The sequence below is a fragment of the Anolis sagrei genome, chromosome 4 (assembly GCF_037176765.1).
Source record: "Anolis sagrei isolate rAnoSag1 chromosome 4, rAnoSag1.mat, whole genome shotgun sequence".
Classification (NCBI taxonomy): domain Eukaryota; kingdom Metazoa; phylum Chordata; class Lepidosauria; order Squamata; family Dactyloidae; genus Anolis; species Anolis sagrei.
The window spans coordinates 159,410,227-159,482,315 of record NC_090024.1 but is presented as its reverse complement, the minus strand read 5'-3'; the positions used below and the strand labels follow the sequence as shown (position 1 = coordinate 159,482,315).

At 40.4% G+C, this 72,089-nt stretch overlaps 2 protein-coding genes across 9 annotated transcripts in view; both read left to right on the top strand.

Annotated features, from left to right (window-relative positions):
- DNAJB4 (DnaJ heat shock protein family (Hsp40) member B4) overlaps positions 1–17,129 on the top strand; it is a 28,786-nt gene extending 11,657 nt beyond the window's left edge. For 6 of the 8 annotated variants that reach the window (XM_060773785.2, XM_060773782.2, XM_060773784.2 and 3 more), the window contains 3 exons: positions 5,265–5,893; positions 12,495–13,069; positions 15,375–17,129. In XM_060773785.2, the coding sequence (XP_060629768.2) occupies positions 5,683–5,893; positions 12,495–13,069; positions 15,375–15,608 (1,020 nt within the window). In that variant the 5' untranslated portion in view covers positions 5,265–5,682 and the 3' untranslated portion in view covers positions 15,609–17,129. The remainder of the gene's footprint in view (positions 1–5,264; positions 5,894–12,494; positions 13,070–15,374) is intronic. The other 2 variants (XM_060773787.2, XM_060773786.2) reach the window with 1 other exon arrangement.
- A 13,108-nt stretch (positions 17,130–30,237) lies between these two features.
- Positions 30,238–66,099, top strand: GIPC2 (GIPC PDZ domain containing family member 2). Its single transcript, XM_060773788.2, has 6 exons — positions 30,238–30,861; positions 52,167–52,352; positions 53,774–53,954; positions 54,210–54,319; positions 55,033–55,114; positions 63,158–66,099. Exons 1-6 carry the CDS (start codon positions 30,565–30,567, stop codon positions 63,307–63,309), a joined length of 1,008 nt encoding a protein of 335 aa, XP_060629771.2. The 5' UTR covers positions 30,238–30,564; the 3' UTR covers positions 63,310–66,099.
- The last annotated feature ends 5,990 nt before the right edge of the window (positions 66,100–72,089 follow it).

Genomic DNA, 72,089 nt, shown 5'->3' with positions numbered 1-72,089 from the left:
TTTTCAGGGCACAAGCCTTTGAATGCTTATCATAGAGTGCGTACAGTTGTTGTGTCATGTTAATTTTAAGCTGCACGGTGTTCAGTATCCTTTGTGTGACATTGACCTATGTGTGTTTCCTTCAATGTTAGACCTGGCACAAAGAATCTTTACACCATCTGATTTGAGCTTTTACTTGGCAACTGAAAGTCAAAACATGGATGTTTATATAAAATTGTTTCCCACTTGGTTCCGGAACATGATAAACTGTCTCATTTTCTGCCATTTCAAATAAATCAAACTTGGAAATTATTTTGTCATTCTTTTAGAGCATTTTACCTTTTTATAATATGAATGTGTTATTTCTGGACTAAATTATCGTCAAACATTTGTCTGAAATTGGTAGATTTATGCAAGATGGAACACCATGATCACTATCATTTTACTATGGAAGCTTCCATTCCCAGCTCTCTTCCTTATGAGAGTGCAGGGAAATTGGATGTATCAGGAGACTTGGTAGGGTGGTATGGAAGAGGGAAGGGAACACCAGGGACTGCCATTGAATTTGTTCTTAAAATCAAACAGGACTAAAAATAAGAAGACAGATTATGTGGTTATTTTCTGTCGCCTTATAGAAGCTATTCCTATTAGTTCCTCCATAACCTTCTTATTGAGTTATAACTCGGTACCTGTAAAGCTTGCAGTTCGCTTTGTTTCTAATATGTCATAAACAGCCTGGGAGAAGAATCCTGTGGTGATATAGATGATGATAGAGAGGGAAAAATGCATCTGTTTTTCAACATTTCTTTTGATGTTAGGTACACTTTAGATATGACTGGTACAGAGTGACACATATTCACAGTGATTTTGGTAAACATATTTAATTCACAATATTTAAATCTAAATCTTAAAAAGAATTGCATCATGTTAGCAACTTACTATCAAAGAAATGTCACTTCCAGTATTCACTAATAGAATGAAGGGACTTTTTTTTGTAAACCTAGGGCAAATATACAGAACTATTTGTAAACAATTCTATATTGTCTGAAATCATAGGATTCCTTACAGAACAGACATTGTGTAAGAGGGTTGCAATGCAGATGCATACATTAATATATTATTAATTACCTTTTGTGAAGCTGTGGGCAACTCCCGTTTCCACACACACACACACGCAGATAAACACGGAGTGGCAGTGGGTGTGAGGCAGACAGAAGCGTAGCTGAAGGAAGAGCTTAGGAGCAGCTAAAAAAAGGGGAATGCCCTCTGCATTATTTCAATACCTCAATAACAATGTCCAATCCAGCCGGGCCAGGGGACATGATGTGCTTCAAAATTGTAACGCAGCATCCTCGGAAGTTGTGAGTAACAACAGGCACCTCCAAATCCCAAGTGAACCATTTCCTGAACTAGCAGTTTGGATTTGTGTCCTTGTGGCCACCAGAGAAGTGCACCAGCACTATTAGGAGCACTTGGGGAATTCCAAGGGGTAGATGCTGAGTAGGCGAACACTTGGACCCTCTTTGTTCTCATCCATCTTGCCTTATGTTCTCGTCGATCTTGCCTTACGTTCTCGTCCATCTTGCCTGGGGAAAATGAAAGGAAAAAGGAAGAGGGGCCGACCAAGGGCAAGATGGATGGATGGTATCCTTGAAGTGACTGGATTGACCTTGAAGGAGCTGGGGGTGGTGACGACCAACAGGGAGCTCTGGCGTGTACTGGCCCATAAAGTCATGAAGAATCGGAAACGACTGAATGAACAACAATGTCTTATGTCTGCACCTCCTTCATTGAGACCAGTTGTGGCCAGACAATAGAGGAAGAGGAAACCTCTGCCTCCAACACCCAATCCTCCGGTCCAGGGCCCTCACAAGAAGCACAAGAAATACAACACAGAAGGGAGTGAACACCAAATTCTGCTTTGATGTAGGATCCACATTTCGATTCTTAAGCCAGAGCTGGCATCTGAATGCAGTAGCTGCTGCCTGGCATGAAACCGTGTATGTGGCTACCTTTAATAGCAATTCTTGATGGAGGAGGCACATAAGTTACTGTACTAGGAAGAGGAGGATAATCTAATGTCTACAGATGGAACAGCTATAGTACACAAACCTAAAGGCGGACTGGCTAAGCTAGTTCAGCATTGACTGAGGAGATTCTGCGTTTGGAAAGGTTCATGATCACAGCAGTTCAGAGACAACTGGGAGTGGACCTTTCAACCTCTCCAGCAAAAGCCTAGCACCAAGGTTTGTCTCCAGATACCTATCAGATGCCATAGATGCTTTCCCTCTACATAGAATTTTCTCTACATCTTCTCACCAACAGCAATGCTACATAGACTGATGGGAAAACTTCAGAGAGAAATGTGGTAGTTGTGGTGACCCTGGTAGTATCAGCCTGGTTCAGAAGACCCTGGTTCTCTGCGTTTTGCAGCATTTGACATCGGGCTATCTACCACTACCTGTATGTCTGGATCTTCTATCACAGGGGCAAGCACATCACCTCAATCCAGCATAATAAGAGTATTCCATAAATGGGGTGTCCTCATTGGTGAAAACACACGGAAGGTCTCTGGTGACCATTGAGTTTGGGTAATATAGGAGGTGGACACTTCTTTCAGATTACTTATCCAAAACTTGTTCAGGGCTTTATTAGTTATCTAACACCTTGAATTGGGCTGAGGAAATGACAAGCCTCTGCATAAATTGGATGGAGTCTTTATGCTGGTTAATAGCATAATGCTTTGTGATTAATAGACATGGTCAGCATTGGTGAAATAGACAAAACTGGGTCTTTAATATAAATGTTTAGTGCTAGTTCATTATTTCTTTGAAGTTCCCCTCCCCCATCTTCAATACTAAGCTTTAGGTTCTGTAGAATAGTAAGTTAGCTGCTTTCTGAGTATAACCCAAGATTCAACATTTTGTAATAAATGGTATTTTAAGTGACTGTTAGAGATAATTTCCGCATTAATCCCCATAAAACTTTTCAACAGAGCCAAACAAGTTAAAGATACACTTTGAAAACCAGTGATTAAGGAGGGTAGAAGTGGAAATTTACTGTATTAAAATATCATTTTGGCTGACTCCAACCACCCAAGACCAGGATTGTGGTAAAGACATGTCCTAATGTGTTAATTTTCTTAGTTCCTGTGATTTAATCTTACTTTAGGATTTTCAGTATGCAAATACTCTACATATAAGTCTTTTCTCTAGATTATATTAAATGTTTCACCCTCACATTTTTGTGTAACTGGCAGTATTACTAGTTTGAATTTCTAAACATTTATCTGATCTAGCAACTTGGCTTCATTGCCCTGATTCTTTCTCCCCATCTGTATATTTATAGATGTGATCTTTTTGGAATGTGGCTTGTGGTTCATTTGCTTGGTGTTCTATGTCCTTTTAAAACTATGATTTAGCCTGTAAAATTGTAGCTGAAAGGGGGAGGTGGTTGTCATGGGTAACCAAATTACAAATTTATAAATATTTTACAGAACTCTTCTAGTAAATCTAGCGGTTTTAGGATTTCATTTATGTGTATTTGTGTACATTTAACTCATTGACACATTATAGAAAGATGTTGTTAATAAAGTTATTTATGAAGACTGTTACATGTCCTGTGAATACACAACTACCTATTGAAATGATCCCATGTCTTTGACATGAAATGATTGTTCGAATAAGAATGTATTGGCATCATCTCTAAAAGATTCTCTGTTCCACAGCAGGAAAAAGTGACTATTCTGATATCTTTACTATTTGTGTCTGACACACAGAGAATGTTGTCTCTTGTTGTATCTGACACACACAGTATGTAGCTATGTTGTTAATTGCTATGTTTAAAGATTTTATTGGCAACTGTGCAGATAAACCTTCCAACTAGCTAATGAAAAATAACATCAGTTTAACAGGATTCTTGAATGAGCAGGCATTTCAGATCTCATAGAGAAGAAGCTTGTTGGGTTGATCCTGAGGACTACAAATGCTGAGGCTGAAACACTGGCTTGATTTTACTTCTTGCAATCTGTTTTAAATGTTGTTTTATTTATATCCTGCCCTTTTCCCCGATATAAAATCCAAGACAACTCACAATGTTAAAATACAGGCAGCCCCTGAGTTACAATTATAAATGACTCATAGTTAAGAACGGGGGTGAGATGATTAGAAGTGAGAGAAATCTAGCCCTAGGAAGGGAAATTCAATTCTGTAAGAATTATCATGGGAAAAAGGTGTCTCAACTGAAGCTGTCTCACCAAGCCTTGTTTCCACAGGAAGCCAATTTTTTCAAAACCCAATTATCACAGGGACAGAAAGTTAGGGTAAATCTTCAGAACAGAGGCATAGGCAGCAAAACAAAACAGGGGTGTTAACCCCTATGCCATCCAAAGCTCGTATATAGATAGATATAGATAAGCTGGACTTACACTTAAAATGTACCTATTCCAACTTACATACAAATTCAACTTGAGAACAAACTTACAGAACCTGTCTTGCTCATAACTTGGAGATTCATAGGGTTTCTTAAATCTAATTACAGTAGCTACTGGGAACTGTGGTTCATCAAATATTGTTGGATTTCCGCTTCCATGAGCCCTGGCTTCCAAAATCAGCATTGAAAGCTTCTGGATACTGTAGTCTAAAACCTATAGAGGAGCACTGCTGATCAATGTAGTTTCCAAGGCTTGTGTGCTAACTGGGGATCATCCTGTGTTGTTGTTTAGTCCCTGAAAGATCTGAAAGTGGCCCAGTATGAATGACAAATTACTTTTCTTCAGCGCATTCTCTTCTAGGTGCTGGTCCAACATACAGAGATGAGAAAATGTGGGAAATGGCAGTGCAAAAATTGGTTCAGCTTGACTACTGAATAAAGTCAATGTTGTACATTCGGGGAGTTGTCTATCCTACATGGCAAGAAACTATCATAGAAATTTCAATATTTCATAAACTTGTACTTTGTGCTGTGTGTGACCATACTGCTTTAGTAGGACCAGTTACTGTTTATTTGGAGGTGATCCTTAAGTGGAGTTGTTAATATTGCAATCACTTTTTAATAATTGAAATAAAATTCAGTATAATGGGAATTGAAAGGGAGGGGTAATTTGATGTTTACAAATACTTATTAGTGTGTTTCTTGCTCTTTGTCCTGCGAACTGATTTCCACAATTAACAGATCAGATGTTCATTAAGGGTTAAGAAATTGTTATTCATAGAACAAGACTCTCTTCCTACACTGATTAGCTATTCATCATGTTGTCTAAAATCTAACCATTCTCTAATCTTCAGGTTTACACAGGACAGAAAATGGCTGCAAAATCTTGTTAAATAGGATTTTCATTCATCTGCAAAGAGGAATGGACATTGAACAGTTAACTGTACAGAAAGAAAACACTGCAGAGTTTTGGCTGTAGTTAGCTTGGGAAGTGACGTCTTACAGCATTTGCTGTTCTAGAAAGAGCGGAGACACGTCGTGTATAATTGGGAGGACTCTGGGTGGCAGTGTCTCTGCCTCTGTGTATATCTATCTTTATAAAGCGATTGGGGAGGGGGACAAGGTGATGAGCAGCCTGCCTGCTGCTCCAATACAAATATAGTTCTTGTGACTTCGGTGAAGTGGTTTTCCAGCAACATTGCATAGCTGAAATACAGGACTCTTTTATATCTAAGGAAATATACTTTGGAAAATAAACTTTGAATATTCAAAATGGGGAAGGATTATTATTCTGTTCTTGGAATTGAAAAGGGGGCATCTGATGAAGATATTAAGAAAGCCTACAGAAAGCAAGCCCTTAAATGGCATCCAGATAAGAACAAATCTCCCCATGCAGAAGAGAAATTCAAAGAAATTGCAGAAGCATATGAGGTGCTGAGTGATCCCAAAAAAAGAGAAATTTACGATCAGTTTGGAGAAGAAGGTAAGTTTGTTTTCAAATACATTTTATGATAATTTATAGTAGAAAGCTTCCTTTCAATTGTGTAAAACAGTTCAAGAAGCTGGTTTGAGTTAATCATCAGAGTAACACGTTTTGAAGATCTATTTATATTTCTAACATTTGTGATACATATTAATTTAACTGACATTTTGTTTGTCAAAGTTCTGTTTTATTCAGCTTTTTTAAAAGTTGTTATTGGCTCGTAATTGATTTATTTTACAAGATCATACAAAACGGTACATTTCTTTTGAGCATTCCTTAGTTGCTAAGTAGATACATTTTGCCCTACTTTTTTTCAACAAAGCACAATGCCATATCATTAAAATAACGCTTTGATTAGAAGATGGACATTCATGGCCAGTGCCCAAGTATCCAGATTTCAGCTAATATTGGCATCTTGCCTTGAAAGGAAAGAATTTGCCTGATGTCATGAAATACCAAGAAAAGTTTTCAGCTTAATTGTAAACAAGGGAATGAGGCCCAGGGAAACTGTTTTGCTTGAAATTATTACTTTAAAATGGCTTATATTTAGTTACGATTTCTTCTTAAAACTTCTTAGTGTAGAACCTTCATAGCTGAAAGTCCTTCTGAAGATTTTGAACACTAGATACTTGTGTTTTAGTTTTTGCCTTATTGAGACAGGACTATTAATTTTAGGAAGATATACTTGGATTACAAAGAACTGTTTAGTAGATTAAAGCTTACAAATGATCTGATTAGTAAGATGTCTTAGAAACGTACACACACTGTAAAAAAGTTAGTTCTATTTTAATGGTTGTTCAGTTCCAGGATTGGTATTTCTCTCGCACTGTTGGGAAGTATAAAGTAACATGACAACCTATTTGTTCATAAAGTAAAAGGTCATTGTTATTTATAAATTCTCAATTTTTAGTCTCGCCTTCTTGCTGCTTTTTTCTAAGACCTTCTTTCTGTCTCCTCAGTGTGTTTTCGCTCCTGTGAACATTTACTTCCTAGTGAATGTCAGAACTTATTTTATATATTAAAAACGAGATGTTACGAAGAATGAAAGTAGGTGTCAGTGCAGGTCTTATAATTCTATATCAAATATGAGTGGCAGTATCTTGAACAAAATGATGAAGCTATGAATCCTGGTAGCTGATAGAAATTTTCTGGTGCTCAGAACCTAGTCACACAATAGGTGTGGAGCTCTTTTTTGTAGTGATGAAACTTGTCTTTTAAGCAAACCTATCTATTATCTATCCTAGGATGTGTCATTCAAAAATGCACATGGCGTAGTTTGTCAGTAGGCTTGGCATTATCTGTTAGTACTGCATTTGTATATTTTACTGTAGATATTATCCTCCAGAGTTAAGGTGGAAATGTTATTATAATAGCATATTTTGTAATTTTTTGGCTCAATTCAAAGGAATGAATTGGTTTGTTTGAGGGGCCAAAGTGAATGCAGGTTCATTTTATTCTGAAGGTGCTGTCCTAAAACCTCACTACAGATCTGTACTCTCTTAATGTATCCCAGGATCTATTTAGTGAAAACTATATAATTTCTGAGTTTATCCAAGGCAAGTTTCTACTGTATATTTATTAAATCAACCTCATGTATAGGTTGAGGGCAGGTTTGGGAGCCAAAAATTTGGATTTTGATATGACCCAGAGGTCACATCAAAGGTCATTCCAAAGAAAAGGGAAAGTGTCGATACTGGTTGGGGAAGAGGGGAGTGAGAGGGGAGGCAGCCACTATTTTCCCACCCAAGCATTCAGAAAGGCTAGAAGTGGCACCACAGCAGAGGGAGTGAAGAATGTTGGTACTTCTTTTAGTTTTCCCCTGGGATGGACTAAACACATGCCTTTCTCTACTCTGCTAAGAAAGGCAGTGTTTCCTTTTAAAATAAGGTGTAGTACTCGCATTGACTCATGGATAAGTTGAACCAGATCATGGGGATTGACTAAAAATTTCTACTTATACATAAGTATTTAGGATATGTTGCCATTTTTGTGATAGCCTAAAATCTTGTACATCTAAATTACAGTAGTTATTTAGTAATAGTATAGTAATACTATAGTTGTACAATATTTTATGCTAATCTTCTTGTTTGCTTATGAAAATAAGCTATGAAAGTGACAAGTATGTGTTTCATGTCTTTATTAGTCAATGCTTGGGTGCCTTACTCTAATGTGCTCCATAAAGAATAAACTGCTGCTTTGAGGACCTTTATTAAACCATTTTGAATGTAGAAGATTTAGTTGGATTTATACTTCATCCTATTTACAGTGGACCCAAACTGAATTAAGTTGGCTGCCTTCGTTCTGTATAATTTTGATGTGTTATATTTTAAATGTGGCGATATGTCTAGATCCAGGCCAGTGAATACTTAGAATCCAATTTAATCCATTCTGTCAATGGAGCTGAATCTATCCGGGGAACATATACCTGTTTCCCCTAAAATAAGACATAAAATAAGTCATAGCAGGATTTCTAAGCATTTGGTCAATATAAGCCATATCCCAAAAATAAGCCATAGTGATTGGCGTGGCTATGCAGCATACAAGATTGGCTCCCCCATCAGGTCCCGTCATTCTGTGTGTTCTGCAAGCTGAGGCATAGAGGGAGACATAGAAAGTGAAAGTAAAAGTCTCCTCAGTGAAGTGAGGAGCAGGACATTCTGCTTTAGGTATAGTGTGTCCTTGGGGGAGACGAAAAAGCTGTGGCTGCCATTTTACTCAGCACTGTGGGTTTCTCCCCAAGCACCAATCAGCAACAGGCTGTGGGACTCTCTCACCACCCACAAACACCAGTACAGCTGCTGCTCCCCAGCACTGGCCAGCAACAGTCTGTGGGTCTCTCTCACCCCACACAAACACCATGTGATAGCGGAAAACTTCAGCAAGTAGTTGACTACTGAGCCCAGATAGATCATCCTATAAATGCAGAATGTTGTACCAAACTTAATAAAAATAAGACATCCCCTGAAAATAACCCATAGTGTGTCTTGAGGAAAAAGTAAATATAAGACAGTGTCTAATTTTGGGGAAACACGGTAGGATAGGATTCTGCCCATCCCTTCCCACACCCTAACATTCTACTCTGATTTGTTATGGGACAATATGAGGCAGGTTTTGTGGTGAATACAGTAAGTGATAGAAGGATGAAAAGTTCTTGTTTCAGATAAAGCCTGCTGAGATGACCCAAGATTTCACCCCAGAAGAGCTTGGAGTTGTGTGTGTTGTGCACAGTGTCAGGAGGAGGAAAGCAGGCCACATCCATCACTAACTCTAACCCTTGCCAGTTCCCGGCTTGTGAGGGCTTGCTCTTCCTCCTCTTCCTGTTGCTGTGTCCCACATATGTTCATTTTGCTTGAGCAATGCCAGTGATGCCACCTGTAGCATGGGAAGCTGAGAGGGCAGCCTCTGCAGGAGTATATGGGGGAATGCAAGGGAGGGCACAGTCCCACTGCTCGCTCTGGCCGCCTTTCTGGGCTCCTTTCATCTGCTCTGCACAGCACCAGTCACATGAAAAAAAGGTTTGAGGGCAAATGGTTGAGTCAAAAAACCCCAAAAAAACGCAGGGAGCAAATGGGTGGAGAAAGACAAGGAGGAACCAAGTACCAAGGTGGAGGAAGTTAGTAAGCAAAGAATCAATCAGGCAGATGGAGAAAGGAAGAACCACTCAGTTCTTCCCTGCTTTTATCCACTTGCTCATTGCCTCCCTTACCCTAGTGTATGGTTTCTCTCTTCCTTTCTCTGCCAGCCTGCTTGCTCACTGTCTTCCTTTACCCAGGCACCTAGTTCCTTCCTGCCTTTCTTACTGCCTGGGTAGAGGAAGGCTGTGAACACAAAGAAAAAGACAAGAAGGAACCGAGCACCACGGGGAAGAAAGAGAGCAAACAAGCAGCCAGGTGAAGCAAGGCAGGGAGGAACCGTGCAAGTGGAGTCTCAATCACCTCCTCACAGAAAAGACTTCCTGGTGGAATGGCTGCTGCTGGACATTGTATGTGTCTCTGTTTCATCTGGGTAACCAGTGACAGCCTGCCACCCTCCATGCTTCCGTTTCCCTCAGTTCTCTCCATGCCTTATGCCATTTTTCATAGGAATTCTGTCTCATGAGACTATCTTACAAGCCTTGCCATTCCCATTAAAATGGTGCAGAGGAGGAACAGAGGTGGCAAATAATCTGCAAATAATCAAATTTGCAAAACTCAAATCAGAAAAAATTGAGATCTGACATTGGATGCTGTTTATTTATTTCGTATCAAAAGCATTGCATAAATTAGTATAAAACTGATAAAAAATAGAAGGTGTGCAGGCGGCTAAATATCTTTTGACCAAAACGGGCAACGGCATTGTCTGTATCCTCCAACAATTCCTCCTCTGTACATGAGGCAGGGCACAATGGACAAGCATTCCAAATCCAAAAGCATTGCTTTTAAACATTAGATACTGTAATGCAATGGTTCTCAACCTATGGGTCCCCAGGTGTTTCAACCTACAACTCCCAGAAATCTTAGCCAGTTTACCAGCTGTTAGGATTTTGGGTGTTGAAGGCCAAAACATCTGGGGACCCACAGGTTGAGAACCACTGTTGTGATGCGTATTGTCAATGTCTGTAGTAGATACACCTTTGGTATATGAAAATATTTGGATTTCAGGAAGTAAACTATTAAAAATTAAAATCGATGATTACTGGCAGTGATTTAAAACCATGTCGTCGTAGTGCCTTATCTTTTTATGCATGTGACAAGTACATTGTTAAGGATAATTGTTGCTTTAAAAGTAGAAATTTAGAAACAAAGGGTTAAGAAGCAGTCTCTCTTTATTGTTTGGTTGGAAAAGTGGAAAAATTTGGGAAGTAAGCGTAGGTGAAATTAATCACAGCAAGTAGGCGGGTGCCATGATGTAGGAAGAAATGGCAGGCTTGAAATAGTCTAGGTAACTGTCAGCATAAGTGTGATAGCGTAACTTTGCAAGATCTCTATTTAAATCTGGCATGCATAGTTTGAAGTACTTCACTGTTGTGCAGATTTGGATTTCAGTTTCTACTTATGAATAAGTACATTAAATTCAGTTGAACTTCCAAATAAAGGCTCATAATCAGCTTTGCAAAATTAAAATCCATGAATTTGGAAACTATAGATGAACCCATAAACTTCACTGTATGTGTAATGTTTGTAATAGATATAACTTTGGAATGTGAAAGTGTTTGGATTTCAGGAAGTAAATGTTTAAGTATTTAATGTGTGGGTTATGACCTCATCACACTCTCCAAATTCAGCATCCTAGGACACTTCTAGCCTATTTTGGGGGCGCAGCTTCCTGTCTTGTGCTGGCTCCAGTCGAGCCAGCATGGATCCTCCCCAGAAGGACGACGCTTTCCATCTCTGATGGGGAAAAGCACTGTCAAGAGGGAGCTGCACGCGTGGGGACACATTCGCCCTGCTGCCCCTCTCTTTTCTCTGGCCTTTGTGATCAAGTCGCTAGTCTTGTGCTTACTTTGAAACAAAGCACATGGTATAGTAAAGCTTAGTAAAGCTTTTTACCACTATACAATTATTCCCTTATTTAAGAATCTATTAACCTGTGTTTCTGTGCTGGCCAGAGAGCTGGAGTGTCATCTCTGTTACTTGTGATTGCTTATTGCTATAAGGTTCTTCACAGAGCATCTAACACTGGACTCCTTTAGCCTTCAGAAGAGAAGGCTGAGGGGAGACATGATGGCCATGTATAAATATGTGAGAGGAGTCACAGGGAGGAGGGAACAAGCTTGTTTCTGCTGCCCTGGAGACTAGGACGCGGAACAGTGGTATCAAATTACAGGAAAGGAGATTCCATCTGAACATTACGAAGAACTTCTTTACTGTGAGATCTGTTCAGCAGTGGAACTCTCTGCCCCGGAGTGTGGTGGAGGCTCCTTCTTTGGAGGCTTTTAAACAGAGGCTGGATGGCTATCTATCAGGGGTGCTTTGAATGTGATTCTTCTGCTTCTTGGCAGGGGGTTGGACTGGATGGCCCACAGGGTCTTTTCCAACCTTATGATTCTATGATTCCTGTCACCCACCTTTCTCACTTATCTTGTATGACATCTTGGGGTTACTATTTAGGATCTTAAGGTGGCTGCCACTTTGGATTAGTATGTTTACTCTTTGTAGATCTGGGTTTATGTTTTTATTATCAATATCCTGACAGTCTGCTAAAACAATAGGAATAACAAAACAATTGGCTCATTTAATAAAGGCTGTTTGCAAACATCAGTATAAATGCAGGCTAACTACTGCTTTCAGAGCCACAATTCTTATCCACTTTAACTCTTCTTGAACTCTCACTTCACACATTCCAATGCCATCTCTTTCCACAATCTCCCATCAAAATTAAAACAGACCGCAACTATCAAACCTCTCATTTTATTCCCCCCTCCCCCCATTTTGAGGGCTGTGTTTGGTTGGCCTACTGTACCTGGCCCATCTACTTGCCTCTAACAGTTGGGTGAATTATTAAAGTCTGACCTGCTCATTAACATATTTTAAGATTGTAGCTGAAATTACTACTTACATCAATGAACAAATGTTGGTATTTCAGTTGGGAATTGTTCTAACCTGTTTGTACTCTTTTGTAGGTCTGAAAGGAGGAGCTGGAGGACCAGATGGACAGGGTGGTACCTTCCGGTACTCTTTCCATGGAGACCCACATGCTACATTTGCAGCATTTTTTGGCGGTGCAAATCCTTTTGAAATCTTCTTTGGTAGAAGGATGCCCGGTGGCAGGGACACCGAAGATATGGAAGTCGATGGCGATCCATTTGGTTCCTTTTCCGCTTTTAATATGAATGGATTCCCAAGGGAAAGAAACACTGTTGGTAACCAGCCTCGACGCAAGCAAGACCCCCCTGTTATTCATGAACTCAAAGTGTCATTAGAAGAGATTTATCATGGTTGCACCAAAAGAATGAGAATTTCCCGAAAAAGACTCAACCCAGACGGTAGAAGTGTCCGAACTGAGGATAAAATACTGACTATTGATATCAAGAGAGGATGGAAAGAGGGCACCAAAATTACATTCCCAAAAGAGGGCGATGAAACACCAAACACTATCCCAGCTGATATTGTATTTGTTATAAAAGATAAAATGCACACACATTTCAAGAGGGATGGCTCAAATATTGTCTATCCAGTGAAGATTAGCTTACGAGAGGTAAGTTATCTCTTTAATCCTGCTATATGCTACTTAACATCTTTATATGTGTATGGATTTTCACCATTGCATTTGTCTTGCCATTCTGCTCATAAGAAGAAGAGAATAGCTGTCAACTAATTTGGACGTTTTGGGTGTGGATTGCCTGCTGCATTATTGTGGAAATGTATAGTATAATGATAGTATAGTAAATGTATAGTATTCATGAAATGCTACCACAAATGAAAAAATATCCATAATAAAGAGACTATATAGGAAAATTAAGCTCTTACTGGAATATTTTTAGGGGGGAAGTGCCACAGCAAAGCAATTCTGACAGCAAATTTGAAAATATGCAAAATTACTTTTGTTCTGTTTTGCTAACATTTCAGTAGTCACTAATCAGTAACCAAAATGGTAAAAATTCATAAACCAGCACTGTTCTAGATTGAAGACCAGTAAGATTATGGTAAAATGATAATGGATTTAGGTTTGATGTGATAAATGAGTATTCTACTGTTAGCGGATATCATGGGTAGGAACTTTGTGGGGGCCAGTGTCCAATTCCCCCCAGACCCCTTTTCTATGAATGTACCTTCCCTCATAGTAGCCCAGATATCAAGCCACTGCATAATATGTGCAAATATTAAACTCAAATACTTGGATTTTTTTCTGCATTCTCTTTTCAAATGGCAATAGGAAGTGATATTGTGTCACTTCCTGCCACCATTTTGGGAGAGACTACTGAAGAAAAGATGTGTATAGACCTTAAATATATGCATTTAGAGACTGTTTCTTTCTGTTCTGTCAGTTACAAAATGAGCACAGCAGACTCTCAGGAAGAAAAACAGTGAGCACAATAGGCTCCTGGGATTGCTAGACCTATGGCATCTTCTGTTAAATTTAGGGACTCTTTCCAGAATAATGAGCGATGTGCCTTGGCTACTATCTTACTGTACTTTGGAATTTTATTCGCTGAAATTTAGTCCATATATTTACCTGAGCTTGAACTATTATATTGGCATGGACAACAGGGACTCTCTTGATGATGTTCAACTGCTGCTCTCATTAGACATATGCATCACAGACAACAGTGAATGATCATGGGCATTATGGTGTAATGCAGTGATTCATAACCTGTGGGTCCCCAGGTGTTTTCGCCTACAACTCCCAGAAATCTCAGCCAGTGTACCAGCTGTTAGGGTTTCTGGGAGTTGAAGGCCAAAACATCTGGGGACCCACAGGTTGAGAATCACTGGTCTAATGAATTCTGGAGATCCAGAGTTGCTCCCTTCGACTCTAGCTAAACCAATCTTAGGTCTAAAACTAGGGGTATAGCACTGTATTTACTCAAATGTAATACACACCTTTTTTGCCAGATTATGTCATGAAAATTAACTATGGATTACATATTAGATTCAAGCATGGAAACCACTCATTCTCTAAACTTCTGAGCAGTCTCATGAGCCTAGGCGCCTCTAGCGAACTGGGGCACAGGGTCCAAGTGGCAGCGACAAATAGGAATGCTTCTATGGCCCTTCTTCAGTCAATAGGACACTTCCTTGGATTTCTCCTCCTGCTTGGGTTGCAGCACAGTTGAGGACCTCAGAATGGGGCCTTCTTTTAAAGGGGCCGCAGCCACAACCTGCTGCTCAGTTGGGCTGAGCCCAGAGCTATGTCATAACAGTTGTTGTTGTTGTTGTGGTCTGAGCAGGGCAGCAGTGGCAACCACCTTAAAGATGTGGCTCGGGATCCTCCCTAGACATAGCCCTTTTCCTACTCCTCATCCCTCAACCCACCTGAGGGACAGAGGTGGTGGCCCCTTTAAATAGAGGCACCGCTCAGAGGTCCTCAACCACAGTGCAGCCTGAATGAGAGGGCAATGCAAGGTGGCTTCCTGTTGACTAAAGAAGGGGTGATCTGCCCCTCATTGTTGTAAAGAGTTCACTTTTTACCACTGCACATTACATTCAACAACAAATACTTTTTTTGGCTTCAAGGTTTTAAAAATTGAGGTGTGCATTAGATGCGATGGCACATTAGGTTCTTGTAAACATGGTACTTGGAAACAATAAATGAACTTACCATCAGAAATTGAATGACATAAAATACTGGTATACAAGAATCAGTCTCTTCTCGTTTGTGGCAGTTAGACACTGGTCTTCACTTATATTGATTTTATTTGAAGTGTGTTGCATGTCTAGGAGCTTTTAGCATAAATTTTAAAGTTGTTCTCGGTCATATTTCATGAAATTTGTTAACTTTATGTGACCTGGATAAAATATATGCTTCTGCCTCTAACTTTTCTAATATTATATATTTTCAGGCTTTATGTGGCACCTCAATTAATGTCCCAACAATAGAAGGACGAACCATACCAATGACAGTGAATGAAGTTGTAAAGCCTGGGATGAGAAGAAGAATTATAGGATATGGTTTACCATTTCCAAAAAACCCTGACCAGCGAGGTGACTTAATTATAGAATTTGAAGTAACCTTCCCAGACAGTATAGCTCCAGCCTCAAAAGAAGTACTCAGGAGAAATCTTCCTGTTTCATAAGAAATGTGGTGAATGAATTGTACTATGAGTAGTACACTTCAGACTGAATACTTTTCAGGTTTATGCTGTATACGTGCAATCTATAACTGTGGAACTTTTCTTTTGTGTTTTGGGTAGGAAAGGTAATTATGCCATGCTGCATGAAAATAGGAGGGACAATACAGAAGACTTTGTAATCTAGTATAAAGCTAAATCCACTTGCTGTGTACTGGGTCTTCCATTTCAGAACATTTTACTGAATATTTTGCTTACATGTACAAACATAATCTTTAGGTGGGAGAACACCCCTTGCATATATCATGGAGTGCTTCAACTTCAAAGCACTTTATGTCAGATTTTTTTTTGATTTTTTTGTGATGTATTGTACTACAGTATCAGAAACCACAACTCATGGTAAGGATTTGTGTAACGTTTGCAGTATTTATGTTGTTTATAATATACCCGTAAGCCTTGTTTACATTGCACATTGCGGAAGGCAGAAAATCTGGAAATGTTCATCAACCCAAAAGAAACCTCAGAGTTTCCTCTGCATTGTTCACAGATTTCTTCCTTCTGTGTTTTTCTAGTAGTGGCAGCCTGATGGAAAATAGATATCTTTTTCTAAAATGTGCCCCTTTTTGGGTGTAGCCGATTCAAAGACGGAAACAACTGTCAAAACAGTTGCTTGAATGCCCTTCGAACACATGTGGTAAAGCTACATATTTAGCCCTCTGAGCAACTGCGAAGACTACGGGAATAATGACTGCAGTCTTTCACAATTCTAGTCCTCTTGCATGTTTTGTTAGCGGTGAGGTTATATATAGCCCTTTTTGAACAAAGGATTTTTAAGCCTATCTCAAATTATCTGAGAGAAAAAAGAGCAATAAAAAAATCCTCTAGTTTCCCCAGAAAGCATTTATAGTGTAGGAACCCTTGAATGGCAAGATAAGACTACTAAACATGCCTTCCACATTTTGTCTTGAACTATGCTACAGTATCGTAACCTTTAAAACATTTTTGTTTGTTGATAAGAAAAAATAATTCTATTTAAATATTAATCCATTAGTGAACTGCATTGTTACACAATAGCAGGAATGGATAAAATTCTCATCAGGGGCCTAGCCAGCATAGCCAATGAGGAATGCTTTTTGTGGAATGTGTGGTGCTTCATTCACTCCGGCGACATTTGAAGGCCTGCTCTTCATCTATCTTTGGCCAACAGGGTAATAAATTGACTACTGTTAATATTTCCATGAAGGAAAGTCATATATTTTTGCAAAATGGCTACAATAATCCTGTAAGAGAAAAATGTTTTAGAAATGACACACAATCAAATGATCTTGCAAATTTTCAGTGCAAGAAGTAGAAATGCATAATATTGTCAGATATCAAAAGGATCCAGAATGTTAGTTTTCATGACACTAGGAGTTGAGACTAGAATCATGTCACTGCTTTTTCTTTATGCATATTGTTAATGCATTTTAAATATCCTATACTGTCTGTATTGCATTTAATATATTTTTAATTAAAATATTGTTTCTATTTCTCATTCTCTCTTTGTAATATAAGTTGAATGGATTATTTTTTAAAATGTATTCAAGAAAAATACAAATTTTAGATACATAAAGCTACCAAGATTTTTTCTTTTTGTGTCAGGAGTGACTTGACAAACTGCAAGTCACTCCTGGTGTGAAAATTGGCCTTGTGCAAGGACGCTGTCCAGGGGACACCAGGATGTTTTACCATCCTGTGGGAGGCTTCTCTTATGTCCCTGCATGAGAAGTTGTAGCTGACAGATGGGAGCTAACCCTGCTCCCTGGATTCAACCCACTGACCTTTTGGTCAGCAGACCTGCTGGTATAAGGGTTTAACCCATTGCTCCACCAGGGACTCCAACTACCAAGATTAAACAATCACATATTATACATTACAATTGAACTGCAACCAAGCTCTATAAACTTACCACTCTCTGTCTGATAGTTGTTATCCCTTATTAGTCTACTCCTTTTAAACAATAATTACATCTCTATTTATGGAACACTCTACTAGTTCATGAACCCCTAAGTTAATAAATGCCCCTGTCCTTGGTGTGAAAATGTAAAGAACAGACCCCAGTCTTTCATAAAATTCGTCAAAGATTCCTCCTTAATCAACACAATCAATTTGTTGATTTCTGCATATCTTTATTAGTCATTTTTCTTGTGTTGAGATAATTGGGTCCATCTCTATGCAGTGGTCATATATTGTAAAGTTCTCCCAAATTATTCTCTAGGATTCCCAAAAAATAAAACTTGGTTGAGCGTGTGAATTCAATGAGATGGAATACTATATAATTCAATTTTATCACTTCATCACAAAGCCATAGTAAACAACAAAATATTACAAGGCAATAAACATGATTATAATGCTAGCTACATACACATCTTCATGCAATATAATCAAAATTTATTTTAACACATTTGTTTTGTGAAAAAACAGCAGTGCCAGAATAAAAGCATGGCTAAAATATTACTGTGTAAACTTGTGTATAAGTCAACTTCATGTATACGTTGAAGGAGGTTTTGGGGTCACGATTATGTATTTTGGTAGGATCAGTTGATAATTCAAGGGTTAAAATGTGAGGCTCTGCAGAAGGTTCCTCAGATCTATTCCACAGAGAGGCCAAAGTGCCAGAGCAGCCTCAGGACTCACAGCTGGCCCTGACCACTGCCATTTTCCCAAACAGGCGTTCCAAAAAGTCTTTTGCCACTCTACTCAAGCAAGGGAGATGATTCAGTTAAGGCACAGTATTAACTCTTAACAGAATAGAAAAACATTGACACTACTCTCTTCACCACATAACTGCTTCTGGCCTTTTTAAAATGTTTGGGTATTCAAAATGCCTGTTCCTTTTCTGGCTGACATCATGGTAGTAATGAAGGAGGAGTGGAGAAAGCCTGCCTCCAACAGGCCAAATCTGAAATGTGCTAAAAGTGTTTACAATTCATCAAATGATAATATGTCTAAATTAAAAGTGTCTCTGGTTAACATGGGCCTCTCGTCGATCACAGGGAAGAAGAGAGATTTTTGCCAATTGATAAGAGACCCAAGCCCCCTTGACTTGGGGAGAATCTCACTTATCGATAGAGGCGGAACACTTTCAATGCACACTGCAGAGCAGACTGGCTCAGACAGACCAGTCTTTATTCAGAAACATTTCTAGTTTGGATTGAAGGAGATGGACCTCTTCACATCTCCAGCCAACCACAAGTTGAGTAGATTCTGTCATGGTACAGGATAAAGGGAGCACAGAGCATGAATGTTTTGACCTCTCCATGCCTCGGGGACATTTTTTGCCTTTTTCCAGGTTTCTAAAGAGAGAGAGTAAGGCTAGAGTGTCGTCATAATTTTCATCAAGCCAGCTTACCCAATAAAGTGTTGGTTTTCAGAGATGGTTGGCCTGGTGACATATTCCATGCTTTCTCCATTCAACTACATTTAGCTCAGGGCCAAGTCTGTCACTTCAGCTCCTTGCCTGGCTATTGTGAGGGACATACTGAGAATGTTTGGCTAATTAGATAGAAGCAGTGGATATTATTTCATACTGGAGAGCATCTACCAACAGAGTCTATGAATACATTTTCAGAGTGTTCCAGAGGTGGTGAAAGCGCAAGAAGTTGGACCTCCTAAAGGTCTCAGTTGTATCTCTCCAGGACTTCCTACAGGTTTAAAGTCAAACACAGTGAAAAGAAACCCATCACATCTTTCCTTCCTCACAGGACAGCAACTCTTCATCCCTACATTTACAGGTTCATCAAAGGTCCATAGAGGGCCTCCCTCACGACAATTCTAATGGCCCATAGATTCCCAATTGGGAATTGCACACAGTCCTTAAGACTTTGATGGTTCCTCTGTTCAAGTTCATTAGAAAATCATGTACGAATCATCTGCAAGACACTTTCCCCCACTGCAATCGCATCAGACTTCTGGAACTAGGAACCCTTTCTACATGCAAGGAACTTCACATCATTGATCTTCATCCCCAAAATTAACTCTGGGAGCAGGTGTGATCCTTCTTTTTGCTGCAAATCAGACAATGTTTTCAGAGTCATCAAAATGCATCTTAAAAGAACAAGCAGCATCAGACTTTTTGTCTCTCTTAACCCACCTTCCATAGAAAGGAAAGTGACTATCCATCCTGAGTAGATGAATTAGAGAGTGCATTGCTGTTTGCTATGAGTCACTGGGAGTCCCTTGATCTGGCCCTGTACTTGCCATACTTGCTTCTCTACTAGAATACAGCTATCTTGGTAGCACTGGTCACTGAAGCCCCACTGTTGGACATTTGTATGATTTCGCAGCATAGCATTTACTTTCCACCTTTGTTAGACACTATAGGCTGAACACCTTTGCCTTGGCTTGAGGGTTTAATGTGGCTGCAGGGTATTCCTCCAAATCATGTCTTAATCAACCATGAATGCCAGCTCTGCCCACTTCCACTAAAGGAAGCTATCATATGTTCTACAGAAGGATATCCCTACTTTCACTATTATGAAAAGTAACATTTATCTCACTTGTAATATCTTTGTTTCCTGCAGTGAACAGCCTATTCACTCTGGTATACAGGGAAATTATGCCATCTATAGCCTCATAGTTAGCCAGAGGAGAGAAAACAAGGCTCAGATTGACATTCTCTCCGTGGTTCTTCTTTTAAATCTTTGTTTCTGTTCCACATTCCATTATTTCTTCCCCATGCCTGATACCAGGAAAAAGGAACCTAACATACTTTATGAGGTCTCATCTGAAGCTGTAACATCGACTGGCTTTCCTGGAAGTTGCTCCCTCTAGTGGGAAGCTTCAAAAAGGTCTAAGCTATTTCTGCCTGGGAAGTGGGAAGAACAACCCACATGAGGATGTTCATCCTTTCACTGGAGCTCCCTTGCGCCGGCAGGACTGAAGACCAATAGTTCGCAGGTTAAAATCAAGGGAGAGCAAGGATGAGTTCTCTCTATCAGCTCCAGCTCCCCATATGAGAGATATGAGAGAAGCCTCCCACAAGGATGGTAAAACATCAAAACATCCAGCTATCCCCTGGGCAACGTCTTTGCAGACAGCCAATTCTCTCACACCAGAAGCAATTTGCAGTTTCTCAAGTTGCTCCTGACACGAAAAAAAAAGTACATTGGGAGATTTTAAGCCCTTTTGAGAAGCTATGTTTTCTCCCAGAATGCATGTTGATCCAGTTTTACTCTCCTTTTTTTTGAAGAAACTGATGTTGGGCATCTATGATAATAGCTTATGAAGTTTGTTGTTGTTCATTCATTCAGTTGTTTCTGACTCTTCGTGACCTCATGGACCTGCCCATGCTAAAGCTCCTTCAGAGTCAAGCCAGTCACTTCAAGGATGCCATCCATCCATCTAGCTCTTGGTCGGTGCCTCTTCCCTTTTCCTTCCATTTTCCCTAGCATCATTGTCTTCTCCAAGTTTTCCTGCCTTCTCATGATGTGGCCAAAGTACTTCATTTTTGCCTCTAATATCCTTCCCTCCAATGAGCAGCTGGGGTTTATTTCCTGAAGTATGGACTGGTTGGATCTTCTCACAGTCCAAGGCACTCTCAGAATTTTCCTCCAGCACCACAGTTCAAAAGGTGTACCTAACAAAAAAAATTCTTTCACTGCTAGAAATGGATATTTCACAAGTACGACAAATGTTATTTTTTCATGCACCTATCCGTATTTCCTACTTTTGTTTCTGTTACCAGAATACACACTAACATTTCAGTGGTTGCTCAGACCATTCCAAGTTCAAGCTCTCATTTCCATTCACTGTTAAACTTGAGTCCATCTTTCCCAAGAGGACAATTTCTCCCTCCTATAGTGAATGAACAAACCCAACCTTTCACAGGATATCCCCCTTCATGAGCCTCTCAGACTAGATCTTACATCAAGCCACATGAGCTAAAGAAGGGGAATATCCTCTCTGCCCTGGAGTGTGGTGGAGGCTCCTTCTTTGGAAGCCTTTAAACAAAGGATGGATGTCCATCTGTCAGGGGTGCTTTGAATTTGATTTTCCTGCTTCTTGGCAGGGGGTTGGACTGGATGGCCCATGAGGTCTCCTCCAACTCTATGATTCTATGATTCTAGGTGTGATGGGGTAGGAAAATCATCTGGTTAATTTCCAAATGGGACGTTGCAAAGCTTAAGGGAAAACCAATGATCCCAAATGCTTTACTTAAAATGAGGTCCTCTGTGTTTGAGGAAGATACTATTTCTTTCTGGCTCTATGAGTTTTCTACCCAAAATAAACTTAACTTTTTATAACTCACAGTTCCCGTCTTACTATCTCCTAGAAATACAGTGGCACAAACTAGACATCCAAGCATTCCAAAACATGGCAATACATGTAGGAAACCCAAAGCCTTCTTAATTTTCTTACTTTCCATATCACTGGAGACAAATATTTCCCTTTCTACCCTAACCAGATGATTTACAACATGCATCATCATAAGCCACCTTGAGTCCCACCCTTCTCGGGCTAAGAAGGGTGGGGTAGAAATACCGTAAATAAATAATAAATAGATCTTCTTGGCCTATAAAACTGTAGGCCTGCTTACACCTCAAAATGTAATAGCCCACTCTACCAGTGGTACATATACAGTGTAGGATTAATAAAGTTTTATACCACTTTAACTGTCATGGCTCACTATAGTATCCTGAGATTTATAGCTTGGTGAGATACCAGCACATATTGGCAGAGAATTTAAAGACCTTGTAAAACTATAAATGTTATAGTTCTATAGTACTGAGCCATGGCAGTAAAAGTGGTGCCAAACTGCATCAATTCTGCAGTGTAGAAAGAACCCTAGGTTAGCAACTACCAATTCACCCCTGGGGAAATCTTCAGAGCTGCCACATAGACAGCTTTGAAATTTGCAAAGCATTACAAACTACCAGTAGTCAAGCTTGCATTCATCAGGACCCCCTGGGTCAGAGAGTCCTATAATATCTCCTTCTGCATTAAGACATTCTTCCCACCTTCCCACCTAGCTACAGATGCTTAGGTAGCCAGATGACTTGGGTGCTTCCTTCTCCACTTGAGAATGGCCCATTGGGAGTACTCAACATGAAGATCCATTGTTGGCAAGGGGAAGGAGCCATCGAGACGCACCTTGGTAGCAAGACACCTTTTAGCTTTTCTGAACTTGAGGGGTCTTTTTCTCAACTTTCTTGTTTTCTCAGGGTCCTTCCACACAATGCTATATCCCAGAATAGCAAGGCAGAAAATCCCACATTATCTGAGTGTGGACTAATGTAACTCAGTTCAAAGCAGATAGTGTGGGATTTTCTGCCTTGATATTCTGGGATATAGGGCTGTGTGGAAGGGCCCTCAGTTTGTAAAGGAAATGAAGTAGTGGAAGATGGGAAGCCAACAGAAAGTTTATGTAGCAACAGAAATTGATTCATTCACGAATGGTTCCTTCTGCTTGGCAACAATGGACCTTCATAGAAAGTTCTGTGATGTGCCATTCCACAACCAGCTCATTTCTTCCAAAAAAGGATTGCATCACATTAGTTAATTAAGAGTGAATGAATTGTAACTGTAAAGATCAAATTGTACTTGGCAAGAGACTGTACTCCTGGCTGCTCTGGCAGCAAAAATTGCAAGGTACACCACCTTTTCCTCAAATAGGCAGAAACAAGGGCAATCCAACCAAAAAATTGAAAGGAATGTACTTCGCCTTAAAGAAACTGCTTGGGATTGTTTTCAAATAAGAGTATCTTTTGTTTGTTCTGAACACATTGCTAAGAAATTTCCTTTAGTAACGCTAAGTTCCTGTCGCAGCGATAATGAGAACTTTCTTACCATAATGCATAATTTTATAAATATCAGCTGATATCCTTGTTCAGTCTTTACCATGTCAAAAGCTAGACAGAAGACCTTGCAAATGTTGGTATTCATTGCCACAATCACAAATACTTACTAAAATCTACTTGAACAGCCCAAGGGACACACTATTTGGAGGATTATGTAGTGTTTGCTGGCAGGGTGCTGAAGAATGCCTAACTCCTTCCTGCCAGCAAGCCATGCTGCAATTTGTTTGTGGGAAGGAGCTAGCCATATCCACCCTTCAGCGACCCACTTGCCAGCACTGCAGAATGCATTTGACTGATGTGGCTACCCGGCTTTTAAGTTTTTTTTGGGGCAGGGGGCATTAGGAGATAGATCGTAGCTACATTTCCTCTGCAGGAACTCAGCCATTTAGCCCTTGGAAACAAATAGGCATAATTGATACCTTTTAACAACATTGATGATATCCCAGAACAGACTGAGAGATTTCAGAAGTGGGAGTTTATAAAAATAGAACTGTAGCAGCCAATGTGCAGCCACATTGTCGATCTCAACAGACGGACAAAACTGCCCATCCTACGACACTTGGACTCCTGTTTAGGCATGGATCCCACGGCTCCCATCACACAATGTCGATTTACTCCCGGCAGGGCTTAGTGCCTTAACTGAAGTCCAAGTGTGGTAAGAAGTCACTTTGGCAACACGGTAGGCTTCTCCTGTTGCATAGGAAACAATGGGGGGAAGCTGACCTGCAATGCTTCGTGGAATGGGGTAAGAGGCAAGACAGGCAATGTGGGGCGTGGAGCAACGGGTTCCCCACACCTCTCAATGGGCCTCGCCAGATTTGCCACAATCTGTGTCAAATCCCCCCTCAATGTGATGAGGTCCTGTAAGGGCTGAATATCTTCTAAAACACATTCATGATCTGGATTGAATGGATGTGTATTTTTATACATTTGTGTACTGAGAGAAGAAAAAGTGCATGAAAAAGGTTTATGTATATTGAACCCTCAGAAACTAAATGCTTCACTTTCTCAGTTGCTAACATGGAGAATTTTGGATTTTTGAGAATTTTGGAATTCAAGATAAGAAATGCTCAACCTATACTAACATAAAATGTATATTGTTTTCTTTAAAAAACCTTTCTGGCCATGACCACGATTAAACACCTGGTTAAATGGATGGTAACTAGAAAGAGTGTGATCATTTTCTGGTATGCAAATATTGTGATACAGCATTGTAATATTTTTACTTAAGTGATATTTTTATATTTTTAAAACGCACAAACACAAACATACACATGTTTTAGCATGAGTTAAATGACTGAATATTTTAAGAATTGCATATTGGAAATCCAGGTAGGTTTTTTGTTTGTTTTTTGTTTTGCTTCTCATATCTGTATAATAAGGTCCCCTGGCGGTGCAGTGGGTTAAACCACACTGAGCTGCTGAACTTGCTGACTGAAAGGTTGGCGGTTCGAATCTGGGGAGCAGAGTGAGCTCCTGCTGTTAGGCCCAGCTTCTGCCAACGTAGCAGTTCAAAAATATGCAAATGTGAGTAGATCAATGGGTACCACTTCTGTGGGAATGTAACGATGTTTCATGCAGTCATGCTGATCACATGACCTTGGAGGTGTCTACGAACAATGCCGGCTCTTTGGCTTAGAAATGGAGATGAGCACCACCCCTCAGAGTCGGACACGACTAGACATAACGTCAGGGAAAACCTTTACCTTTACCTTTACCTGCTAGGTTTAAACTTTTTACAGTGGGTCCTCGTATTTGCAAGAGTTTGGTTTCAGGACCCCTCGTGGATACCAAAATTTATGGCTCGTTGCTTATTATATGCAACAATGTAGTAAAATGTTGTTCCTTATATAAAATTGTTATTTTTAGTATCATTGCTGTTGTTATTATATTCAAGCCTTGAATAGTTGAATCCGTGAGTACAGAAGCCATAGATACAGAGAGCTGACTGTATACAGTTTGCATACAGTTAATACGCCCTACAAAAATGTTTACGAGATTCATATTGTAGTCCCCCTGACCTTTTGTCAAATTTATAGCAATGCCTTGAACAACAGTATAAATAATTTAAACCAATGAAGTTTGGCAAGAATCCTTGTCTCCATAATTTGATATACTCATATCATTTTTATTATGATGCCATTGATCAGTATTTATTATTCACCATTATAGTTTTTTAAAGTTATGTTTAGATTTATTTCCGCAAAATGACATCCAAGAAGAAAATAGACATCACATCCTTCTATTTTTAAATGTAGGAACACACTTTACTGGCTGTTCACTTCTAAAATAGATGGCCTGCTCAATAGCATTACATGTGAAAAAGTTATTGGAGTCCTTGTGGACAACAAGTTAAACATGAGCCAAAAATGTGATGCGGCAGCTTAAAAAGCCAGTGGGATTTTGGCCTGCATCAATAGGAGTCTAGTGTCTAGATCCAGGGGAGTCATGCTACCCCTCTATTCTGCCTTGGTCAGACCACACCTGGAATACTGTGTCCAATTCTGGGCACTGCAATTTAAGGGAGATGTTGACATGCTGGAAATTGTCCAGCGGAGGGTGACTAAATGATCAAGGATCAGAAGAACAAGCCCTATGAGGGGCGGCTTAAAGAGCTGGATATGTTTAGCCTGAAGAAGAGAAGACTGAGAGGAAACATGAGGAGTGCCATGTATAAATGAGTGAAGGGAAGTCATAGGGAAGAGGGAGCAAGCTTGTTTTCTGCTGCCCTGGAGACTAGGATGCAGAACAATAGTTTCAAACTACAGGAAATTGATTCCACCTGAACATTAGGCAGGTTATGCATTCATAACTGCCATACAAGGTTCTGGCTGAGAAGAGTGGGGTAGAAATGTACACTGTGGTCAGCTAGTGACAATGAAGAGGAAAGCCGCTCATAGAGAGGAAGGAGTGGTGAGAGCATTGAGTTAACTAGAGAGCACATGAGCACAGAAGAGAGAGGCAACTTTCATTCCAAACACCCCACTCCTCTCCATGTTCTTTTAACATTTCAAGATCGACAAAATATATAAAGATATTGTTTTGTTCTGCATATGAATGTAGCAAGAAATCAGTGAAAAAATCCAAAGCACAGTATTACTTTCATAAGTAAGTCAATATTTTTGTACAAAAGAAATATTCAGTCGCAGGAAAATGAACGTCAGGTGACAGGATATTCACGCATGTAATGTCTACTTGCACACAATGAAGTTGGACATTTACATTACCCTGAATTCAATGCAGATTACTCAAAAGAAGGTGTTGTTCGGGGGCACCTGCTCAGCCCCACAGCCTGTCTTATGGGGTCCCACAGGGCTCAGTATTATCCCCCATGTTGTTTAGCATCTACATTAAACTGCTGGGAGAGATCATCCGGAGTTTTGGAGTTTGTTGCCATCTGTCCGCAGAAGATGTCCAACTCTATCACTCCTTTCCACCTGCTACTAAGGAGGCTGTTCAGGTCCTGAACTGGTGCCTGGAAGTTGTGACAACCTGGATGAAGGCGAACAAATTGAAACTGAATCCAGACAAGACAGAGGTACTCCTGGTCAGTTGAAAGGCCAAACAGGGTATAGGGTTACAGCCTGTGCTGGATGAGGTTGCATTTCCCCTGAAAACACAGATTAGCAGCTTGGGAGTTCTCCTGGATTCATCACTGAACCTGGAACCCCAGGTTTCAGTGGTAGCCAGGGGAGCCTTTGCACAATTAAAATTTGTGCACCAGTTGCATCTGTACCTTGAGAAGTCAGATTTGGCCAAGGTGATCCATGCTCTTTGTACACAAAGAATAGATTACTGCAATGTGCTCTTCGTGGGGTTGCCTTTGAAGACTGTTCAGAAGGTTCAAGTAGTCCAATGGGCAGCAGCCAGGGAGGCACAGGAGCACACAAATCCCCTGTTGTGCCAGCTCTACTGGCTGCCAGTCTGCTACTGAGCACAATTCAAAGTGTTGGTTTTGGCCTATAAAGCCTTAAATGATTCTAGCCCTGTTCTCAATCCCACTCCTATCTCAGGTGCCTTCTCAGCCCCTCCCCAGTGAAATTAGATAAGCCCCCTCCCTCCTGTCCTTCAGAAAGAAAGTGATTCCTGTGGGAACCAAGCCCTTGGACAATAATTCTCAGTGTAATGAGAGATTATGGAACAATGCAATTGACAATTGGAATGGCTCCTGGAATATAACCATTTTCCTAGTTCCAACAGACCTCACTACCTCTGAGGATGCTTGCCATAGATGCAGGTGAAACATCAGGAGAGAATGCTTCTAGAACATGGCCATATAGCCCGAAAAAACCTACAACAACCCAATATGCCTTTGGATCGTATTAAAATTGATATGTTTTAATTATTGGTTTTAACGTATATGTTGTATTATCTTATGTATATATGCCATCAAATAGTGCCTGTTTTGTAAGCCACCCTGAGTCCCCTTAGGGTTGAGAAGGAAAGGATATAAATGCAGTAAATCAATCAATCAATCAATCACTTGTGCCTTGAATATTACTACTGCCCGCATGATTGCTGTTCTGTTTCATGACTTAACTTTATCAAGCGCCAAGTGTTTTCATTAGCAAAGACTGGCATTAGTCATAGAGAGCAAAACAAACACCACAGGGGTGTTTACCCTTCCCTATGCTATATATATAGCATAGTAAAGTAAAGGTAGTCCCCTGACATTAAGTCCAGTCATGTCTGTGGGTGTGGTGCTCATCTCCATTTCGAAGCCGAAGAGCCAGCGTTGTTCGTAGACACCTCCAAGGTCATGTGGCCGGCATGACTGCATGGAGCGCCGTTACCTTCCCGCCGAAGCGGTACCTATTGATTTGCATGTTTTCGAACTGCTAGGTTGGCAGAAGCTAGGGCTGACAGCGGAAGCTCACGCCGCTCCCCGGAATCGAACCTGCGACCTTTCGATCAACAAGCTCAGCAGCTCAGTGCTTTAACCCACTGCGCCACCGGGGGCTCCATATATAGCATAGGAAAGGATAAACACCCTTGTGGTGTGTGTGTGTGTGTGGGGGGGGGGGGGGGCTTCTACACTGCCATATAATCCAGATTATCAAAGCAGATAATCCACATTATTTGCTTTGAACTGAATTATATGAGTCTACACTGCCATATAATCCAGTTCAAAACTGATAATGTGGCTTTTGTATGACAGTGTAGAAGGGTCCTTAGTTTGTAGCCTATCTATCTCTATCTATCTATCTATCTATCTATCTATCTATCTATCTATCTCCAAGTTCCTTCGGGGGAGATAGGATGGTATATAAATAAAGTTTTATTATATTAGAGAGCTAATCACCTCTCAATAAAGGATTCCCCCAGGCAGTAAGAAGCCAAAATTGAAAACTGCCAGGCCATTAAATGCAAATCAAGGTAGCCAATTGAAACATTCACACCTACCTCCAACAGACAAGAGTTCTTTCTCCTACTTTGGACATTCCACAGATATATAAACTCTATTTTCCTAGTATCCAACAGACCTCCCAACCTCCGATGATGCCTGCCATAGATGCAGGTGAAACGTCAGGAGAGAATGCTACTGGAACATGGCCAGACAGTCCAAAAAACTTACAGCAACTCAATAAATATGTTATTGGCAACTTGGGGGCTGGCTGTAATAAGAATGACATCTCACACAGGACAAGTGCGGGGCGGGACTGGGGTTTTAGAGATGCTTAGGTGAGGCATGGCTACACAAAATCCAGTGGTGTAGAGCAGCGTTTCTCAACCTGGGGGTTGGGAACCCTGGAGGGGTTGCAAGGGGGTGTCAGAGGGGTCGCCAAATACCATCAGAAAACACAGTATTTTCTATTGGTCATGGGGGTTCTGTGCAGGAAGTTTGGCCCAGTTCTCTCGGTGGGATTCAGGATGCTCTTTGATTGTAGGTGAACTGTAAATCCCAGCAACCACAACTCCCAAATGTCAAGGTCTATTTTCCTCAAACTTTATCATTGTTCACATTTGGGCATATTGAGTACTGATGCCAAGTTTGGTCCAGATCCATCACTGTTTGAGTCCACAGTGCTCTCTTGATGTAGGTGAACAACAACTCCAAAACTCAAGGCCAATCTATCAGACCCTTCTGGTATTTTCTGTTGGTCATGGGAGTCCTGTGTGCCAAGTTTGGTTCAATTCCATCGTTGGTGGCATTAGGATGCTCTTTGATTGTAGGTGAACTATAAATCCCAACAAGTACAACTCCCAAATGTTAAGGTCTATTTTTCCCCAAACTCCACCAGTGTTCACATTTGAACATATTGAGTATAGGTGCCAACTTTGGTCCAGATCTATCATTGTTTGAGTCCACAGTTCTCTCTGGATGTAGGTGAACTACAACTTCAAAACTCAAGGTCAAACCAGACCGTTCCAGTATTGTCTGTTGTTCATGGGAGTCCTATGTATCAAGTTTGGGTCAATTCCATCTTGGTGGAGTTCAGGATGCTCTTTGATTGTAGGTGAACTATAAATCCCAGCAACTACAACTCCCAAATAACAAAATCAATCCCCCCCCCCAACCCCACCAGTATTCAAATTTGAACGTATTGAGTATTTGTGCCAAGAAGTTGTCCAGTGAATGAAAATACATCCTGCATGTCAGATATTTATATGAAGATTCCTAACAGCGTGCCATGCAGTCATGCCGGCCACATGACCTTGGAGGTGTCTACGGACAACGCCGGCTCTTCGGCTTAGAAATGGAGATGAGCACCAACCCCCCCGCCCCCCCCCCCGAGTCGGACACGACTGGGCTTAATGTCAGGGGAGAACCTTTATACCTTTACCTTCCTAACAGTAGCAAAACTCCAGTTATGAAGTAGCAAGGGAAATAATGTTATGGTTGAGAGGGTCAACCACAAGATGAGGAACTGCATTAAGGGTTGTCGGCATTAGGAAGGTGGAGAAACCCCGGTGTCGAGAGTGAGGCACTTTGGGTTTGGCTGCCTCTTGGCCTGGGCGCGAGGTCTTCCCAGCAGGAAGGTTCCCTGAGGCTGGGCTGAGGCTGAAAGCCCATTGGCTGCTGGGAGCCATCACCTGCCCGCTGGGTGGCTGCAGAGGGCAGAGCCCGGGCAGCGCGAGGCAGAGCAGCAGCAGCAGCAGCAGGTAGTCGCGCGCTGGGAAAGATGCCTCTGGGGCTGAAGGGCCGGCGGAAAGGCAAGTCCAAGGAGAGCTCCACGCTGGTGGACGGCGAGGCGCCCTTGGCCCGCGGGTGGCGAGGGGAAGACGAAGGCGGAGGGCTGGGGGCTTTATCCAGCCCGGCCGCCGCCGCCGCCGCCGCTTCTTCCCGGCAGAGCCCCCTCCGGCTGGTTTTCCACACGCAGCTGGCCCACGGCAGCCCCACGGGGCGCGTGGAGGGCTTCGGCAGCGTCCGCGAGCTCTACGCCAAGATCGCCGCCGCTTTCCACATCGCCCCCGCCGAGGTAGGTCCTGGGCGCCTCTCTGCCCTGCCTTGCCTTGCCTTGCCCCCTTCTCCTCCCCTGAGCCTCCCGCCTGCTTGCAACGCCTTGCAGGCTCTGCTCCCTCTCTTGCCCCACATTGGAATCCATGCCCCAGCGGGGAGAATGGACTCACTGTCTGGCATCACTTGTTCCATGCTAGGGAATCCCAAGACTGCCTATTGTAGGCCGGGGCAAACTTGGGCCCTCCGGGTGTTTGGACTTCGACTCTCACAATTCCTAACAGCCGGTAGGCTGTTAGGAATTGTGGGAGTTGAAGTCCAAAACACCCGGAGGGCCCAAGTTTGCCCTTAAATTATCTACACACACTATAGGACTAGTGACAGCATTGGAACTGCAACAGCTCAATGTTACGCCAACCCAGGCTTGATAGACCTTTTCAAACTACAGCTCTCAGGGTTCCATAGGAGCTCCCAGGATTAAACTTCTGAAGACCAACAGGTCAGAGGTTCGAATCTGGAGAGAGCAGGTTGAGCTCCCACTGTCAGCTCCAGCTCCCCACGCAGGGACATGAGAGAAGCCTCCCACAAGGGTGGTAAAACATCAAAGCATTCAGGCGTCCTCTGGGCAACGTCCAATTCTCTCACACTAGAAGTGACTTGGAGTTTCTCAAGTCACTCCTGACATGAAAAAAGGGTTCCATAGCCTTCAGCCACGGCTGTGAAAGTGGTGCCAAACTGTGTTGATTCTACAGTGTAGCTGCAGCCTTATTTGCTGCCCTGTGTTGTTTGTACATGGTGAAGTGAGTGGCAAATATACACAACTACTGGATTTTCTCCAATGTATGTGAATATGGAAGGCCAAAGAGTCAGGAGAGGCATGCAAGGGACTATTGGAGGGAATAATGGGACTCATGCCTCTGTCCAGCATTTTCCCCCATGTCCCCCTCTATTTCCCCCATGTCCCCCTCTATTTCTCCCATGTTCCCCTCTATTTTCTCCATGTCCCTCTCTATTTTATCCATATTTCCCTCTATTTCTCCCAAGTTCCTCTATTTTCCCCATGTCCTCCTCTATTTTCCCCATATCTTCCTCTATTTTCTCCATGTCCCTTTCTATTTTCCCCATGTCCCCTTTTGTTTTTCCCATGTCCCCCTCTATTTTCTCCATCTCTCCCTCTAAAAACAGGCCTTCATCCTCTGCCCAGAACAAAATACATTTGAGAAAGTCGACTCGGAGGCAACCCACACTGCAGAATTATGGCGATTCGACACCATGAAACGCCATGGCTCTGAGCTGTGGAAATGTACAGTTTGCAGTTTGTTCCGGCACTTAGAGCTTTCTGATACAGAACAGTCAATATTTCACAAAACTACAAATCTTAGGGCCCTTCCAGACAGGCCCTATAGCCCAGGATCTGACCCCAGGTTTTCTGTTTTAAACAGGATTATATTATATGAGTTTGCACTGCCAGATAATCTGGGATAAACAGAAAACCTGGGATCAGATCCTGGAATATAGGGCCTGTCTGGAAGGGCCCTTAGAATCCACTTGTGTTGAGCCACAGCTGCGAATGCAGCATGTAATTCTGCAGTGTAGATACAACCCAGAGCCCTTCCATACAGCCATATAACCCAGAGTATCAAGGCACGAAATCCCACATTTTCTGCCTTGGGTTATCTGAGTCCACATTGCCATATATTCCAGTTCAAAGCAGATATTGTGAGACATCTTGCCTTGATATTCTGGGTTATATGGCTGTGTGGAATGGTCCTAAGAAATTGAGGTCTGTTCCACATGGCTGAATAAAATCCCACATTATCTGCTTGAACTGGAATATATGGCAATGTGGACTCAGATAACCCAGTTCAAAGCAGGAATTGTGGGATTTCCTGCCTTGATCAGGTTATATGGCTGTGTGGAAGAGCCCTCAGGCCATGAAAGCTTCGTTCTCTAAGGGTCCTTCCACACATCCCTATAACCCAAAATATCAAGGCAGAAAATCCCACATTATCTGAGTGTGGACTCAGATAACCCAGTTCAATGCAGATATTGTGGGATTTTCTGCCTTGATATTCAGGGATTTAGGGCTGTGTGGAAGGGCCCTAAGGTTCTATACATACAGCTATTCCAAAAGACAGGGCTATGCCTTTGAATTTAGAAGCTATAGTTTAAACATTTCTAAGCTTGGCAGTAGGTTTCTTTTTTTAATGAATGGTGAAAGAGTTTTTGAAAAAGTACATTGATTTGCCCCAGTTGCAGTATTCTCATTGCTCTTTATTCAAGGCCACCCACCCTTCACGTTAAAACTTGTTAGTATTTGGGATCAGAATGATCCATCAACCCTTAGACTTCAACTGTCCGAGTTCAAGAAACAGCAAACACTTGCTTGAAGAAAAAGGTGCCTCTGAGCAATGGAGGAGTGTTTGCCATCGGTCAGCACCGTATTTCTTGCTGCTACTGCCACTGTAATACTTTCTCATCTGATACGACCAGAGGCATTATTAGGATCAGTCCACAAAACATAAGCTCAGGATTGTTGCATAGAGGCCAACAAAACCTTTATATCCATAGTCTCACCATACACTGTGGTGTTCAAGTGGGATTTCAAACGTACTTCAAATTGCAGTCTCACCCCCTCTCGTATTTTCCTGACACTAGTTCTCACCCTGGTTATTAAAGTTTAAGGAAATCACTTGCATGTTGTGGGGATGCCTTCTGTTGTGATGTTCTGGGATGTTGTCTTCTTGTTGTCCTCCATGTGTGTTTTTCTGTGTGGGGAATCTAAAATGGTTCCATTTGTCTATGTATGAATGAGTGAAGTGAAAGCTGCAGTTGGAATTGGAAGCAAATTTCAAATGGCAAGTGCATCACCTAAGACTCGCATATGTGAAGATAATTCTGTATATCAAGCATAAGTCTTAATTAGAGATGTAATTCATTATAATGCCTGAACAGAGACATCAAATTATGATTGGACAATATGACAAGGGCCATCTAACCCAACCCCCTTCTACGCAAGAACACCCAATTGAACATAATAGCCTGTAATAATAAATAATTTTCTGTTCTAAAATTACTTCTCACTGTATTGTCGAGGGCTTTCATGGCTGGAATCACTGGGTTGTTGTGTATTTTCTGGGCTGTATGGCCATGTTCCAGAAGCATTCTTTCCTGACATTTCACCTGCATCTATGGCAGGCATCCTCAGAGGATGCCTGCCATAGATTCATGCAAAACACATTAACCCAGTTACTCCTCAATATTTCTCACTTGAGCTTCATTGGCCCTGCCCGTGTAAGAGCTCAATGAACGAAATATATTTACTTAAAAAAAAATGCATTATTTAAACTTCTTAGAAAGGGCAATTTCCTTCCTTGCTGACAAAACTACTGCAGTCAAGGTTACAAACCGTAAACTAAGTAAATAATTTCTTTTATTTATCCAAGTTGTTGCAATTGTCGTACTTTGTGTAGCTTTGAGCATTGAAAAAAGAAGCGAGACTGAAGATGTGTAATTATACTCCCGACTACATGGATCATTTTACCTTGGCATTGCAGCTTGTCACAATAGTATCTCTTTTTTTATTATCGGGAAGAACAATAAAGGCTTTGAAAGACAGTGAAGTTCTCATGCGTGACAAAGAATTGCAACAGTTATTTCACACCAGATATGGTTTTAAGCATTGCACACAAGCATGCCAACAGGTTCTAGCACACAAAATGGGGGCAGCGCTTATCATTGCTTTCCCAGGTTAATTAGCTAGTATTAAAGGGATGATCAGTTGCCTATCAAGTTAATGAGGAATATAACTAAAAATATTTGTTGCACATCAATAATTTTGGCTGGATATATTTCTTGTTATGTAAACATTTCCCCTTGACATTAAATCTAGTTGAGTCCAACTCTGGGGGTGGTGCTCATCTCCATTTTTAAGCTGAAGAGCCAATGTTGTCCGTAGACATCTCCTAGGTCAGCATTTGTCAACCTGGGGGTTGGGACCCCTGGGAGGGTGACAAGGGGGTGTCAGAGGGGTCGCCAAAGACCACCAGAAAACACAGTATTTTCTGTTGTTTATGAGGATTCTGTGTGGGAATTTGGCCCAATTCTATCAGTCGTGGTGTTCAGAATGCTTTCTGATTGTAGGTGAACTATAAATCCCAGCAACTACAACTCCCAAATGCCAAGGTCTGTTTTCCCCAAACTCCACAAGAGTTCACATTTGGGCATATTGAGTATTCCTGCCAAATTTGATCCAGATCCATCATTGTTTGAGTCCAGTGCTCTCTGGAAGTAGGTGAATGACAACTTAAGAACTCAAGGTCAGTGACTACCAAACCCTTCCAGTATTTTCTGTTGGTTATGGGAGTTCAGTGTGCCAAGTTTGGTTCAATTCCATGGTGGAGTTCAGAATGCTCTTTGATTGTAGGTGAATTATAAATCCCAATAACTACAACTCCCAAATGACCAACTCAATTCCCCCTTCTCCAACCCCACCAGTATTCAAATTTGGGCACATCCGGTATTTGTGTCAAATACATTCTGCATATCAGATATTTACGTTAAGAATTGTAACAGTAGCAAAATTATAGTTGTGAAGTAGCAACAAAAATAATTTTGTGGTTGGGGGTCACCACAACATGAGGAACTGTATTAAGGGGTTGCGGCATTAGGTCATGTGGCTGGCATGACTACATGGAGTGTTGTTACCTTCCTGCTGAATTGGTACCTATTGATCTACTCACATTTGCATGTTTTTGTGCTGCTAGGTTGGCAGAAGCTGGGGCTAACAGCGGGCACTCACCCCATCTGTGGATTTAAACTGCTGACCTTCCAATCAGGAAGTTCTGCAGATTAGCAGTTTAACCTGCCGCACCACCGCAGCCCCCTATAGTTCTTGTTACTTGCCTAGAAATCTAGATACAAATGGGAAAACAATTAAAGGAAGCCTAATTCTTCAAAAGTTCCCTTTAATTATAACTTATTTTATTTGAGAGGCTTCTTTACGCTAAATTGATTTTGTTTAAACCATTGGGTTTGTATAACAAAGAAATGCTGTTGAATAGAGCTCTCTTAGATGAATCTTTATAATTGAGGAAATAAATCTTTACAATTGATCATTTCCTCAAATGAATAATCAAGTATATTCTGTTTGCAGAAACTGTACACATGGCTAATTGCAGCAATAGAATTATGTGCATGTTAAACTATTCTTGTCTTGTTTCTAATTGGCCCAGTTTCGTCACACTAAATGTAAAGGGCAGAATTCATGTAGCAAAATGCTTCTTGGTGATAATTTGCTGTCAAAGGCTTTCATGGCCAGAATCATTGGGTTGCTGTGAGTTTTCTGGGCTTTATGGCCATGTTCCAGAAGCATTCTCTCTGCGAAGTTTTGCCCACATCTATGGCAGGTATCCTCAGAGTTTGTGAAGATGAAAGCAGAAAGGCCATTCAATGCTAATCAAGGTAGCCATTGCAACATCCACACTTGCCTCAAACAGACAAGAATTCTTTCACCCTGGACATTCCACAGATATATAAACCCCACTTACCTAGTTTCCAGCAAACCTTACAACTTCTAAAGACGCCTGCCATAGATGTGGGTGAAATGTCACAGGAGAATGCTTCTGGAACATGGCCACACAGCATGGAAAACTCACAGCAGCCCACTTCTTTGTGATATGTTTGAATGTTTTGGAGCAGTGGTTCTCAACCAGGTGTTTTTGGCCTACAACTCCCAGAAACCCCAGCCACTTTACCAGCTGTTAGGATTTCTGGGAGTTGAAGGTCAAAACATCTGGAGACCCACAGGTTGAGAACCACTGTTTTGGAGTATGTCATTCCGTATATTGCCTATTGGAAATCCAGGTGGTTTTTTGGCTTCTCATATCTGTATAATAAGGTCCCCTGGTGGTGCAGTGGGTTAAACCACACTGAGCTGCCGAACTTGCTAACCAAAAGGTTGGCAGTTCAAATTTGAGGAGTGCGGTGAGCTCCCACTGTTAGCCTCAGCTTCTGCCAACCTAGCAGTTCAAAAACATGCAAATGTGAGTAGATCAATAGGTACCAGGAGTGGGAAGGTAACATTGCTCCATGCAGTCATGCTGGCCACATGGCCTAGGAGGTGTCTATGGACAATGCTGGCTCTTCGGTTTAGAAATGGAGATGAGCACCACCCCTCAGGCTCGGACACGACTAGACTTAATGTCAGAGGAAACTTTTAACTTTACCTTTATCTGTATAATGGGTGCCAATTTTTTCAATGGATTTTGTCAGTATTGTGGCGAACAATGGGAGGTGTACTGAATTCTTTAAGGGTTCTTCTGTCATTATTCTGACAGTCCCTTGGGTTGCATTACATAAACAGTATTGACCAATCTTAAAAGGCATGAAGCTTATTGAAACAGCAACAATTCTATTTTGTGTTTGGAATAGAATTCCTCCACTCATGTAAATATAGGGCATTGGGATCTGATTAACAGCAAAAAGGACTAATGAGGAAGGTACAAAGTGCAAATTCACACCCCTCCTCTATAGTACAAAGGGGAATGGATGCTACAGGTTTACATATCTCTACTCCCACATACTCTCAAATCTGTTTTTTGGAGCAGTTTTGGTTATGAGGTTTGTGAAGTCTCATACCTCATTACCTGATGGTGGATTTAGGGCACCCAAACTATCATCTGCTGAGCAAAACGCACTTGAAGATGGAGCATGTTCAATCAGCATCGAAATTGTTAACAGCCATCAATTCAGCTTTGATTTATGGTGATCCTATGAATGAAAGACTCCAAGTCACCCTGTTATCAGCAGGACTGCTCGGGTCTTGCAGACTCAAGACTGTAGCTTCTTTGATTGAGTCTACCACTTTGTAATGTCATCTTCCACTTTTCCTACTGCCTCTTACCTTATCAAGCAATGGTGTCTTTCCTAGTGAGTCAAGTCTTCTATGACAGGGTCAAAGTACCACACTTTCAGATGAGTAATTGTGGCTTCTAGGGAGAGTTGAGGGTAGAGTTTTGGCCACCTCATCTCCAGGAGAAGAGGTGAAGCCGAGGCATCAGAGATGGAATTAGAGGAAGGAGGAGCCAACCCCAATGTGACAGCATTCTGGGAGAAGCCAGAAGGGGTCCATGATCACAAGTGATGTTGCTTACCCCATCCTCAGGAGCAAATGAAGAAGCAGTAAGGTTGAGGTGGTGGGTGGTATACCTAGTTGGAGGTGGTATGGCCACGTGGTTGAAGGGGACATAGATGAAGGAGTAGCCAACACTGAAGCTGTAGTGGCCCAGGAGAAGATGGAGAGGACCATGCCACAGGCAATGGTGCACATCCCATTCTGAGGAGCAGAGGAAGGAACAGTGAGATGATGAAGATGGGGACCTGAAAGTAAAGAAAGGAAAACTGGACTGTGACATCAAGGGAACCTTGGAGAAGGCTGAAGGACCCATAGTTGGAGATGATGGTGCCCCAGGAACAGATGAAGGAGCAGTAAGGTCCAGGTGGGCGAGGTAAGGACCAGATGGCAGAAGTAGCAAATAAGGAAGGAGCAGTTGACCCTGATGTGGTGGCAACTGATTGCGCCTTTCACAGCTGCAGAAGGGGGAGAAGGATCAGTGAATCCTAGGAAACATAAGTGGGAACTACATGGTGAAAGTGGGAACCAGTCAGCCCCAACATAGTAGTGGCTTGCTGAGCTGCTGGGAAGGTGGTACAGCAGCCCATACAGAATCCTGGTTGAGGCATAGACAATGGACAAACCAGGGAGAAGGCTGAGCCCCACCCTTTCCCCAGAGCCCCATCTGCTGCCAGTGGTACCACCTGGAGCAGAGGGTGAAGTGGCAGAGAGAGCATTAGCAGCAGCAGTTGGAGGTCACTGTTGGACAAGGGATGGTACAGTGAACAGTAGTATCAGTGCCCAACACGGTGGCATGAAGCAGTAGCGGAATAAGGAGAAATTGGAGTTATCTGCCACCTTTTGTTGAGGGGAAAGTTTAAATATGCGAAGTAACTGAAGGGTAACACTGGTGAAAGGTATTTCAGAAACAATGGCTGTAGCGCCATGGCAAAATGCTTGTTAGCACTGCACAGTGGAAGACATGATAGCCTCACTTTTGAAGATGTTTTAACATGGCAATCCTATGATGAGACAATCCAAAGTGAAACAAAAGATAATGGTAGGAGGCAGTCGAATGAACAACAACAAGGAGGCAGTCCAGAAATCACTGTGATAGAGCAGATGCAACTACAAACAGCACTGTAGTTAATAAACAACTTGACTCAAGTTGAAAGGAAGTTCAACTGTCAACACACTCAGAAGCAAAAGAAAAGTCCAAAGATGCACAACTCAGATTATAGGAACATGGAATGTAAGCAGGAGCAATCAGGGAAAGCTAGATGTAGTTGAAAAAGAAAAGGAATGCATAACCATGGCAGTACTTGGGTTGAGCAAGCTAAAGTGCACATTTTGAATCAGCTTTACTCAGGAAATGTAAACAAAAGAAGAAATGAGGTGCCTTTTATAGCGAGGAGAGATGTAGCAAAAGCAGTTAAAGGGTATAATGCAAAGTCTAATTGAATCATGCCAATCAGAATCCAGGAATATCAATTAATATAATCATAGTCCAAGTTTATGTTCCACAAGAGAGGCAACAGAAGAAATTGAAAGAGTCTTTGTGGGTGTTCAAAAGAAAATTGTTCACACACCAAAACACACTATGTTACTCATAGGTGACTGGAGTGCAAAAACAGGCAAGACAATCACACTTGGCAAGATAGAAGGCAGTAGGAAAAGAGAAAGACCATACTCCAAATGGATAGATTCAATCAGACCATGGTGCTGGGTCTGCAAGACCTGAACAGGATATAAGTTAAATAATTTCAATTATTTTCAATTAATTTGATTAAGTAAATTGTAGTACTAAGAACTATTATGCGGGATGTGTTTTATGGCAAGACACTGAAGTGTGGACAGTAGCTAATTTCACATACTTTTGTTAGAGAAAGTATCATTTTCTATTATCTTATATCTCAAATATTCCAAAACAAAAATTCATAAACTGCATCTTGATTTTTAACATTTGTATAACTGACACAATTTTATTATGCCACTATATATAATGGGACTTGAGCCAGTGAACACCAAGGGCCTGACCTTTGGTCCTTTCAAAAATTACATGACATCTGAATGTTGGAACACACACTAGAAATATCATCAAAAACGCCCATGGATTCATCCCACATTGGGGCAAATCCACGGGCTCCCAGCGGGGTGTGTGGAGGAGCTGCCACTCCATGCCCCACATGACCTGCTTTACCTTGCTCCTCATCCCATGGGGGGAAGCATCACCACCCAGCTTCCCCCCATTTCTAGGAAGGCAACATGGGAAGGCTCCATTTTGCTGTGACGGTGCTGTGCAATGCTTCCTCTCCCTTTTTGGCACAGAGCCCAACCGGAGGTGCCTGTATATCGTGTGAAAGGCTCTGTGCTTGAACAAATTGACCCATCAGATGAAGTAGTAAAGGATTCTAATTCTGAAGTTTTTAAAAGCAAATTTAGGAAGCAAGTCATGTGAATGGATGTTTAAAGCTGCATTTAGTTTTTATCAACAATTACATGTGAGTTACAATTAAACAATATTTTTAAAAACTGTGTTACAGGTGGGATTCAAAATTGCAACATTAACTCCACAGTTGGCCTTTACATGAAGGGAAATCAGTAAAAACTATGTAATATTTAAAAAGTTGCATTATTTTATTGTTTTGTACTGAATTGAAAAATTGTAGTGCTATCAATTTGCCTTATCAGAGACATTGCCACATATTATAAAAAGGTAAAGTTTGCCCTGACATGAAGTCTAGTTGTGACCGACTCTGGGGGATGGTGCTCATCTCCATTTCTAAGCCAAAGAGCCGGCATTGTCCATAGACACCTCCAAGGTCATGTGGCCATGATGACTGCATGTAGCACCATTAACTTCCTGCCAAGGCAGTATCTATTGATCTAATCACGTCTGCATGTTTTCAAACTGCTAGGTTGGCAGAAGCTGGGCCTGATAATGGAAGCTCACCCCGTTCCCTGGATTTGAACTACCAATCTTTCATTCAACAAGTTCAGCAGCAGATCAACCCACTGCGTCACCAGGGGCCCATATTATAGATGGGCTCAAATATTGACTTCATGCTATTTTTTTTAAAAAAAAGTTACTGTGGGGTGGTGCTGTTAGCAGCTTAATTTCTAGTAAAACAACAAAAATCTCATTTGTTTAACTTAATTGAATTATTGGGAGACTTTTATTTGGTAGCTCACATTTTGAAATGACTGTTCCTTGTATGGTTTGTGTGTGTTTGTAAACCAATTTATCCTTTTCTGAAAGGGCATTAAGTACAGAGTTTTCCCTATGCGTGTTTCCTATTTTTGAGCAAAATAATGTGGTTTGGATTCCTATTGCTGTAGCTGAGAGAGTATATCTTGTAGGGAGCATGTCACTGACTAACCTGCCACTAGTTCCTTATAAAGGTGAGTGTGGCGTATTGTGGAAAACAATCTACCTAGTTACTCAGTTCCATTAGATAATTAAGGAGTATTGTTTCCATTGCTCTACACACCAGGCTTCACCTTCTCCATTTCTTGTTGAACTTGTGCCTGTGTCCTCTCTCTCTGGTGATTATCTGTCTGCATTTCATGTGATTTATTCCTGAATTTACCACAAGTCGCTTGTGCAGTCTGTATCTCATCCTGTCTCCTATTTGATCATTTCTTCATTTCTGATTTTTTTTAATGTTTAAAGAGAGATGGTATGTTCTTGAATATTCTCACACAATAAGAACACAAACGAAGCTCCACTTGCACTTCTTGTGTTCTCTGTGAATTCTATTGTTGAATATGTTGCAGAAATATATGCGTATATAGGTCGTAGGCATTACAATTCAATGTTATTTAAATGTATCCGCAGAGAAATGGAAACAAAGCCAATTTTAAATGTTGATGTGAAACACTCTCTACTTCAAATTAAAATTACTTCCATTGTTCTGAGCATTTATCCTTCTACTCTAACATGATTTAAGTTATTGGATAATAAGTTATTGAATGGAAGTGATGTTAGATAACTTTATAGTCTGAATTTGCGAGTTTAATGCACTGTTTCTTTATATCAGCATTTCTCAACCTGGGGGTCATAACCCCTGGTGTGGTCACGGGGGAGTTTCGGAGGGGTTGCCAAAGATAATCACAAAACATTTATTTCTGACGGTCTTAGGAATCCCTTTGGCAGAGAAGGCTGACAATATCTCCGCTTGTTCTCTTCCTTTTTGGAAACAGATGGCAAATCCTCCAACCAAAGCCCTCCTCCGCTGTGATTTGCCAGCCTCTCAGCTAAAGGAAGGGCTGTTACTGAGACTCCAAGTGGGGAGGGGAGAGCACGCATGCTCGGTGCGTTGCAATGTGGTGCGCATGTGCGGGCAAGGGGGAGCATGTGAGGCTGGAGGGAGGCTCATGCAAGCAAGTCCCTTCAAGGCATGGGGGTTCTGTGTGCCAAGTTTGGTTCAATCCCATTGTTGGTGGAGTTCAGAGTGCTTGTTGATTGTAGGTGAACTATAAATCCCAACAACTACAACTCCCAAATGTCAAGGTCTATTTTCCCCAAACTCAACCAGTATTCACATTTGGGCATATTGAGTATTTGTGCCAAGTTTGGTTGAGATCTATCATTATTTGAGTCCACTGTGCTCTCTGGATGTAGGAGAACTACAACTCCTAAACTCAAGGTCAATGCCCATCAGACCCTTCCAATATTTTCTGTTTGGCCATGGGAGTTCTGTGTGCCAAGTTTGGTTCAATTCCATCGTTGGTGGAGTTGAGAATGCTCTTTGATTGTAGGTGAACTATAAATCCCAGTAACTACAGCTCCCAAATGACAAAATCAGTCCCCCCAACCCCATCAGTATTCAAATTTGGGCATATCAGGTATTTGTGCCAAATTTGGTCTAGTGAATGAAAATACATCCTGCATATCAGATATTTACATTAAGATTCATAACAGTAGCAAAATTACAATTATGAAGTAGGATCAAAAATAATTTTATGGTTGGGGTTCACCACAATGTGAGGAACTGTATTAAGGGGTCACGGCATTAGGAAGGTTGAGAAACACTGCTTCATGTGGTAATAGGGATTATAGTTCTGTAATCTGTTCCTTTTATGTTTGGATATTTTTTTTGGTCATTCTGTTGAGTAGTCCTGCTAAATCTTAGCTACAGGCAGCTAATAATAACGAACCTCAATTTTTCTTCTTGATGGTAAGCAATTCCTGAATCAATTGCTTTTTACTTTAAAAAGGAAGATTCATCATCCAGTCCTAGCCAAGCCATAAGGTGTGGATAGTGGTCTGTTGGAAGTGCTAGCATTGTAGAATAAAACTCTCAGCAATGTGGTTTGTCCAGAGACGAATGATCAATCAAACCATCTTTAAGGAGGATGCACTAGGAGTAGCAAGAAAGGAAGGAAACAATGTTGAGTCAGCAGAAATTCCTTCTGAGGCATGCATGTGTTCCAGTTCTATAAATCTTTTATAATACCTGTAAGGAGGGGGCAGATGAAAATGAAGGAAATAAATTAAAGGAGTTTGTTTGCCCTCTCTGAAGAGAAGTATGAGTCGGATCCTCCAAAGCTAAGTTAGAATTAACCTCTGGTAATTTGAATATAGGATGTCAAATAAGAAATAAAATGAAAAAGAGGCTTCTTTTAACTGCTGCAGCTGATATCAGAAAATTCTGTAATATCCATGTATCCCAAGACATTTTTAAAATAACAATTGTGTTTACAATGGACACTCAGTCCTAGCTTTTGGAAACTCTGTGGAGATAAGGGGACACATACAATTTAATCAGTGAGCCAAGAACAGTTCTTGGAACTGGAAATAAAATTGACTCATGCTAGAATCTGATTTAGTGGACTATCTATGAAAGCTTATGGTAGTCTTTTTTTCAGTTCCTTTTAAAGATACTACTGGATTTCTCTATGGCTAGTGATGCTAGGGCATGATGGCATATGATGCTAGGAAATCATGCCTAATTATGCTAGGATATGATGGGTGTCTTATGAGAAGCTTCAACTTATGAATGTGAAAATGGAAACCAGTAACTATTTCTTTAAAAATACCTTGTTGTTGTTGTTGTTGTTGTTGTTGATGATGATGGTGATTATTATTATTATTATTATTATTATTATTATTATTATGTTTATGCTTTTTTGTATCCTGGTTTCTCTTTCTACAAGGAGACTTTTTTTATTGATAGGAGAATTAACAGGTATTCTGACTTTGTTGCTACTGTGTGTCTTCAAGGTGTTGCTACTTAGTTTGTTGTTGTTCATTCATTCCGTTGCTTCCAACTCTTTGTGACCTCATGGACCAGTCCATGTCAGAGCTCCCTGTTGGCCATCACCACCTCCAGCTCCTTCAAGGTCAAGCCAGTCACTTCAAGGATACAATCCATCCATCTTGCCCTTGGTTGGCCCCTCTTCCTTTTTCCTTCCATTTTCCCCAGCATCATTGTATTCTCTAAGCTTTCCTGTCTTCTCATAATGTGGCCAAAGTACTTCATCTTTGCCTCTAATATCCTTCTCTCCAATGAACAGTCAGGCTTTATTTCCTGAAGTGTGGACTGCTTGGATCTTCTTGTGGTCCAAGGCGCTCTCAGAATTTTCCTCCAATACCACAGTTCAAAAGCATCTATCTTCCTTCACTCAGCCTTCCCTATGGTCCTGCTCGCACATCTGTAGATGACTATGGGGAATACCATTGCTTTTACTATGCTACTTAGTATATAACTAAATAATATCTCCTGGCCCCACTCCTCAATCCTACTTGAATAACCAGCTACTGCACTGGATGAAGGAGGTGTATTCAACTGCTTATCAGGGTGCAAGGAGAAGGATGTTTCCAACCCTTTCCCATCAGAGAGGAAGGGTGAGACAGGAAATACAAAGGGCTGTAAACATCACCCTCTTTGCAGTGTAATCTGAAGCTGAATGGACTTCAATCACCCAACACTACTTCTGGCTGTTAAGTTGGGCTTCGACGATTCAGTGGTTACAGATTCGTAACTGTAGCATGGAATTCTCCAATTCAAAATGCCATTAGTGTCTACAATGTGAAATCACAACACAACCAAACTACATAATCTGTTAAGACAAGGTACAGATTCACATACAGTTTGCTCAGCTCTGCTTTTGCTACTATGAGTGGAATACATCTAGTGCATAATAGTTTGTCTGCACATGTGTAGCTTGACTTATATAATATATTCCTTATGTAAATTCCTTAGACTGGTCCATGAGATCACGAAGAGTCGGAAACGACTGAACGAATGAACAACAAACAACATGTAAATTCTGGCCAGAGAGTCTCTAGCCTGTTTTTACTGCTGGCAGGAAGAGCAAAATGTTAAGACTGTGAGACATACACTACCATTTTTTCTTTTTCACAGTAAGATGTTTCTTAAAAATAAAATTATGACATGTGTCATGTGAACATATCAATTGAGACTGATTGATTTATGAAAATATGTATAATCCTCTTTATTCAGTATGATCAAACTATTAAAAATAGAAGAGCATTCCCTATTTGGGGACATACACACCACTATATTGTATTTTATTTTTGTGTTACTTTTTTGTGCCAAACTTGTTTGGAATTTGAATTATTCCTTGGGAATGCAGGGCAAAACCATCAATGTTTTGTTACACTGGGACTGCTATCTTACATAGAAATGGATACTCTGTAGGAAACAAGGGAGAAAAAAGAATGATTAAAGTCCTAGATTGACTGATACCTTTTCAATAGGAGATAGCATAAAACTGAGATGGAGGTTGATGTCTGTAAGTGCTGCCTAGTTACAGATCTAAATGGAGTCGTATCATCTCATGTTTCTTAATGTTGCTTAATGCCAGTTCTATGAAAGGCAAAATAATAGTCATTCCCCCATCTTTTTACCACAGCAGTCTCTGTGCAACATTAGACAAGACCTGGGGAACAGAGAGGTAGAGTGGCTTTGGGATCATACTCCCCTGACCAGGCATCTTATGCCTCAGGACCCTTTTTACACAGGCCAAAACCTGTGATAGGTAATGAGATTACCAAGACATCCAAACAATGCTTTAGATAAATTTAGATTAATCCAAAATAAACTGGGTTTTCCCAGTTTACTTTGGATTAATATAATGCCTCAACAGCTCTGAACTTTACTGAAGGATCTGGATCTATTTAGGTGCCTGGCCTGTGGGGATTGACCCCCAGGATCACAGAATTCCAGGAGTCAATCCCCACAGCCGGCCTGGTTCTTTGGGCTCCTGGAGAACACCAATCCACTCCCCCTTACCCCCATTCCTCTCCAGCAAAAAACAAAACAAAAAACAAAACAAAAAACATACCAAGGGGTGGGGGTTGCCAGCAGTGCAGGCCCCTCTTCACAGTCTTTCTGACTCTTGAAAATGATGCTTCAGGAGGTACAGGGGGAAGAGGGAAATCCCTCCCCCCATCTCCTGACACATCATTTTCAAGCATCAGGAGGTCTGTAAAGAGGGGCCTGCGCTGCCAGCAAGGCCCTTCCCACCCCCAGGAAGCTTTTTTTGGTGGAAGGGAATGGGGGACATGGGGTGACTGGCTGCCATCCCCCGAGGGAAAGCCCAGAGTTATGGGAGGGGGTGGAGACCAAAACCCCCAAGAGGAAGCAGGTTTTTAAAAACTACTTCCTCTCAGGTTTTACTTAAGTGTAGGATGGCCCTCAGCTTGAGAGTGTTTATTTGAAGATGGAGACCAAGGCAGACTAGGGATTCTGTTGGTGTACCACCTGTTTCACTGCTCAACCAGATAGCTGCGTTGATTTCAGTAGTGCCATTGGAATCACTGTATTTTCTGATGCTGGGGGACTTCAGTATCCATGCTGAGGACGTGCTTACAACACCATCCCAACTTGCTTGCTCACCTCCCTCAGGTTCGCAACCCATGCCAATTCATAGGTCTGTCTCAAATGGTTTCTGGTTTCACTCATGTTGCTGGGCACATTCTAGACATTGTTTCCATTGTACCAGGGGAGATGGCAGTGATTTAGGAATTAAAGAACTTTGTACTGTTCATGGACAGATCACTTCTTGATCAGGTTTATACTTGCTAGCGCTCAGAGCCCCCAAGTTGTCTGCTGTCTTGGGTCCAAGTTCTCGTCCAACCCAAGACTTGCCTATCACCAGTAATCCTTTTCTACCACTGATAGTCATGGCTGCATATATTTCTTCCTCTGTGGTTCCTGACAACTGGAGAAAACCAGGGTGTGGAGTTCAGGAAGGGCTGTAAAAATGCTTAAGGGTATCATAGATCAAGAGACATGTTGGCGACTTCTAGCCAACCATCAATTTTCAGGCACAACCCTAGTAAGGCTGTTAGGGGTCCAAAGCATTCTACACTGATCAGCTCTTCTAGAAATTGATTTACAAAGCCCTCCTGGAACTGGTCCGCTGGAGCCACCTCATTCCACTGCTGATGCTGGCCCAGAAGGCACTGACAAGGGTACCATAGTCTTTCTTGCTACAGTTACCAAATCTGACAGTTGGCAGAAATAGCTTTCTGTGGATCATCATAAGTGGACTACATCTTTGGCTTGAACACAGTGTAGGGCCAGAGGTGTATTGTCTGCAAAAAATATGGGGGTCACCCTTTTAGCAACAGGGGCAGAAAGCAAACAGTTTACAAACTCCACTTTAAGTCTGTCATTAGGAAAATTCTCAGGGATAATTTTCACCTGATCCCAAAGTTCCTAGTTGTCTAGCCACACAGAGAAGATTTATCTAGCAACACAGGAAGCCACCTTGATTCCCCTCCAGGGTTGAGAAGGGCAGGGTAGAAATGCTGTAAATACACAAATAAATTTACATTGTAGACATAATGCAGTTTGACACTACTTCAGCTGTTATGGCTCATTGTTATGGAATCATGGGAATTTAGCCTTCTCTACCAAAAAGTGCTGGTGCCTCAACAAATTGCAAATCTCTGAATTCCATAGCATTGGGCCATGGCAATTAAAGGAGAGTCAGATTGCATTAATGCTGCTCCAGGAGACCCATGCATCTGTGGATTTCAATGTCTTTTCTGTGTAGTCTGACATAATGGTTATCAGAGTGGTCCAACATTTCTGTGTTTTCAAATATTTTTCCGTGTCCACATTGGTTCATCAAGTGCTCTGCTATAGCTGACTTCTCTGCAGATTAATTCAACCAGTGTAGTCCCATGTTGAAACAAAAGCATGGTATAATTTAAACCAAGAAACAATTATAATTGTTCATCATTAGGGTCTTATTCTCACCCCTGGTTTTCTAATACTTTACAGTTTATATTGTCACAAATTCATTCGACTTTAAGAAGTCATAAGAGGTAACAGACTTAACATGGATATTTCTCTAAAAAAATCAGTATCCCTTGATATATGAAGTTGCTTCTCTGTTTACCCAATGTATGTTCTAAAATTAATAACTATTTTGATAAGCATAAAAAGACTGAAATAAACTTTGACTTAAGAAGTGGGTAACAAACAACAATATAAAAGTAATCATTTTTGCTGAAATTATGCAGCTCTTGGTCACAGCAGTGACAGTCCTAGGTTGTAGCCATGACTGCCATTGAACATTTGCATACAACCTACATGTAAACAAACTGTGGCAAACTGTAGATCAGTGTTGGCAAACCTTTTAGAGATGGAATGCCCACACCAGGGGTGAAGGGAAGGGGAATCAGGGGGTGGTGAGTGGGTGTGTGTGGCAGTAAGTGGGGTGGAAAGCCCAAGGGGGGGGGGCGAGCAAGTGGGGTGGTGGAATAAGCAAGCGAGTGAGTGAGAGGGGGGCAGGTGGGTAGGCAAGTGAGCAGGTGGGTGATCAAGCAAGGGGATAGGCAAATGGGCAAGTGAGTAAGGGGGGGGGGGAGTGATGGCAATGCATGCCATAAGTTCACCACTACTGCTATAGATGTTACCAAGCAGCTATGTCCTAGCATATACCTGATGGTAAGCTACTGTTCTTTTTTTGCCAATTTAATGAAATTTATTTTAATGAGATCTTCTTTGCATTGTGTGTGTGCATTCAAGTTCCCTATCATCTTATGATGATCCAATGAATGTAATAGATTTTCCTTAGGAAAAGCATTCAGGCAGTTCACATGTTACAAACAAGATAAGTTCTATAGGTTTATTCCTAAGTTGAATTTGGAAGTATAACTACAGCCTCTCTCTCTCTCTATCTATCTATCTATCTATCTATCTATCTATCTATCTATCTATCGAGAGTGCTTTGAATAGCATAGAGAAGGGCTAACATCCTTGTGGTGTTTGTTTTTATGTCTGTGTCCCTGTTGGGCTGTAGGGGTCAATTTCTCTCACTTCCCATTGTCTCTCCCCCTATGAGACGTTTGTAAGTCAGTTTTTGTTAACTCAGGATTGCCTGTACTCTGATATGGTTTTGCCAGGTCCTTCCTCACAAGTAAAATCTAAAACTACTCACACTTTTTATGAGTCACTCCAGGAAGTACAAAGTTTATTACAGATTAAAGTCCTTAGTTGAAAGTGTACTTTCAACGACAGCAGAGACGTGTTTACATTTTAACACGGTCAGACAATGTGGCAGTACTTTTTAACAGAGTTCATAAAATTATTTTTAAGAAGAGTTGATAAAATGACATCTATAACTGATCAGTGATGGGATAACAGTCACCAGTCAGTTATGGATGGCTTCTTCATGACATTGTATTCATTCTAAGTAACATTACACATGCTGCCCTTTTGTCACAATAAAATGTATTAGTTTTCAAAGAGGTGGCAATATTAGCCTTTCACATGATAAACAGGAAGAAGGAAAGAGGAGGAAAAAGGAAAAATAAATGTGGCAAAATCTTTAAGACTAAGTTGTCTTTTATTTTTGCATGAGCTTTCATGGATAGAAATCTGCTTTTTCAGGTGCTGTACCATTCTGTACCACTTTGTTCTAGATCCAAATAAGTGGGTTACATCCATAAAAGCTCATGTGAAAATAAAAGCCATAGTCTTAAAATGTGCTGTAACATTTCCTTTTTCTTCTTCCCTTTCTTTCTAGTTTTTATGGGAACACTGGTATATGTTTATTCTGTACGTGTTGCATATAATCCAAAATTCATACTATGACTTACTTGTTCATCTGCATAGGATACTCAAAGAAAATCTTGCTACTTCTAAAGAGGGATGGATGAAATGTTCTTGTGTTTTTATACTGTGACTTTGGGGGCAATGAACACTTGGATTTGATCACCACAAGAACAGTAAGAAAGATCCTTGTAAAATTATTCAAAGATGAGGGAATAATATGGAAATCTTTTGACATCATCCTGTGGCTCATTGCATTCAGCTACTCATAGATATGGCATTAGGTCTAGAAATATCATATAGGACATAGGGCAGTTGTTAAAGCCTGGCAAATACTTGAGCCCGGGGGTAGGTCAAATAACAGATTCTTAGATTTGGAAGAGACCATAAGGGTCATCCAGCCCAACCCCCCTTTTTTTCCCTTGAACACCAATGTGTTCAGGGAATGCAGGTCTTGTTTCGAGTGCATATTCAGAACTTTAGGACATTTTAGCATGGGTCCAGATTTAGTTGTGAGAAGATGGGAGCATGGGTGCCCTTCAAATGTGGCTTTGGATCCTCTTTTGAGAAACAGGATTATGTCCAGCTTGTGTGGCAGAGGAACCAGGTAATGGTTTCTATCCCTGTGGAATCAGATGCTTGAAATTTCTGGAGGTGGCCTGGGTGAATTGGTTGCCATACTCAGCACCTAAGTTGGCAGGAGGGTTGATTGGTATTGGATCCAGGGCATGCTGGTGCCAAGCCTCTTTAGCTGTAAGCAATAAATGCGAATGCTTTATTCCAGGAAATGTTGTTTGTGTTGTCATTACTAAATTGAGCTTCAGTTGTTCCTGAGCTCACAATGACATGTATTTGCTCCTTATTGCAAAAAATATTTTTAGCCTTAGCGGAAACTATTTGTGAGGTCATTTCTCTATTTTAATGGCTTGAAAAATTAAAAGCATTTTGAAAAAGGATGCACTAATAGAGGGTTACTAATACATACTCCCATTATACTTATGGTTAATGTATTATCATTTTTAAGTAATGGCTACTGTGCTGTTCAATGCTGGGCCTGAAATAACGTCTGTTTACAGGACGTGCCTTCTGTATGCCCAACGGGACGCTGGGGTGCCTCAGCTGAAGGGCCCCTTAGATTTCCCAACACAAAGTTCTATTGAGGCTCAAAATAAGTTCTTTATTTGGGCTTAAATCTTCAAAAAATTAATTAAATGCTTTATAACCCTTATAACCCTTACAAATGCTTTGATCTATGTTAATTTTATCCATATCTGTATGTATGTATTTTTATCCTTTACAATTTAGCTTGTAAATCGCCTAGAGCATCTTGGATGGAGAGCGATGAATAAGTAATAAAATGATGATGATGAATGATGATAACCTTGGAAAACCGGTAGCTTCCTCAATCTGCTATCAAGGGCAGGCAACTGGTGGTAAACTGTTCCTTTCTTCCTTAGGGAAATCTTATGACTGGGCAATCTTTCTTTACATTGCTGGTTTGAGGCACCTACTCCCGGCTCCAAACTACTTTATGGATAGCCCGAGTGGTCCCTTACCAGACAATGGTTGCTGTAGGTCTGCCAAGCTGAAAGGTGTCCTTTAGTTTTACTCCACAAAGGCTGTAGGAACTGTCCTGTTGCCCCAGCAAAGGCTGGCTGTATTCCCCCAGCAAAAGCTGTGGGACCATCCCTTTACTCCCCCTGGCAGAGCTGTGAGAAGTGAAGCTTTTGTGCAGGTGGGAAAGAGAATCCCACACGTCCTGCTGTTAGGCTTCAAACAGTGAGACTGAACAAAAGTCCTCCTTTGCCTCCAAAACCCTGGGAAAAGGGGTGGGTCTAAAGACTCTAACAATGATTGCCAGGTTGCTGGCCCTATGACTGCAACCTGGGGAAGCTACCTGATTGCAAAATGTGTGGCTAAAATAAATTCATACAAACTAGCAAAGCAAGAAAAAGAGATTCAAATCTTCTGGTACTGCCGTGCCACCACAGCTCCAGTAACCCTTTAGCTATTTTAATAATGTTTCTGAGATCTACCCAATGCTTTGGGAGTGCATCTGTTATATCGACACTATGGCTAACCTGATTCTGGTCACAAATCTGTTGTGATGTTATCTATTGCAAATGGCTGTTTCTGACAAAGCAAATAACATACATTTCCCCCCTTGCCTTGTAGATAATGTTTTGCACTTTGAATACCCACAAAATTGATATGGACAAGCTCCTAGGAGTTCAGATTGGTCTTGAAGACTTTATATTTGCACACATAAAAGGAATAAAAAAGGAAGTGCAAGTTTTCAAATCTGAAGATTCACTTGGGCTTACCATTACTGACAATGGAAATGGATGTGCCTTCATAAAGGTAAAGATGATGAGAGTGTGAAATGTTTGGGCAGAAATGGAATAACAAAATTGTTTTAGTGATTGTTTGTTTCACTTAAAAGGGTGTAGAATCACACTATGGAAATCAATCCATGCTTTCAAAAGTATGATGTGAATGTGGGGTATTGACAACATGACATAAATGGGAGAAAAGGGCTGAAATCCTATAGCAGTGGTTTAAAATGTTTAATTATGTGGATTTTAGTAAAATTATTTATTTGTATTAACAGTTTTTAAGATTTGCTTTGTTTTTTTTTGTGAGTCATCAAGGAATAAATGTGATATAAATTAAATAAGTCAACAAAGTACCTGTTGCACTCTAGCCTTAGGAGTCACCCTTTTTCACCTAGCACCACACCAGAGTCCACTAGTATCTAACTATAGCAATTTATTTTAAAAAGCATATACAAAAGGGAAAAAGGCAATTCCCCAAAAGCAGTAGGAAAGGTGCTATAAAATAGCAGTAGTACATATGTACAAAGTTTGATAGTCCATAAAGGCAAGGTACATGGAATCCAGGATATCAAGATCATAGGCATAAATCATAAGCATAAAAACAGTAGATATTCCAAGGTAAAGCTTTTACAGGAACATAGGCAAACACACAAGCATGGAACTTGATTCTATGGCAACGTTGTCTACTCTGGAGACTCTGAGAAAACATCACTTAATTTAAGCTCAGGCCCTATGAAGAAACCACGAAGTCATCTCTTTGACACCTGGGTCTGAAAGTCTTTCTGCAGTCTAATTAATTTATCCTTTACTCCCTCCACGTGGAGGCCCAATCTGATATCACGGGTTAACTCCTCATCTATTGAAGGCTGATTCCCATGAGAAACAGAATTCTAAACATCCTTGGGAACTGCTGATCCTTCTCTCAGATCTAAGGCCTTCAATTCAGCCTGTGTTTCAGCCTGGGGCCCTTCCACATAGCCCTATATCCCAGAATATCAAGGCAGAAAATCTCACAATATCTGCTTTGAACTGGGTTATCTGAATCCACACTCAGATAATGAGGGATTTCCTGCCTTGATATTCTGGGATATAGGACTGTGTGGGAATGGTCCTTGATCACACACAGACCATAATTTCCGTCATCCTCTGAGGATTTCCCAGCATCCTGCTGCTGAGCTCCAGCAGTATCTTATAAATAAATGTCTTTACTTATATGGTTATAGTTTTTTAGCTGTTGCATCCATTTCACAGTTGTGCAAGTGAAGTTCAGCAAGCATGACTTATACATATGTGGCTGTGCATTCTCAGCTGGTATTTGATCTTTTGTCAATGCCTCCAATAAACCACATAATTCTCATCTGTTTGTTTGCTATGAATATACTGAATTCCTTTATTTTTTGTTTCTTTAGTTCCTCACAACTAATATAATATCTTTTCATCCAACAGAGAATTAAAGCAGGTAGCCTTATTGACCAAATAAAAGTTATATGTGTTGGTGACCACATAGAATCTATCAATGGAAAAAGCATAATTGGCTGTCGTCATTATGAAGTGGCTAAAATTTTAAAAGACTTGGAAAAGGGACAGACATTTACGCTAAAATTAATAGAACCAATGAAATCATTTGGTGAGTGACATGTTTTCATAATCAATTATACTTTTTAGTTTCCTTTTGTGTATGTTTTCAGATAAAGTAAGTATCCATGCAATTTGAAATATAAAGGTAAGAACAGTCATTCTAAATGTTTAGATATTTGTTTTGATTGATCAATAATTAGACTATAAATTGTGAACCCCTATTTTTCATTTCTTTTGAGCATTACCTAAAATGATTATTATTTTTGATCAACATTTCAAATTCTACAATTAATTTCTACTACAGATATGATTGAGCCAAGAGCAAAGGGTGGAACTTTTGTAGAAGGGAAAATCTCCAGAGGCAGAGAAACTCTTCGACTGAGAAATAAAGGACCTGCTACAGTGGAAGAAATGGTAAGTTTCTCCATTATGATTGTGACTTCTGAGGATATGGGACATAACTCTTGGTTTTAGAAACCTTTAAACCAGTATTCTGGTTCAGATATCATTCAGAAATTATGATTTAAGATAGGAAACACAACATCAGCAGACTATGTTTTATAAGGATAGCTATATCGGAACTGACCCAACTGCTTCTTTTGTGGATGTTAAAGTGTAGGATGGGAAACAGCAGCACAAAACTTACACACAGAAATTGTTAGGGTGAAACTTGCCCAGGGTCACTCAATGTGTTTCATGGTTGAGAAGGGATTTGAACAGAAGTCTCCAGAGTTACAGTCCAGCATTCAAGCCACTTCTCTTCTTGTGCGTTCAATAGGATCATGTCTAATTTTCCCCATATAATGGTACCAAAGGACCCCCTGGGGCTAATGTAAGCTAATTCTTTGCATGGCACAATTCATTCTCCATAATGGGAGGAAAAACAAAACAAAACCAAAGAAGAGAGACAGAAGGAAGAGTAATCAGTAAGGCTTATGAAAATGCAATATCCCCATTTATTCTTAATCTATTTCCAGCTCTGTGTCACATGAGACCCTTATTTGTCTAATGTCTTATCCAGTTTTAGCAACTTGAGCAAAGCAAAATGTATTCAATCTGAATAGTCAATAATCAATGTAAATTTTGAAGGTTACTTTTTATATTTTTTTGTTTTTGTTTTTCTAAAGCCTTCAGACGTTGAAGAAAAGGCTATCAAAAAAGTGGATGATCTTCTTGAAATGTACATGGGGATAAGAGATCTTGAACTAGGTGAGCATTTATGGAACCAAGTGTCGTTTTAGAACCATGGAATATCAGCTCAAAACCCGAGTCTGAATTTTTTTGCATGTGGTGCAAAATACTTTTTCTTTCTTGTTTGAATGATCAAGGTAGTGTGGTTAGGGTATAATACTCTAATGTATAATGTATACAGTTATGATGTCTGTGTCTATCTGTGCCTAAGGCTCCATCTACACAAAAAATATGAATCAGTGCTAATGTGCATTATCTTACTTCATTTTTAATTCTGTTAACATCACATTAGTATGTTATAAAATCAATCTACAATCTACAATTAGTACGTTATAAAATCAATTGACTGCCACACAATCTCTGCTTTGGATTTATATTGGGACAAAAGGAAGTGTGCCACATAATTACTTCATTGGATTATTCTTGGTGAAACTATTATATTTTGAAATGGGGTGATGGAAGAGAAAGAGACTAAGGGACATTCCACAGATTATCAAGGCAGAAAATCCCACAATATCTGCTTTGAACTGAGTTATCTTAGTCCACGCACAGATAATGTGGGCCCTGAGAAGGAGAGGAGGAAGAGCTTCATCCATATGATCTATTTACACCCTATTTACCCTGTGAAATGTAGTTCCTGATCCACCCTCTACATCTGATCCATTTATATCCTCTACATCCCAGTGAAATGTAGTGCCCTATTTTGTCTCTCTCGTATACTCTGTTTACACCCCATCTGCCCCAATGATAGTTGCAAAGAACTCAAGGAACAAAAGTCATCTGGTGGAAGGAAGTGGCTTTCAGTAGCCAACTGGGAGATGCTAGCTTGCTTTAAATGAGATTGAGCTCAGCCCAAAGCCACATGCCCAATAGTATTTACAGTGCATATCTCTCATCTGTGGACACATAGACTTTTGCTGCATCTGAGAGTCTGTGGCAAAAGCTTTTTTTAATAATCTCTTATGTGGACTTGGATATTTTCCCTCTAGCTCTCCTTCTTGCTGAATTGGAGGAGTGCTTGATTGTTCATTAGGCTGAACTGCTGAGGAAGGGCTCGACTTCATCTTATTCTTCATCTGAGGAAGACAAATACTCTGTGAAGGGGGGCATAAGATACAAATCTGCCCCAGAGGGACTCTAGTACCCAATATAAGATTAATCAGGCAGTCATAGGAATCATGCAGTGACAAATGGTCTGCCTGTTTTTGGTCAAAAAATCTTTGAGGTCTTTGTACTTGACAGGCAGGACTACAGCCATCTTTCCCCCCTTTTAGGCCTAGATTTCATACTTTCCCCATTCTGAGGTTCTCGTTTTGACTACTCTTACCTGTGTGATAGCTCAGAACATGGAAGATTACTGGGAAAATGGACAAAAGTATATTGCTTGTGATGGGGGTGAATATATTGTCTGTTTTCCTTATAAACAGATTGGAACAAAACACTGGGGTAATGAAGATAATTCACCCTGCTCTCCCTTCCTCATGGGATGAGTTCCTCAGGGCAAAAGTGTTCTCACTTTTCTTTGTTGTGAAGGGTCCAAACATTTTGCAAAGTCTTATCTAATTTGAGACCTGTCTGTCATTAGAACTGCTCCTGAAGTGCTTAGTTGTCTTCCCCAGAAGGAACATCTACACTGTAGAAATAATGCAGTTTGATACCACTTCTGCTGTTATGGCTCATTTCTATGGAATCATGAGAATTGTGGTTTTACAAGGCTTTTAGCCTTCTCTGCCCAAAAGTACTGGTGTCTCAGCAAATTACAAATCTCTGAATTCCATAGCATTGGGCCTTGACAATTAAAGGGGTGTCAAACTGCATTAATGCTGTTGTGCTGATGCATCCACCGATTCTATAGCTGAAAAGGAGTTGTTTAGACTGGAAGCAATCTGTCCCACTCTAAACTCTCAGCCAGAAAGAAATTCAGAAGTCAAAACACCAGTCTGGTAACAAACAGCTAAGAAGCCATAAATCAGAACAAAGTCCAAGTGGAGGAGTCAGAAAGCAGTTCAAGGCTCATAAATCCAAGATATACAACAGCAGGGTCAAGTCATGATGGCTGTCAAGAGGGGGACCAAAAGTTTGCTTCCTTTGAATAACAAATGTCCACTCACTGCTTTTAAGGACAGGGAGTTTAGGCATTGTATTTAAAACATGTGTCTCAAAAAGCCTTTTGCTGAGTCTGCAAGGGAGATTTGTGTCAGTCATCTGAATCTTTGGCCCCTTCTACACTGCCATATAATCCAGATTATCTACTTTGAACTGGATTATTTGAGCCTAATTGCCGTACAACCCACTTCAAAGCAGATAATCTGGATTTTATTTGGCAGTGTAGAAGTGACCTTTGTCTTCCCCATGGCTCGGTGGTCATACTTTCACCTCCTTCTGTTGCTGCAGAGTATTTTGTTTCTCTGGAGAAAAACATGACAGAGTCTCTAGTCCACTATGTGCCATGACAGTGCGTTGGCTACAGTGTGTAGGTGTGCCACACAGTGACAAGAATATTGGAAATGTATGTTCCTATCTTACAAATCATATATTTCAAAATATAAATGAAAGGTTTTCATGAGATGTGTTACGTCCTCATACATTTTGTTATAATGTATTTATGGGTCTATATCTCTTATGAGGGGTTAGTTTAACCTCTGGTTTGCTGACACCCCTGCTACACTGCCATATAATCCAGATTATCAAAGCAGATAATCTGCATTCTCTACTTTGAACTGGATTATATGTGTTTTCACTGCCATATAATACAGATCAAAGCAAATGATGTGGATTTTATATGGCAGTGTAGAAGGGGCCTGAATTACTGTTTCTCGAAATGATACATGTGATACATGTGTGATAAGTGTGTCACCAACATATGTTTGGAAAACTCTGCTCTAGCTGAAGTGAGGGAGGATTGGGCTACTATGAAATGTCTGCTCAGGTGGGTTTGCTGTGTCCTTGGACCATTAACTCTCAAGTGTGAAAGTATGACAGGTGGGGCAGCAGAGTACTTAGGTCTAGATAAAGGTGCAGATAGTGGTGGCTGGGCTAGCGGTAGAGCTGGCGGAGCCTGCAAAATAGTCACAGCAGCAGCAAGTTGATTCACCTGCTCCTGAAGTGCCAGGTTCTCTTGCAACACAGCTTCCAAAGAAGAGGAGGTGTATAGACCAGAAGCAGCCTTTCCCACACTTAACTCTCAGCCAGAAAGAAGTTCAGAAGCCATGCCTGATACTCCCCCCACTTATCTGATCTGTTTACATCCCATCTATCACAGTTGGACTTTGTGCCTGGTACTTCCTTCCCCTAGTCGATCCATTTTCATCCTCTCCACATCATTGCAACTCAGCATGTGTGTACAGTTTAGAATTAATATAGTCCATTTGCATATTTACTGCCATTAAATCACGAGAGCTATAGTTTTACGAGACCTTTATATTTTTCTGCCAAAGAGTGCTGGTGCCTTCCTAAACTAACCTTAAACCGCTTTGAGTCCCCCTAGGGGTGAGAAAAGCGGTATATAACTACTGTAAATAAATAAATAAGCTACAAATGTCAAGATTCCATAGCATTGAGCCATGGCAGTTAAAGTAGTGTCAAAGTGTATTAATTCTGCAGTGTAGATAGACCCCCAAAGATTCCTACATCTGATTCATTTACATATCATCCGCCCCTGGTGGTGCAATGGGTTAAACCCTTGTGTCGGCAGGATTGCTGACCGAAAAGTCACTGGTTTGAATCTGGGGAGAGGGATGAGCTCCCATCTGTCAGCTCCAGTTTCTCATGCAGGGACATGAGAGAGCCTCCCACAGGATGCTTGCAGATGGTTTATTCTTTTACTTGCAGTTTCTCAAGTCGCTCCTGACACGAAAAGAAAAATCTGCCCCAGTGAAACTCAGTGTTTGACCTTGATGTCCTACCTGAGATGTTTTTACCCCATCTGCCCAGTAATACTCAGCATCTAATCCTCCATTCCCCATTTGATTTGCTTACACCCCATCTTCCCAAGCTACTCTCAATGCCTGATTCTTCTTCACCCGTCTATTTTATTTATATCTCATCTGCTGCAACAACACTCAGTGCCCATTCCTTGCACCACACCTGATCCACATCTGATTTACACCCCATCTACCCATTCATCTCTGTTCCCAATCCTACTTCCTTCATTTGATCATTTGCTGCCACATTTAACCCAGTGAGATTCAGTGCCTGATCCTCCCTCCCAATTTGACAGTTTACACTTCATCTATACACCAGTGATTGTGCCTGATCCTTCCTTCCTTCATCTGATTTGGTTACATAATTTCTGCTTTGACTAGACTCAGGCCCTTTTACACTGCCACAAAATTCAGATTATCTGCCTTGAACTGGATTATATGGCAGTGTAGACTCATATAATCCAGTTCAAAGCAGACAGTATGGATTATCTGCTTTGGTAATCTGGATTATATGGCAGTGTTTTATCTTCTCTTCTCATCTGATCCATTTAGGTTACATAGGTCCTTCCACACAGCTGAATAAAATCCCAAGTTTCTGCTTTGAATTGGAATATATGGCAGTGTAGACTCAGATATCCCAGATAAAAGCAGATATTATGGGATTTTCCATCTTGATATTCTGGGTTATATGGCTGTGTGAAAGGGCCCATAGTTACTTGCTCTAAGAAAACTGCGATATAATATGTGTGTGAGGAAGAAAGTGTGTGTGTGTGAGAGAGAGGGGGGGGGATATACAGATAGTGCTCAATATTCACTGTGATTTGGGGCAAGAATCTTTGAGAAAATGAAAGGACACCTTTTTAAAATATGAGAGAACACCTTTCCTGCAATGCCTAGCTCTAGATCCTCCAGCATGGCTCTATAGTTAACTTTCATTGGAAGCTAATTACAGAATTGCACTAAATGACCTAGAGATTCCCAAAGATGTGTTCTCTTTAGAAATCTCTAGGTCCTCTATGTGACTGTAACACAGGTATAAGCAAACTCCAAGTGCTTTGGACTTCAACACCCACTTGGATCAGAGCCCACTCTATGCCCACCCCTTTCATAGGCAGTTTGTGGTTGCAGATATACTGTGATTTCAAATCAGTTCCATCTTTCCAGGAAGGGCTCATAAGATTGTAGCCAAACTCTGCCTCTCCAAGGAAATGTCATGTGTCACCTAGTATATGAAGTTTATTGAATATGTACCTTATATATATGCAAACAAATTTAATTTGAGGGTAAAGCACATTAGGTTTTGCCCACTCAGATCAGAGCCCCCCCCTCCCTCCCTCCCTCCCTCCCTGCCTGCCTGCCTGCCTGCCTGCCTGCCTGCCTGCCTTCCTTCCTTCCTTCCTTCCTTCCTTCCTTCTTTCCTTCCTTCTTCTTTTTTTGTAGAGGGCAAGTTCTTAATTTATCCCACTATAATGAAAGTACATACAAACATATTTAGTTGCTACATGCATAACCTGTCAGCATAACCAACCATTGAAAGCAAGCAGACAAATGGAGCACATTTGGTAGAATCATTCGCATCAACACATAAACACGAGGACACACATACACAAACAGATTGAGAGAGCATGAATAGGTGTAGAACATCTCACAAATTTATTGCTTAGCATAATGCCTATTAAGTCTTAATTTCATACTAAGTAGATGTGATCGATCACCTACAGAAATGAAATGGAAAATGGACTCATTTAATAATTCCCATTACTGTTCAGTTAGAAATTTCATTTTTATTACTTCTGCTAAATTAGTTGAATTACCATGGCTGTGATGTGACACTGAACAGGCAAAAGATTAGCATAATATATTCCAATTCCCACTCTAATCTGTTCAGAAAGGGGTTTTACTTTTAGGTAATATAGATCATTACTATGTTAAATTATCATTTTCATGTAATCATTTTCTTCAAATTTCAAATAAGTAAGTTTAGAAATATAACTAAGAATAAATAGTAACTCCATAATTTTGAGTAGTTTAGTTCACCAGAGTAATAATAATAATAATAATAATAATAATAAACTTTATACCGCATCACCATCTCCCCGATGGGGACCCGGGGTGGCTTACATGAGGCCAAGCCCAAACAACAAGTTACAGCAGAATAAATCTGAAAATGTAAATGGAAAATGCAGACAATAAACAACAACATCATTATTACATAAAACATGTGAATACATAACGATATAAAATTACAATAAACACAATCACAATGACAACGGGAGGGCTACATGTAGTGATTAAAAGAAAAACTAATTAAAAACTCGGGTGAGAGAAGCAGGTATTTGCAGAGGAGGGTTATACAAGAATTAAATGCGAATACAATTATGTATATATTTTCAGTATTATAGTAGTTACTGACTGTAAATAATTTAATTAACAGCATATTTATTTGAACTATTGTTGGGTAGGTCTGATCAGCATACAATTGAATCTTTAATATTTATTTTATGCCAACGCCATGCATCAATTAGATTAAATAGGAGGAAAAAATAAAAGTAAAGGGTATAAGAATGCTAGTTTGTCATATCACTAAAGCAATTGTATGTGGGCACCTATAACTTATTGGTTATGGATTTGGCTGTGGTGCTGTTGGCTATTATGTGCTGGTCTTGAGCACATTTTTGTAGGACTTTTTTCATCAGGTATGGAAGCAAAGCACCCTTTACTTGGAAATGTGCAACATACAACCTCATCAGACTTGCTGCCAGAATTGCCATGCATTGTGGCAAATCCAGCAGTGCCCACGGGGGGCATGTGGAACCCACATCGCCTGACTCACCCACTGCCCCATCCTATGGGGGGAAGTGTCAGCCACCTGGCTCTGCTCCCCTTGATCCAATGCAACATGGGAATCCTCCCATATTGCTGCCATGGTGGCATGTGCCGGTTCGTCGATACTTTTGCGAAAGAGCCCCACTGGAAGTTGTTCTACGTCATGGGATGGGAGCTGACAGGTTCCATTGCAAAAGTATTGACAAATTAGTACATGCCGCCGAAAAGTACCTTATATGATAAGGTTGTAATAGAGCTTTCAATTAAAAAGCCGTAAGGGAAGTCAAGGTAATTTATCTACTTCCCAGAGAGAGGCCATAAAAAGCCTTCCAGCTCATGAATAATTGTGGGAAGCATTTATATTTCTTTATGAACAAAACTAGTGTGGCATGATGATATGAGTGTTGGACTAGGACTCTGGGAGACCAAGGTTTGATACTTTGATCAGCCATGGAATTTCATTGGGTGACCTCGGTGAAATTGCTCTTATTCAGTCTAAGATGAAGACAATGAACAAATCTCGCCAAGTAAACCCTGCAGTACATTCATGTTGAGTCTCCATACATCAAAAACAACTTGAAGGCACATGAGAAATCAAAAGAAATGTTAATGTTTGGTACTGGCATGGAGATGCTACATGTGTTTTGGCCAATGGATGTTATGGAATGTTTCTAATTGTGTGTGTGTGTTTTGACAATAACCACAGTGGACCAGTCTAATGAAAATTACTTATTATGATATTATATTTATAATATTATTTATAGCACCAGGTTTTCCCATGTATTGAAACATTAAGTGTGTTTCTAATCCTGTAATGTGCAGTAGATGTTCAAAACAACAGTTCTTGACATTGACCACGAGGGGTCAGGAGTGGACTAATGAATATCAAGTTGGTACATAATGTTAGAAAAATATCAGTATCTTCATGCTACTAAGATTGTCACAACTTGTTTGCCATTAAGACGGATTTGACTTACAGTGAAGTGACTCTACAGCATCAATCTAACATCCCTTCAGCATTGCATGTGTAAATATACCAAAGCAGTGAGTAATCTGTGACATCTTGGAATAGCCAGACATTTCAGTAGAACTTTGGGTTTTCACTGGAATTTATATTTGTTTATTTACTGAATTTATACTCTCAAAGTGAAATACAAGGCAACGAGTGATTTTATGAGTGATTTTATGAATGCTTTCTCTTAACTTTCAATTTACATTTTACGAAAATGCCCAATAAAGTAGTTTTAATAAATGCTACATTTTATACCTTTGAAAATATTCCAGGTAACTCTTTTTTTCTTTTTGTTTGTAGCTGGAACAATGGTAGAAGCTGGAAAAGGCAAAAAGAACCCGGATGAGTTTGCAGTTGCACTTGATGAAGCTTTGGGAGACTTTGCATTCCCAGATGAATTTGTCTTTGACGTGTGGGGGGCCATAGGAGATGCAATGCAAGGCCGATTTTAAAGAGGATGTCAACATTCTGGGGACATGAAATGTATGGCAACAAACATGACATAAAACACAAAGCAAGTCCAAAGAAGGAGAAACTTTTGAATATTCAGAAGCTTGCATCAATAATGATACTGTTTGAAAATGACACAGATATATTGCAAAATAAAGCTGGGTTTAGTACTGTACTCATGTGAAGCTTTTAGAATGCTACAGAAATCAATTTGAAATATTCGTGTGAAATCTTCAAAAAGCTCCAAATTATTGGGGCTGTTACTCTGCCTTGGTACTTTTCTAAAAGTCATGTGGGCAGTAGTTCTAGAGGTTATTGGTGACAGTCCCATAAAATATGTATAATATTTCCAATCAAGAAAACAATCTGGGAGTTTCTATATTCAAGGAAAATGTTTCTGAAGAATTATATTTTAACACCTATCTGATGTTTTGTTATTTCCCTATAGTAACTACAGTGGGCATGATGCTCTGTTTCCAGCATTTAATTCCTCTACAACAGGCTATTATAATTGGGAATGTGTGGATATTAAAGGAAGGTCATAGTATAGATCATGACTCGGGGGACATAAATCAGCAGTGATGGAGTACACACTTTGAACATGCTGAGGTATTTGAGAAAAAACACAGAGATCTGGGAATGACATGTTTTGATTTGAATGCTGGGCTATGGCTTTGGAGACCAGGGTTTGAAGTTCTGCTAAGCCATGAAAACCCATTGGATGACCCTGGGCAAGTCACAAATTTGCAGCCCCCGAAAACTCTGGTCATTTTCACTTTAAGGCCACCATACATTGGAAATTATTTGAAGGCACACAACAAAAACAACAGGGTTCTTAGAGCATTTCCACATCTTTGCATGCGTTTTAGGGGAATATTGCCCCCAAATTGTTTCAAAAACATTTTTGAGGGGGATGGGGGTTTTGGAGGACAGATGGACAGGGTTTTGTCACCACAAATATGGAGTTAAGGGGCTGGGCATGGCCCATTATCTGCTCTACAACCAACTAGTATTAAGTGCTTGCTCAGCCCCTGAAGCCTCCAGTTCAGCAGTTGCTAACCTTTTTCAGGTTGCGACCCCATTTCATAGAGGCAAAGGGACTCGTGACCCCTGATACATTAAAAATAGGCTTTATACTAGGGCAAATGAAAACTCATTGAAAATAGATTTTTCAGTATAATATAATTCAAAATAATGTTAACTTATGACATATTTTATGGAATGATTGAAACTGTAACTCATTAACAAGCTTAAAAATTCAAAACCGAACTGAACCTGGAGCTCAGAACAAGCTAACCCGATGAATGAAAGACCGTTGCATGTTTACGCAAACAAATCTCTGTGCAGGACACAATGACATGATTTTTTGTTTTCCCCTTTTAACATTTTCATAGCTCACCACTGCCTGGCAACCCCAAAGAAAACCCTTTGTGATCCCATTTGGGGTCCACTACTTTAGTTAAAGATCTACAGATGAGTTTGGAATATCTCGGATATCAAAAGCTGCTGTCAATCAGAACAGGTAGTACTTAGAATCACAGAGTTGGAAGAGACCACAAAGCCCATCCAGTCCAACTTCCTGCCATGCAAAACAAACAAACAAACAAACAAACAAACAAAGCACTTCTGACAGGTTGTCATTCAGCATTCAGTTTAAAAATGTCCTTAGCAACAGAAAACAAGCTGACTCCATCTTCAATATGACATCTTTTCAGATATTTAAATATAGCTATCCTGCCTCCCCTCAGCCTTCTCCTAACAATTTTTGGTAAATTTACTATCCGTTGGAATAAAATGAGATGGCCTTATTTTTAAAGAGTACTAGCCAAAGAAAGTCTTAACTGTGTTCTGTGCTTGTATTTTAATATATAAGAGCCCTCGAAAATCGGCACTGCCCACAAGTGATTCTTCAGTCATTTTTCACAATTCCCAGTTTTCAAAAGAAAAAATGACCAAAGAATATATCTCAAATTTGAAAATATCCTTTGATTTTCTTTTTATATAAATACCATTCCAAATCATACCTTACAAATACAGCACAGGTGAGTTTAATCAGGAGTGGGTGATATCTTTTCTTCCCAGTGTTATAAGGCGGCATCACATAGTATTCTCCACTGCTGGCTATATTGTTCAAGGTCGATGAAATTGGCAATCCAATGAAAACCTTGTCTACTGTGACTTAGATGAATGTGTTGTTATAAAATAATGTTGGAAAAACTCTAATCTTGTGCTAGTTCTGCAGTACCAATTCTTTATGTCCCCTTTTTGTGGCATCCCTCAGTGATGAAGAAAAATCAGTTTCAGATGGCCTCAAAGCTCCTAGGAGCAAGTTGTTGGGATGCACCGAGGGCTACAATAGGATGGTGTGATCAACTGTTTCAATTTGGACACAGTGTAAAAAATCCCCAACTTTACCTCCTTTTTGCTATTGTTTGTCATAAATCATAAAGATTTTTTTTAAAAAAACTGTATTTATTTAGTTTCACTTATGTTTTGGGAGTTTGGTCATGTGTTGCCTCTGAACTGCAGTGAAAGTTAAAGAAACTTTAAAGATAATTATGCTATTTTCCCTCACAAACTATTTCTACTTAAGCAAGAGTTGAATAAAAGTCTATTTTTTATGGTACTCCCATCCATTTTTACTTGCAATGGACAGAATCTGCCAGAGTGCTGTTACAGAATCTCCCTATTTACACCAGCATTGGTAATTCTCCAGGCAGCCTAAGAAAAAACTCTTCTGGAAGACTGAGAAATCCCTGGAGCAGAACTTCGGCACCACGGAGGTTGTAACACTAAAGGCAACGAAGTCTCAGTTCTGGTACTGGATACCAAAGCTGGGTCTAGGTTTATAATTTGCACAATATTCATATTGTATATGGTTATACATGTTTATATTATAGACTGTTATCTTTCATAAAATACAGTACCCCCCCCCCCCCCCCCACACACACATATCCGCAGGGATACATTCCAGGCCTTTCATGGCTAATAGTGAACTCTATTAAATGAACTGTCTCAGGTGGAAGCATACCATAAAATCATGATGGAGGACCTAGGAAGTGCCCAGAGAGGACATGTTTTGTCAGATAGAGGTAAATGAAACCACTGCTACTGGTCCCAGAGACACAAGGGTTGTAACCTCAACATAGCTGATCTTGATTATTATAATCCTGTTTATGACACCAGCATATATATATTGGTCACATTTTAAAAGGTATAAGTTGTTTCTATTTATTCATGTGTTAATGTAAATGTGCTTAAGATTTAGTGTTAGATTTTTAAAAATGTAGATGATTATAATTTAAAACTCGGAGCCTAATGTGCCAATTATCAAAAAGAGAAATGTGATGAGTTCCACTTGAAAACAATTCCACTTAAGCTTCTACAAATGTTTAAGCTATAGACATTTTTAATTAGACAGAATGAAATGACTGGTGATTTTTAGCAACACACTTGACTCATAAGGGCTATGTAACCATATCAGAGGTGAATTTACAAATAATAACCTTTCCCCTACCAATTCATTGTTGAGATCGTTGGGGATTTCTTGTATCAACACTAAGTGTAATCTGTCCAGGACACCAGAGGAAATAACAGAACTATGCAAAGCCACTTCTGAGATTGGGTGTGTCATTCATATAGATTATAGATGACATATTTGTGACAATTTATTGATAGGAAAATAAATGAAGCATTTTATTTCAGGAAAATAGTTTGTTTTCTGTAGCTCCATTTGAACATCATTGGAAGCCAGGAGAATATATCAGGTTGCGTTTGGGTTTCAACTGGGCTGCCTTATATACAGACGTTGTGAGTGCATATGAATGAATTCTACCTGCTAAAGTCACAGCAAAGGCAGTATCCTCAAGTACTGGAAAAGGAAAATGCTTTGTCCATTATGCTTTTTATCATAATGGAGCATCTGCAACAAAGAAGACTTCTATATAATCTGTCTTCGATGTACTTTCTTGATGATCTTGAGAAAGAGCAAAAGAGATTTTTGGTCCGTACTTGTCCTGGTTGGATTCCCACCAGAACTAAATCATGAATACATCTTAAATACTGGCAAAAATGTTAGGGTGAAATGACAGTTCTGTAAACATAAGTCAAAAGAACAGAAGCAGCTAAGATGATATTTAAATCATTTTGTTTAAAAATGCTTGAAAACAAATTTGGATTACTTATTTTAAAGTATCTGTTTAGTGGCTACATTTTGCCACCTTTAATTTCAATCTCTTTTTCGTAAGTATATTTAATTTACTACACATTATATTACACTTTATATACAGATAACTCTGGGCCCATCCAGACAGCCCCTTTAACACGGGAGTTCCCGCAATTAAAAGGAGGCTGTCTAGATGACTTCCTGGGCAAACCCAAATTAATTTGCCACAAACCAGGAAAACTTTTGAGGGGGCAGTTCAGACAGTAGTTACATGGTTTTCTGGGCTAAATTAACCCGGAAATCCACAAGGCCACCAACCCTCTCCCCAAAAGCCCTTTAAAAAAAACAAAAGAACTTGCCTGGTGTCCATTAGAGGGCTTCCGGAGCTCTCCTGGCACATAGAAATGATGCACCAGGAGAAAGAGGAGGGGAGGAAAATTGCTCCTGCCTCCCCTTTCTTCTGGTGTGCCATTTCTATACACCAGGAGAACTCTGGCAGCCCTCTAATGCAGGCCAGGGAAGTTCTTTTGTTTTTAAAGGGTTTTGGGGGTCTTTTATGGGGGGGGGGGTTAGTGTCAAGGTGTTCTCACGGAAAGTTCCAAGAGAACATCTGGGCACCCACTCCAGAAAGCATGGGGTGTGCGTGGATAGGGACCAAAGAAAGCATGGGTGCATGTGGATAAGGGCCCATACAGCCCTATATCCTGGGACATAGGGCTGTGTGGAAGCTCCCTCCTAAAACAGTATTAAAACTATGGTTAAATTCTGTTGATTGTGGGGCTGGGGAGTTGTTCTGTGTGATTTTAAACTGTCTAGGTTTATCATATTTTCTCCTCCCCATAACAATAACTAGAGCAACTCATAAAACGACATTTGTTTCACAAACATTGAGGCCTAATTGCAATTACAGTACCAGCTAGAATAGATTAATTTAATCAATGGAAACCTGATAAGTCAACGTTTAGTAAGCTCCATTGATTCCATGGACTTCATCTAATTGGAATTAACTATTGAATTTGAACCTATTTTTTCAGCCAAATATGTCATGACAGCAACATTTTAAATGGCTCAAGCTCATTTGTGCAAATGCTGTAACTTTGCAATGTTCTTTTATACTTGGATGCCAATAAATAAAAGAAATCTTATTCTTAAAATTTAAATATGGATTTTCTTAAACTGAGGTGGAATTCTGTAGGAATCCTGAGGGTAGACAGGATTGTAAGACAATGTAGTACACAGAATTGCCTTTCCTCAAAACTTTCGTGTTTAGCAAGTCACGTTTTAAATGGGTTGCAAAGGTTCTTGTTCTGTTTAAAGCAATGATGGGCAACCTTTTGAGCTTGGTGTGTCAATACTCGCCAAAAAACCGAGCATAACTCGATTGGGGTGTCACTTCGAGAAAATACCCATAATTCCATGATACTTATAGTTTAATAACAAAAATATATTATTGTAATATATAACAGTATTTAATAAACCAAAAACTAATTATTTAACTTACCTACTTTTTCTATAATGCCATATATCTCGGCATTATAGAAAAATGCTGGTGTAGGAGCCGAGGATGAAATGTCCTCCTTGGGATGCAGCCCCATCTTCTTTGTATGCGGTTGCATGCGGCTGTGTGTCATCGAAAATGGCTACGCGTGTCAGTACTGACACACGTGTCATAGATTCGCCATCATGGGTTTAAAGTAAAGAAAGTTGTCCACCTCTGATCTAACATATCCATGCCTATCAATAAATGCAGAGGATTGTACTCACAGCTTGCTCTATTGTACAATCAGTAAACTGCACTTTGAAATGTACTGTATTGCTGATTGTGATATTCTGCGCATTGTATTCTGTGCAAATATATATTTTGGTATAATGCAATGTTTGTTGCATGACCCTACCCCCAGAATAACAAAAATGCATTTTCGTTCTTGTTCAGGGCTGAAATATCTTGTGATTTCAAAATGCTGTGTCTCAGATTATTGAGTCAATGCCGGAATATTCTTTATACTTTTTCCTCAAAGGATAAATGGAAATTGAGTAACATCACAGGTTCCCCATAGGAAGGCTTGAATAATATATAATACAACAAACAAAAAGACACTGCTGCAGCAGAGACTGCAGTAGTGTCTTTAATTCTCTCTGTATATGTATGCATTATAGCTACAATTTCCTTACCTGGAATCATAAAAGAAGGAACTAAAAGTAATGAAGGAGACGTGTAAGATTCAGTCAAATTATAGCTTATTTTGACCATCTACTGAATCTGTAAATGGCTTGTTTCATCTTGCACTGCTGAAAACATAGCCCTTTTGTGCATAACTTCACTCACTTATAGTTTCCTTTAATTTATTATGGGGTGTGTGCATTTATAGCCAAAGGAACGGAGATATTTGCAATTGTAATAAATCAATAACATTACCCAAAAAAAGAAAGGTTAAGAGAGATACAGTACACTTGCATATTAGGTAATCAGGAGAGAATACGATGAAACAGAGCACATGGCAATGCATGCTGATGCAAGATTAGAATTACTGCTACCTAAGGCACCCATAATTATTTAGCATGGCTTTTTTATATCTTATCTGTGTCCATGAAATCTAAGTTTTACTCTGATCTTTTGAAGAAACTGATGTTGGACATCTATGAAAATAGCTTATGAAGTATGATGGACAATTATAATTAATATTTTTAGCACCAACAATTTTGTTTGGTAAAAGAATGGCTTTTAAACGAAAGCAAAGAGATGCTTCATTTGTCCTTGTGAAGGAGGTAGTTAGCCCCCCCCCCCCTAAAAAAGCAAAACAAATACTGATCCTGTGTACACATGCATTTAAAACTCTGTACCCAATCTTCCCTTTTTGAACAACATACGGATGACAATCTCGGGAATCTAGGTTGTGTGGAAGAACCTAATTATTTGAATACACTGTAATCTGGGGCCCATCTAGATAGGGGACAAAATGTGCACCCTCCTGGATATTTGCAGGGGGTGTTCAAACAATGCTCCAAAAAAATACAAATGCTTTCATCACAATGCAGGAAAACCCTGTTTGTGATGAGGTAATTTGATAGTGGGTTTGATCAGTGCCTTCTTCAAAGGTATGAATTGAACCCACTATGGCTGATGTCTAGACTGCCCCCTCAGAAGCCCTGGACTTCTGAGTGGGCAGTCCAGACAGCCCTTTCACAACTGTGATGGCACCAATTCTCTTCCAACCCCCCCTCCCATGATGCACCAGGAGGAGGGGAGAAAGGTCACTCCTGCCCCCCTTCTCCTTGTGTGTCATTGCTACATGTCAGGAGAGTGCTAGCAGCAGGGAAATGCCGTATTTTTAAAAGGTTTTTTTTTGGCAGGTGTCTTGTCGTCCTGGAAGGTACCGAGAGGACATCTAGGAACCCCCCATGAAAAATGCTGGTATTTGGGGGTGGTGTGCGGACTAAAATTGGAAAGAGCAAAATCAAAATTTAGGACTTTCTGATCTTTTTAATTGATCTTAATATACTCTTACTGCTCGAAAATTCCATTTCAATGCTATCAACTTTAGTTACTGTTCTCAGGTTGGTTTCAGCCTGTAGCTATTTAAATTTGTTTGAGGCTTTACATTATTTCATTTATTTGTGTATTTTATGTCCACTGTCATTGTTATCTTGGCAAGCTATTGGGCAATATAACATAGTAAGCAAACTAAATCCTTCTGAGGGAGCTGAGTTGGCAGGGCTGAGAGAAAGTATATCATTATTGTTAGTCTTGTCTTTCCTGGAAGAGATTTGAGAATTGTGGTTTTTGCTCCATGGCCTTAGGAGACCTCCCCTTCTGTTATTCTTTATCCTCTACATGAAACCCTTGGAGTTCATTCAGAGGTATGGACAGAGAGAAACACTTCCATTTTGTTTTGGATTAGGTTTCATCTTGTTCATTCTAATATTTCCCAAACCATTTGCACAAACCTGTACCAGAAATTAGAAGTAGAAAACAGAAGTAGTGCTGTATACCTCTGTATTCTATTTTGAATCCTGCCAAATCAGTGAGAGAAGGTACTGGAATTTTATTTTCTACCAGCAAATGTCATAATTTATTTTTATTGCAGCGGTCTCATATCTTTTTGGAATGTAGACTGTCGCTTACAATCTTTATAGTTCAGACTGTCTTAGCTTTAGGGTTCTCTAGAAGTGTTCACCAATAATTAATGAAGCAGTTTTTAACTTTACTCACTTTCAATAGCCAAAAAAGAAAGGGTCCCACTTTGGGCATTGATGGAATTAGAATTATCATTTATAAATATTATTCAACACACACAACAGAAAAATTGGAAGAAGGTTGCAAGTTATTTGAATAAAAGGAATGTACAGCAAATTATGGATTAACACAGAAAAAAATTAAATGCTAAAATTGCATGACAATGGGTAATACAAGAGGAAAACAATGAGTTAGCCCCACCCCCAGCCCTAACTCATTGTCTGGCCTTGTAGCCCTTTATTACCCATCCCACCGTACAGCTGTATTAGCCCTTGCCCCGCCCTCCTAGATCCAAACACACTCACTCTTCTCAGCTATTCGTTGATGGTTATTGCTGTTCTTATGTTTTTAAATGATGTCTGTTGATTGGTTTTACTGTTTTA

Coding starts and splice junctions, on each gene's coding strand:
- GIPC2 (XM_060773788.2), top strand. CDS start 30,565: ATGCCTCTGGGGCTGAAGGGCCGGCGGAAAGGCAAGTCCAAGGAGAGC. Junction 30,862..52,166: donor TCCACATCGCCCCCGCCGAG/GTAGGTCCTGGG, acceptor CTTGCCTTGTAG/ATAATGTTTTGCACTTTGAA. Junction 53,955..54,209: donor AGAACCAATGAAATCATTTG/GTGAGTGACATG, acceptor TTTCTACTACAG/ATATGATTGAGCCAAGAGCA.